The 72,089-nt window shown below is 36.5% G+C and overlaps 1 protein-coding gene across 3 annotated transcripts; it reads right to left on the reverse strand.

Annotated features, from left to right (window-relative positions):
* Positions 1–8,137: 8,137 nt before the first annotated feature.
* Positions 8,138–43,601, reverse strand: LOC131160096 (uncharacterized). 3 transcript variants are annotated; one of them, XR_009137927.1, is made up of 5 exons: positions 43,296–43,584; positions 35,564–36,300; positions 34,287–35,235; positions 33,905–34,048; positions 8,138–8,405 (listed from the first exon to the last, which is right to left on the reverse strand). XR_009137927.1 is itself a non-coding variant. In XM_058115432.1 (3 exons), exons 2-3 carry the CDS (start codon positions 36,168–36,170, stop codon positions 34,364–34,366), a joined length of 1,479 nt encoding a protein of 492 aa, XP_057971415.1. In that variant the 5' UTR covers positions 36,171–36,300; positions 43,296–43,601; the 3' UTR covers positions 33,796–34,363. The 3 variants fall into 3 exon arrangements, 1 of the variants encoding a protein (XP_057971415.1); XR_009137928.1 differs by lacking the exon at positions 8,138–8,405 and adding an exon at positions 25,581–25,954; XM_058115432.1 differs by lacking the exon at positions 8,138–8,405 and having other exon boundaries at positions 33,796–35,235; positions 43,296–43,601.
* Positions 43,602–72,089: the final 28,488 nt, after the last annotated feature.

Here is a 72,089-nt window from a genome sequence, read left to right on the forward strand (position 1 = left end):
AAGATTAATTTCAGGTATATTTCTCACAAGCACAATGGATAAATCTGGTAAAGATTGACAAAAGCTTAACTTAAATTCACATATCATGAAGAATACAAGCTCATTGAAATATGGATCAAGCTTGGACGACGTTAAAGCAATACTATATGAAGACTTAGGATTTACTTGTATTTGAATATTCTTAGAGTCTCATGTAAGTACTCTTAAACTTCAAATTTGTTTATGAAACTCTTAGGAATAAAAATTAGACTTAGAGACTTGTTTAAAATTTTGAAAAATATTTTTACAAGTCCAAAATTCTTTTCAAAGTAAAACAAACAAGTTTTGGAAACAAAAATATATGAAAATATACTGAGTTATAGAGTGCTCAGGCGACTAAGACAAATTGCTCAGATGACTGAACTACTATTGCCAGTGTAAAAAGAAATTAGAATAGGGACAGGTGACTGAACTCATGAGTTTAGGCGACTAAACTACTACTGCCAATTTTGGAGCGCTTATTTTAAATGGTTCAGGCGACTGATGCCTGTGTTTTAAACTTATGAATTGCGTTATTTCTTTCCAAAATTACAAGATATGGTTTTCAAACTTGCGTAAAATGGTAAGGTTCATTCCTAAACTATATAAGGGTTATTATATAGGGTACCAATACACACAATATACTCACGATTACTTTGAGTTCTTCTTGAAAAGCTGTTGTGCGAAATCCTTAAGCCCTAATTTGTTTTTCTGATTCTTTCTATCTTCTAAAATTCTCATTCATACAAATAAGAAAACCTTTGATTTCTTATTGAGCTTCGTTGCAAATTACTGTTTAGAGTATATAGTGATTTTATCTTTGTACAAAATCTGCTCTATTGTGAGAGTAATCTACTTGTACGAACAATTGATTTGTTGTTTTCGCAATTTGACAACTGAGAGATAGAGTTGATGCCTAGCGAGAGGGTGTTCTTGCTAGAGAGGGGTCTCCACCTTCCAACAAAGAGAAGTTGCTCCACTTGTTGAACGGAGTGGGTAAGGAAAATCCTCACAGCAAGTTGATTGGGGCAAGGACGGAGGCAGGAAGTCGAACCTTGTAAAAAATCCGTGTGTTCAATCTTCTTTCCCTATCTCTATTTAATTTCTGCACTTATTAGTTGCTGTGCATGTTTAAAATTTATTGGGAAAACCTATTGAATACTGAGTTTTGATTTGGATCACTTTGATTAATTAAATTAGATGGTGAATGCTTTGTATGGTTTAAGTTTTCGATTGGAAATCTGTTAATTGTTGAAACTCTTAATTTAATTTGGTTGGTTGAGGTAAAATCATTTTAGTTGTTTGATTGTTCAAGTATAAGAAGGATACTCACTTAATTAAAATTATTGAATCTTGTTTTAAGAATATACTTATTCATTGTTGGAATTCAGAGTTGATTGTTAAACTTGCTGAAGGTAAAATTTTGATTGTGTTTTTAAATTCCATATATATCTAGGATTGCTAATTGGTATAGTTAATGTATGGTGATTGAGATTGTGATCGATACTTGTTAAAAAGGTTTAAAATAAGTCAAACTTCCACGTAATAAATTTTAAATATCTAATTCACCCCCATCTTGGGTTTGCACTTTACTTTCATAAGCTATGCTCATATATAATTGATAGATGAGTGCTACTCATAAATGAGAAATGGACCATGTTCATAATTGACAAATAAGCTCTAGTCATAAATAACAAATGAACCCTACTCATATTCAATAGATGAGTTTTGTTCCTAATTAACATGTGGATTTTGCAAAGAAATGTGATGTTTGAAATATTTTTCAAATCTAAAACCATCTTCTAAAGCTTGGGACGAGGGTGCACCTAATATGAGGTAAAAATAGATCATGGTGCACATGATTTGAAAGTCATTAATGGAAAGAGATCATTTATGGTTTTCCTTGTATTAAAGAGGCATATTAAAGTGGTATAATTTATACGTCTCCTATGGTATGTTATTCCCCCTAATTGATGGGGCATATAAATCTTATGGGAATTTAACCATTTGGACCTTAGGGAAACTTAAAAAAGCATACATCAAAAGAAGATAAGAGGCACATTCTAGATTTTATAAATAAAAAATATATAATTATAGTATTTATACATTATCCCAATACAAGTGTTTCCCAACTTTCTTTCTTCTCTTGATTATAGTTTATTGTAATGAATTATGTGGAGATACAAAGATTAGATTGGATTTCTGGCATCACTAGTCACTAAACTCATTCAAGATTTGACCAAAAAAAAAAAATACAAAATACAAAATTACAAAAACAAAACACGTTTCAAAAATCTCACTTTATCACTAGACATGTGATTTTCAAGTCACTTATACTCTTGTTTGGACATAATGGTATATAAGTAAGTGAATTGGGTATAAGTGTCATAAAAATGAAATATCCAAGGAGGTAAAGAAGATTAGAAAGAAAATTGTAGGGTGGAAATCTAAGTTGCTCTCGTAAGGTAGAAGATTGATTTTATTAAGACATGTATTGTTTAGCATGCCTATTCATTTGATGTCTGTTATTAAGGTTTCGCAAGTCACATATTCTCGTATTAACTCTCTTCTTTATAATTTTTTATGGGGAGAGGTGAAAGATAAAAGGAAGATTCATTGGCGTTCTTGGGGGAAAATTTGTAAACCTACCTCGGAAGGGGGTCTGGGCCTGAGAGATCTTAAGAAAGTTCAGAAATCTCTTCTCATGAAATTTGTCTTCAGATTGCTCACCTCTAACAATCTGTGGGTAGGTTTTTTCAGGACTAAATATTGCAGAAATGATCATTTATTAATAAGGAAGGAGAGACCAAATGACTCTCGGTTTTAGAAATCAATTATGGCCACCATTCCAGAAGTTATGGATAATGTTAAAATTTTGGTGAGAGGTGGGAACTCTTCTTTTTGGTTTGATAAGTGGCTGTCATGAGACCCATTATCTGTGAGCATTGAGGATATTTTGAACAAGAAACTGTGTATTAAGGATTGCTAACTGAATAATAATTGGAACTCTGATTTAGTACTAAAATTGGTTGGTGCCGATAAAACAATGAAAATTTTGCACCAGGTGCCAACGGGTAAAAGTGGCCAAGATATTTTTGTTTGAAAGCCTGCCCCTGACGGTAATTTTTTTACAAAAACGGCTTGGGAGGCAGTGAGAAGCAGAAGTGAAAATTTTGTGTGGAATGACTGGTTTTGGCATTTTTTATTGCCCAGAAGAATCTCAATGTGTTTATGGAGATCCTGGTTTAGATGTTGGGTTGTAGATGATAGAATTTAGGCCAAAGGAATATCGATGGTTTCGGCTTGTGATTGCTGCGTTCAGAGAAGTCAGGAAAATATTGATCATATTCTTTCTTTAGGTGTGGTGGCTTCAGAGGTTTGGCATTGGGCTAGTGTGGCATTGGGGATTTCTTTCCAATGATCTCTTCCCTGAAAAAATAAAATGGCAAATTGGTTCCACTATACTAAAAAATCGTCTATTAAAGGTATTTTAATCGGGCTGATTCCGTGTTTGATTACGTGGTGCCTCTGGAATCGAAGATGTAAAGCGAGAATGGAAGGAGTTTATCAAAGTGCATATCAGATGCAGAAAAGTGTTCAATTCTGGGTTAGTTTTATTGTTGACAGTGCCAATTCTTTTCAAAAATTGAAAAAGTCGGACATTAAGATTTTGAATGAGTTTCAAATTAAGCATCAGGGAGTTTGTGACAGGCCTGGAAAAGTTATTTTTTGGGTTAAGCCTCTGGTAGGGTGGATAAACTTAATTGTGATGGGAATTATAGGGGCAATCCAGGTACTTCAGGAGGTGTAAGAATTATTCGGGATTGCCATGACATGGTAAAAACTGCTTTTTCAAGTTATTAATTTTGACAATGGTACGAATAATAGTGCGAAATTAAAAGCAATCAGGAAAGGAATTCATTTGTGCAAACGTTTGCATTATTTTAATGTGATTATTGAAAGTGACTCGTGAATTGTAGTTGATTGGTTTCGGAAAGGTAGATGTACTTTGTGGTATCTTTGGAAATTTTGGGAGGAGCTCGTGGTGGAGTTAGAAGGAGTGAAAGTCATGGTGATGCATCAATATAGGAAAGACAATAGTGTAACTAATTTTCTTGCTAAAGAAGGAGAAATGTGGAACAATGTAATTTACGAAAAACAACAGCTTCTACCACGTTATCTGAAAGGTATTCTTCGGATGAATAGGCGGGGTCTCGTTTTCGTTCGTCGTTAGTTCAACTCTAGAGTTTTGTTTGGTGTATTTTGATTTGATTTTGGTTGTGTTTATGTTTTTATCTTATTTTTTAGTTATGTTTAGTTTTGTTGTCCTAATTTTTTTTGGGAGGGTTTTTCTATACTCTCATTTTTGTTTTTTCTTGTAACCACGGTATTCCTCATTCAAAAGTGAGGGTATATTAATAAATAAATGGAGGTGCCGCCCCTTTAAAAAAAAAAAAATGAGATCTTTATAGTATAAAGAAAGTTCGTACCTTTTACTAAATTTTAGGAGAGGTTTGTGAAATATATTTTTGAAAAATTTAAAGAAGTTTACACCCCTCTCCCCCCTCCCCCCCCCCCCCCCTGCGGGGTCCTTTTTTTTTTTTTTCAATAAATATCAATGGAAAAGTCAATATCTTTTGCCCTAATGTTACACTTGAAAAGTAGGAACTACTATTATAGTTGCATATATTGTTGTAGCTAATTTTGAGAAAATGCTACAGTTGCAACTATCAAATATATTAAAACATCGCTACCCTCCAAAAAAAAAATTCAAATTACTAAATCAAATACACTAAAAATTAAAAAATGCTTATATAACATGTTTTTATAATATTTTCTTCATACTTTAGGAGGTATACCAGTGGTGCATTTGCATGTTGGGATGACATGTTTAAATTTTTACAAGGATGGGAATGGATATGGAAAGAGTAATAAGTTACATGTAATCCTAATACGTACATAGTGTATTTGAGTAAATTATAGCACAAATTCCCAAATTTTACTAAATTTTACTTTCATTTCTTGAAATTTAAATTGTACTAGTTTGATATTTAAATTTTAAACTTGAACTTTAGTGAGATTCCTTAATATATATATATATATATATATATATATATATATATATATGAACCAATCAAAATACAATTCAAGAATTAAACCATCACAAAATAATTTTTTAATGAATTGCAATATGTGAAACTTCATAAATCTATCCTTCTTTAATATTCATTTCAAACTATATGATTAGTTGTTGTGAAACGTGCGACAATTATGATGAATAGTATGGGAAAACAAAGAGATGGAGCAATAAAAAACATAGAAGAAACCTCACATCTATGTGTTAGGTACTCGCATTATACACCTAATTCTTCACCAAATAAATGGCACTCTAACTATCATAGTGCAACTGAACTCCACCTTACAAAATACCTAGCTCCTTGATCAAATCTGGAAGTTACAAAGCTTCCTTGACAGTCTCAGCTACTGTCGTATACTCTAACTCAGTAGTAGATAGTGCAACTAGAGACTGGACCATGAACCTCTAACAAATACACCCCCCCCCCCCCACAAGAGTAAATACATAACCTATGATAGATGTCCTATCATCCAAGTCCCCTGCATAGTCTACATCCATATATCCCACAACTAAAAGATCACCTTGTTGTCTGCCAAACATAATGTCATAGTCTGTAGTGCCCCTCAAGTATCTAAAAATCCACTTGACTGCATCCCAATGTTGTCGTCCCATATTTGATAGAAACTTGCTCACCACACTGACAGCCTGTGCCAAAACAGTTCTTGTACAAACAATAGCATACATCAAGCACCCCATTGTACTGGCATATGAAACCTTTAACATGTCTTGAACTTCATCATTTGTCTTCGGGCACTGGGCGGTAGACAATCTAAAATAATTCGCCAAAGGTGTACTCACTAGTTTTGCATTATCCATGTTGAACCTCCCTAACACCCTCTCAACATAGCTACGCTTAGATAACTATAATCTCCTAGAAGCTCTGTCCCTACGAATCTCCATCCCAAGAATCTTCTTGGATGCACCCAATTCCTATCAAATTATTTGCTTATCAAAGTCTTCAACTTGTTAACCTCACTCATACTTTTTGTAGCAATCAACTTATATCCACATAAAGTAATAGAAAAATACATGAATTATCATCAAACTTTTCACATAAACACAACAATCATACTCACATCTCCTGTAGCCAATCCGAATCATATAGGAGTCAAATCACTTGTACCATTGCCTCAGAGACCACTTCAACCTATAAAGTGATTTCCTCAATTTATAGATCAAGTGTTCCTGTCCAGGCAAACTGAACCCTTTTGGTCATACCATGTAAATTAGCTCCTCCAAATCACCATGAAGAAAAGTTGTCTTTATATCCATCTGCTCCAACTACATATCAAAATATGCTACCAAACCCAACACTGCCCTGATGGAAGTGTGTCTGACCATTGGGGAGAAGATCTCATCATGGTCAACCCCTTTCATCTGTGAGTAACCCTTTGCTACTAAACGAACCTTGAACTTTTCTCCCTTTTTTTCTGATACTACTTCTTTCTTCTTATACACCAATTTGCATCCTATCACTATCTTCCCCTCTAAAAGCTCCACCAATTCCCATGTCTGGTTCTTATGCAAAGACTCCATCTCTTCCACTATAGCACTCATCCATCTACTCTTCTCTTGTATGTGTACTGCCTCTTGAAAAGTAGTAGGATCCCTGCGACTAATAGCCAGTGCATAAGAAACCAAATCTTCAAAACCATACCTAGTGGGTGGTGTGATAGTGCATTTGGGCCTGTCTATAGCTATACTATGATACTGCCGATCTTTTGAGCTACAACCCCGTGCATCTAAAAATTGTCTTTTCTACCATGGGTCTGTTGCTCCACATGTACCATATGCTCATTGTTGTTGCAATTTTTTGGCACCTATTTCTCTTCTTCTTGAGTACGCTACAACATGACTTCTCATAAAAAACTACATCTCTACTAATCACCACCTTGTTTGCCTTCGGATCCTAGAGCTTGAAACCTTTCACCTCTTTCTAATACCCAAGAAAGATACACTGTCTAGACTTCACATCAACCTTCAATCTCTCCTCACTAGAAACATGCACGTTGGCTAGACATCCAAACACTCTCAAATCAAAGTAGTCTATCGCGCTGCCTGTCCACACTTCCTCTACTACTTTCTTATCTAATGCTACACTAAGTGACATGTTAATCAAGAAACATGTCATATTCACTACTTCTGCAAAGAAATTCTTTACAAGTCATACATTCAACCTGAGACACCGAGCTCTTTTAGCTATTTTTTTGTTCATCCTTTCTGCTACACCGTTATGTTGTGGTGTCTTGCGTACTGTAAAGTTGTAATGACCCCAAAAATTCTGCTATATTTTTTTTTTCCACATAACATAAACTAAATTGACCTGGACCCCAAAGGAAACCGAGGATATACTTGTCCATACATACATGACAACTATGCAGCGAAAACTATGATTTATTCAACCTTATATATAATACCAGAGTTCTATTATGTCCATAAATACACATATATATCCCAAAAAGGACCATAAATATCCTAGGTTCATACCCCAAAAAACCAACCTGATCTCAACCCAACAACTCACCCTTTAGCCAGGGTAGCACTAATAGCCTCCTCTATCTTGAAGCTCACTCCACTCGTCTGTCTAGGTTTCCTGAAATGTTTATATTGCTGGGGTGAGACATCTCTCAATAAGGGAGATAGACTAATATCAGTGTGTGGTAACACGAGTATTATTGTGTTATAAACATATACTGTACATGATAAACTGTATCTGATAAGTAAGGAAAATATGTACACAATTTATCTGCATTTGAAAAATCAAGTAAAACCGTTCTATATAAGTCTGAATAAATCATATTTCAACATAACATATCGTGTCATACTAAATTTCTGCATACATGCAAATCATCTATCATATCTATATATTACTTGAAATCATACCCTGGATGGATAGCTAGCTAATGTCATGTATTACCCCCACATAACTGGGTTGTGCGACCCGCAGGCGGGAGACCTAACAATGGTTGGCCTACCACTGTAACGACCTCAAAATTCATACCATTTATATATATATATATCTGTGTATCAACATTCATACCTAAGCAACGGAAACACAAATCATACAATCATTTACATATATTCAAAACAACACCATAATCCAGTATTTACAAACCATAGCCATACAAAAATGCCCTACTATCATCATCTACTTATAATATACCCAACTCTGTCAAAAACTCACCCTAAACCAGGGTGATCAAACACTCTTTCTATCCATGAGCCTGATCTGCTCGCCTAACTGGCTCACCTGAAAAATGTTAGAGTAATGGGGTGAGTCGACGCTCAGTAAGTGGAAATATGTTATTACTAGTGTGTGGCAGTTAAGTTAAGAATACTTAAAAATAGCAACTAAACTATAATGCAATAAATAATCTGTAAAGCATATCTTTCTTTCTCAATTTAAAAAATACTTTATCGTCTGTTTTTTCTACTTTTCATACTAATAATATCATACTAGACTCATCAGATACTGTAAAATTGTATATATATATATATATATATATATATATATATATATATATATATAACTGTACTTATTCCCTGAGACTCTGTACGTCATGATTTGACCCCTCATAACAGGGTTGTGTGGCCCGTAGGTGGGACTCTATCTGGTCGGCCCTCTAGATAAGTCAATAAACTCTACACTAACTCAATCCGGCCAAACTGCATCCTCTCCTAGGCGCGGGACTGGCTGCTACCTCATCTAATTGGCCCCCTCTACCCAGCGTACTGGGGAGCTGCATCCTCTCCGAGCACGGTTAGACGGTACCCACACACTATCTGAGATATGTGATTGCACTTTATCTGTATATAGAAATGGTACCATGCTCTGTAAACTGTATCTGTACTATATCTGTCTGTAATCTTTCCACAGGGATCTGATATTATATACATATATACATATATACTCCTTTACTATTTTCGCCATGTTTCCAAAGTTACCATAATGCTATCTTTCTGTACTATAAGAACTGTAATCTCTGTATACTATATCGGTAGCATCTTGATGCTATCCCTGTATGTCTATCTATACACTCTGTCTATATACTCTGTATGTTATGGTAATAGGAAACATGACATACTATAACTCTGTATATACTGTTCTGTATAAAGCTATGATATAAATACTGATCTGAACAAAACTGTACACATTTACACGTATATATATATATATATATATATATATATATCTGTCTCATGAAACTATTCATATAAAAGTTGTATATGCAGGTACACTTCTCTGTGAATATATATATCTATATCTGTATATCTAGTATAGTATGATTCATCATGAAAGCTGTATACATTTCTTCATTACATAAAAATCTACTCAGGCCACACTTGTATTTAAACTCTCATATTCTATAAATACTGTACAATAAACTGGTATAAATATGTATCTATAAAGTCTCTGATAACATTATGAAAATTTCTAGTATAGCATATTTCCCTTACCTTAGCTTTAAAAAGCCCCTATAAAATTCTGGCTCTATACCCACAGGGCTCCTAACTCAACATCCTGAAAACACAATCCCCCAAAACAAAACATCAGTATTTCTTAGCTTACATCATTTCCTATAACTGTCAGGAAGTCAAAAATTGAATAAAAGACCTTACCCTGAATTTGGGATGAAATCCAACTCCGTTTTTCCAACGATCCGCTCCGGCAAACTTATAGAAAATTCCACCAGGAGCGTTGTGGTAGCTTTGGATCGTCGATCCGGCGACTGGTGGGGTCAGAATCGAAGAGAGAAGGGAGAGGGAGAAGTAGAGAGAGAGAGAGGGGCGCTAAAAATGACGAAATTTCCCAGTTTCCCTCCATTTATACTGCCAAATTCGTCGATGAGACACATCGCCTTGTCGACGAGTCTTTCATTAAATTCGTCTACGAGTCCCTGTATTCGTCGACAAAATTCAGGCTGCTCCATACCCCCTCTCGGTATTTTCTCGTCGATGATGCCATGAATTCGTCGACGAATTTCCTTATATACTCATCGACAAAGCCTTGTATTCGTCGACGAAGCCCTGTATTCGTCGACGAGTTCTAGTAATCTCTTGAAATTATTATTATCTTCAAAATGCGATGTCATCGACGAAGCCTACTGTCTTCTTCTATTTTTGTTTCCATTTTCCTCTCTCTTTAACATTGAATATCAATATTTTCTGGGTCGTTACAACCACGCTAAGCCAAAACTAATTAGTCTATAAGTACGATTGGCCTGCCTAGCCTGATCTAGATTGTTAAGGGGGCACACTACTACACTAGGCTCAATCGACTATCAATCTCCTACACTCTATCTGAGACGTTTGGTAGCACTACCTAATCTGATAGCTACGGTACCGTGCTCTAAAACTAAACTAAGTCATCAGGGTTCTGCTATCATATAGTATATTACATAAATAGCTGTAATAATACTGTTGTATGATTCTATGTAAAATTTGTAACGATAATATTTTATGAATAACTACTATAATATATCTAGTCACGACATCTGCGCCGGCTGAATATCACGACATCTGCGCTGCCTGAATGCCATAATATATTGAAAATATAACTTCTATAATGTTTATAGTTTTTCTAAAAACTGTCATCAAATCATGTTTGTTCTGTGAAAATATAAAATATTTTGACATACCATTATTTACAGTAAAATTTATACTCATGCCACACACAAGTGAGTACTACTCTGTAATATATTATCTACCCTAGGAAAACATATTTTGCAGACAAAATAATATTAAATTTGTTTTCAAGGTTTCTTCAATTCAACATCAATATTCCCAAAAACTATACTAAACCATATATAAATTTCTGAATCAAATATTGTATATTCAATAATTAACTTTCTGAAAATACCTAACTTAATCTATCCCCTTACCTATTTCCCGAGAAGCCTATTAAAACCCTAGACCACGCCCACGGTGCTCAGAACTCTGAACCCTGAAATTGCATTATCCCCAGTTCAATTAACTCAACCCCAGTATATTTATCATCTAACACATTTCTTGAGTCCACATATTCCAAATAATCATTTAAATCCTAAAATAACTTACTTACCCTAATTTTGGAGTGGTGCCTAAGGACCCCGAATCAAAAATCCGCTTTGATTAACATGTAAAGAATCATCCCTAAATTATCGTGGTGGTTCCTGATTGTTGAAACGAGCTAAAACTGAGCCGAAATTGAAGAGAGAACGAGCAGAAGCCAAAATTTAGAGAGAGAGAGAGAGAGAGAGAGAGAGAGAGGAGAATATGAAATTCTCGCTGAAAATCTGATTTAAGCATATATATATATAGACTGCTGGCCACGTGTATTCATCGACGAGACACGTGTACTCGTCGATGAATCAAAGAAGGGTGTTCGTCAACAAAAACAATGGGTTCGTCGATGAACCCTTAATGGTTTGAAATTCCCCTACTGATCCCCTTTTCAAATTTCTTTTTTTTTTCTTCTTTTTTTTCCTTGTTTTCTCATAAAATAAAATATTCGTCTCTACAGAAGTGTCTCTTAATCACATGCTGTTCACACAACTTTGTGAACTTTGAATCTGTGTACTCAGTACCATTATCGAACCTGAGGCATTTGATCTTTCTCTCTGTCTGGTTTTCTATTTCATCTTTCCACAACTTGAACTTTGCAAATGTTTCTGACTTGTACCTCATGAAGTACACCCAAACCTTTCGTGAGTAGTCATCAATAAAACTCACAAAATACATATGTCCTCCTCGTGATGCTACCCTTACTAACCCCCAAAACATCTGTATGAACATAGTTAAGAATTCCCTCTGTCTTGTGTGTGGCTGTCTTGAACTGCACCCTAATATGTTTCCCAAGAACACAATGCCTACAGAAATTAAGCTTGCATGTTTTGACACCCTTCAAAAGATTTCTCTTATGAAGCTTCATCGTCTCATGCTCAACCATATGACCTAACTACATATACCACAAGCCTTTACTATCTTGCTCAGACTCTACAGCTGCAAGTCCACCTACAACAGTGGCACCTAATAGTGTATAAATATTTCCGGGTAGTTTCTGCCCCTTAATCACTGTTAAGGCACATTTACTCACCTTTATTACTCCACTTGCAGACTTGTAATTAAACTCATTACAATCTAAAATGGCCAATCAAATCAGATTTTTCCTTAAATTCGGTATATGTCTAACACCACACAACATTCTAACAACACTATCAAACATTTTAATTTTGATATTCCCTATTCCAACAACTTTGTATGATGCATTGGTACTCATTATAAAAAAACCATAATTTACTAACATGTAGATATCAAACCAATCTTTATTTGGTGTCATGTGATAGGAGCATGTTGAATCTAGAATCCAAGAATCTGTGAGATAATCTAAACTGGATAAAACATAAAGCATATCCCCTTCACCGCTCTCTTAGTCTTCTTCTTCCACTACATTCGCAGACTTTGATGGACCTTTATTCTCTGTATTCCCCTTCTTTTTACCTAGACAATCTCATTTTAGGTACCCTTTTTTCTCGCACTTATAACACTATATGTCCTTCCTCTTCTTGGATTTAAACTGAGATTTATTGTTACTTGATCCGCTCCGGGACTTATTTCTCCCACGTTCATGGTTACCCCTCACCACAAGCCCCTCAACTTGTAAATTCTCATCATTGGTTTTCTTCTTCTGATGAAACCTAATAGAGCACTTGTGATCTCCTCCAATTTGAGAGTTTCTTTTCCTCACATAAGAGTTGTAACCAAATCTTTCGTACATAGGAGAAGTAGGTAGGGAATTTAGTAACAACAACGCCTTGTCTTCGTCTTCGAACTTCATATCAACTCACTTCAAATCATTGATGATCTGATTGAACACATTGATATGTTGGTTCAGATCTGAGCCCTCTAACATCTTAAGAATATATAGTTTCTGCTTAAGATAAAGCTTGTTCATCAACGACTTGGACATATACCAACTTTCCAATTTCAACCAAACTGACGCCAGTGATTTCTCATCCATGACGTGATACATCACGTCATCGGCCAGACAAAGTCTGATAGTTGCCACAACCTTCGCTTTCAGTTCCTTCCAATTTATGTCATCCATGCCCTCCGACTACTTTCCGTATAACGCCTTCACCATGCCCTACTACACTAGCAAATCCTTGACCCTCCTTTGCCATAATCCGAAATTTCCAAATCCGTTGAACTTGACCATGTCGAGCTTCACAGAAGAAATCCCAAACATCGTAACCTGGCTCTGATGCCAATTGTTGTGAAACGCGCAGCAATTATGATGAATAGTATGGAAAAATAAAGAAATAGAGCAACAAAAAACAAACAGATTTAACGTGATTCGACAGTATGCCTACATCCACGGGAGCGAGCAGCAAATGGATTTCACTATGTAAAAGTAGGGTTACATCATATATATTTATACTAACCCTAATCATATAGAGGTATTAGAAAAAGTCCTCAAATACCCCTGCATCGTACCGCAGGAGCGTTTCCCCCGCACCCCCAACCTATTAATCGTGCCAGCCAATAAAACAATAAATTTTAAACCCAAAAGGCCAATTTCGTCACTCTATTTGTGAAACATGCAGCAATTATGATAAATAGTATAGGAAAAACAAAGAGATAAAGTAACAAAAAAACACACAGATTTAACGTGGTTTGACAGTATGCCTACATCCACAAGAGCGAGCAACGGCTAGATTTTACTATGTAAAAGTAGAGTTACATGATATGCATTTATACTAACCCTAGTCGTATATAAATATTAAAAAAATTCCTCAAATACTCTTGTACCACACCGCGGGGGTGTTGCCCCCCCGCATCCCCAACCTATTAATCATCCCAACCAATAAAACAATAAATTTTAAACCCAGAAGGATATAAGCCACATACTACAACATGAGGTTTTTTTCTTCGCAAACACATTCCCCACGCACACAAAAAAAATAAAAATAAAAATAGAAAATAATAGAAAGAGTGGGGCATGAGTTGGAAAAATCCCACAAGCTGTTTTTTTTTTTTTTTTTAATGATTAAAAATCCCACAAATGCAGTTGACATTATCTATTTGAATAGAATCATGCCGGTTCTTGATGACCCAAGAAAAGGGGAAGAGAAGAAAAGAAAAAACAAAGGGCAGTCAGGCACCAACACCAGCAGCTGTATTATATCCTATTATGGCATTTTCAACTTTTGCATGTTCCCTTGCCAAGTTGTCTCTTCCATTTCACGGCGATAAGAGTAAGCAACGCCCACAAACGTCGCCTTAATTGATGGCCTCTCTTCTCCTTTGGATTCCTTCCACTGCTGCAGCTGCGAACAGATTTTAGCTTTGTTAATATCTCCAATTCCCACCATCACCATGCACATTGGGTTTCTTCCACGAAGTTTCCTTAGTTTTTTTAAATAAATTACGCTATATAAAGTCTCTTAACCTATGTAGACAAACCCAACGTACCTATCTATAGGAGTACACAAGCCCTGAGATGCTCACATATAAGTACTTTTTTGTACATTGAAAGCCTACTAAGCTTGAAACATACATACATCAATAAATAATTCATCCGACATTCTATATCCCTTTTATTATTGTCCAAAATTTAATCAGGCATTCTAAAATCCCATATATAAAAGCTTTTACACTGTTTCAGTGTATGAAATTCGATCTTTAAATTTGAATTTATTCTTTAAATTTGAATTTGAATAAATCCGAACAAATCCAATACAATTTCAAAATCAATAACCCTCCCAATCTAAAATTTAACTATTTGGGTCAATTTAGCCTCAATATCAGTAACCGTTGAAAAAGAAAACAAAGAAAAGAAAGGTCACCAAGCAAGGGAAGAGGGAAGAGGGGCACAGACTCACATGCATTTCATTCATGGAAAATGATTGCGTCTCTCATGGCGCCACCATTCTCCCTTGCATCGTCATGATTCATGAGCCCTCGCTCCCAATCCAATCCACTCCCAGCCATCATGTCCCCCATGCGTCTCGCAATCATCTCCCTCCCCACGCAATTTCAGCGCATCGCCCCTTCTCGCTCTCCCCGCTTCCAACAATATTTTATTTAACTATTTTAGAAAGTTTATCTTAGATGGATTTAGACCTCCAAAAATTCATAAAAAATAAAGTCATAATAACATCGTAAATCCTGGATGAAAAAGGTTTGGAATCGTGTCAAAATTTATAAGAATAAAAGCTAAAGATAAAAATTAACAATAATAAAATCAAGCCTTAAATCTCTCACTTGATGGGATCAACTCTATGAATCTTTTTTCGCCAATTTATGCGATTATGGATCATTTCTTTTGACAGATTCGGGAATATTAAATTCTTACTCAATATCTCCTCCCAAGTTATTTTAAATCTATTCCTACTCCTTCTACTGCCCCCCCCCTACTGTAACTAACTCACTCTTCTTCACTTGTGCACTATTTGGCCTACAGTACAAATATTCATACCATTTGAGTCATCCCTTCCTCGTCTTCTACAGGACTTACTGCGAATATGTTCATTTATTAATTTATCTTTCAATGTTATACCGCTCATCCATCTAAGCATTCTCATCTCTTCAATTTTTAAAATTAAACTAAACATCAATATCTAATTAATATCAATAAAATTAATACAAATTAAAACTCGGTGGAGTAAATGCCCATTTTGTATTAATTTCAAGTAGCACATTAAAAAAATTATGATTCACACAATAAAAATTGAAAAGAAAATTTTAAAATTATTATAAGAAAAATAAAATATTATAATAATATTACTTAATTGTTATAATTTCATAACAGTTACTTAATTTAAATTAGGTAATTTGTCAAACATAAAGGTAAAAAAAAAAAGATAAAATAAAACTCTAAATTCATTTTTTATAAATTAAAATTATAAAAAGGGATGTTAGTTTTTCTACGTGAAAGGATATGAATGTCAACTGAATAAAGAAAATCTAAATTTATATTAATTAGTTGACTATTATTTAAAACAATTCGCCCGACTTTTTTTGTTTATTATTATTATGAAATTTGAAGAAATGGATTCAAACCAGCTCAATTCAATTGTAGTTAATGGCAGCATGCATGCTGGCTTCATATTTTGACGACCAACCTTCACGAGGTCATTTCTTTCTACAACCCCAACCCACACCCAAGCATCATAATAACAATACAAAACATCATTAATGATATGTTGCAAATAAAAAGAGCATGTGCCCTCAATGCTGCATGCCATGCTGCCTTTAACCACAGCTCACCATTGAAGTCCAATACAGAAATTTTACATGCAATCCGAAACAATTGCGGTCCAAATAAGGTGTAACTTCCCATTATAGCAAAATGCAAACAGACCTTGTGGTATAGAAGATAAAGAACCAACGCATTTGTCAACACATTCATGGTAAACTAGCCATAGCTTCTATGTCGATAGAAGAAGAGCTGGAATAAGCTAACTAAAGTTAATAGTAAAAGAGGGGAATACTCCCAAAATAACTTGAGAGATGGTAGGCACGGATTTGACAGCCCTCCATTTACTAGAGAAAACTGGCCTTGACATCCCAGAAGCGGACTCATGCAAGCAATCCACCTAGTGAGACTCAAGACTTATAGTGATGTGGCCCGTGTTGCAGCCAAAAAGCACATCCAATATTCCAAATAACACAAAATATATTGCAGCCAAAAGTACATCCAATATTCCAACAACACAAAATATATTGCAGCCAAAAGTACAGTCCAATATTCCAATAGCAATCCAATAAGAAAATTACGTTCTGGTGAACTGCAAAAACTCAAACTGCAGTCCATAGTCCAAAATTACAATACTTCTACTGGCAGAAAATACATTCTGAATAACCTGCAATCCTATGTCCATAACAAACCATCTTCACCAAAACCAGATTCATAAAATTTGCCCAAGTTATTTAAAAAGCCAGCGTATTTAAGCATCATTCCAGAAGTCACAAAATTCATATTGATTGAAAAATAGCCTCTGCTACTATAGACATTCAAGCATCATTCCAAAACCCAAATATTCAAGTGTCTTAATTAGACATCTAAACTCACCATGAGCAACCATTTCATTTTCTTCAAAAATTCTGGTTCTACATTTAACAGTATTATAATTAATATTAGTACGTTTATCGAAGAAAAAGGAAATCAACATGGAACTCTAGTACTAGTACACCAAAGATTAAACCCACCCACGCAATGCCCGTTCAATCCTTAGCTCCTTTCCTGCGCAAAATGCATCTGTTCACTAATGCAATGCCCCTTTCTATGTTCTCAGTCACCAGGCTTTTGTTCCATGTTGCTTCCCAAGCAATGAAAACCACATTTTATTGGGGCCATTGTCTTCTCTATAGCCTTCCAAGGATAGGAGCTTCCCGCTTATCAATCCTCTTTGCCAACAAGCCTATAGAAGGAAACTGCTCAACAGCTTTAAATCCTAAGATTAATACCATCCTCCACGGCTCTGGATAACATTTTGCTAAGCATATTTTTCACCATATAAAAACGAATGGAGAGAGAGAGGGAGGGAGGGTCCCCTTGCCTTAGGCCCCAGGAAGCAGGAAGAATGAAAGTAAATACAGAACACTGGAGCAGAAAAACCTTTCCAGAGCCAAACAACATTCACCGAGTAGACAATCCACCAGCTCTTTCATTGAAAAATACCTCCCATCTCTCTGGAAGAAATTCCTTCAGCTAGTTTACTGCCCAGCCCCTCAATTACCCAAAGGAGACTGCCCTTCAACTCCATAAACGCCACTAGATTCCACTTTCTAATCTCTGCTTGCAAACCCTTCAATTTAGAGCATAGTACTTAGCTAGTGCGACCCTCAAACCACATGTCGTTCCACCTCTTCTCCACTAACTCTTCAAAATTTAAACCCTTAAGCCTGAAAGACTAAAACATGTTCTCGAAACCAAAAGGTGACAAACCTCTAATCATTACTTCAACTTGTAGAAGGATGGGGAGGTGATCCAATGTTGGCCAAAGAAAATATTTGCACAATATTGAGGAAAAGGTCCACCCATCAATTGTGGCAAGAAAGATATCAATTCTAGAGAAGGTGAAATTATCCCTAAAAGTGAACAAGTGAATAAAACCCATGACAGTGGCAAAGATCAATTAAGGAATTCCCATTGAAGAACCTGAGGGCTGCCATATCCCTTCTCTTCCCACCACTTCTTCCATGGGGGTGGACTCTGTGGCGGTCACCACCTAAGACCCATGGATAATTCCTTCAAGGTTAAATCACTCAACAAGAAAATCCTCCTTTCATCTTCACATGGCTCCTGCGCTCCAGTGAACAGCCAAACCAACGTAACCTATAACTTGGAATGTTCTGGTTCATGACCAGGAATGGGATTGCAGTATGGAAGATGCTCTAAAATGTGGAATGTTAGGGGGGTATACTTCTATGAATATATTGGTGAAACATGTGTACTATAACCCATATATTTATGTTTCTAAATCAAGAAGAGATTTTCTTTTGTAAAATAGATTAATAATGACTCAATATAGAATTACAATGAAATAGTTCCCTGCTTTAACGAATAAAAAAATGTTACGGGAAAAATAATGAATTAAAACTTTGGATCACTAGATTTAGCGTTCCTGAACTCCAAAAAAAAAAAAAAATGCACCCAAATTTTGAAACATTTGTAACAATTCATGGTTCACTAGGGTGTTCTTGTTTTCTGGCAACAATGATCCAAACCATCCCATTCACATACACATAATCAATAAATCCACAATGATGTCCAAGGAATCAATAGCATCTGTCTTCTTCAAGACACAAGCACCACTAGCCAAACTGTTTGCCTCTAGATCGAAAGATCTATAGTCCCTAACCCAAGATGCTCTTTAAGTCAATCTCAAAAAAAGAATTCCATGTGATTTCTGCAAATAAATAACATAAAGTTACTAGCTTAAAAAGTTTTTCGCCACTGCCCTCTTCTTATTGTCCTCGAAGAGGACCCTCTTATATTCTGTTCCTTAACCCCTTTATTTTTCAACCAATTCTGTCATAATTGACATAACATTCTAACCTCTTAAGCTCTCAATTAATGCTCCAGCGATTCATACATTTTTTCAGGTTCTTCCTTTATCCAACTCTACTACTTTTTTCAGTCTTAAAAGGTTTTCCATCCAATTCTTCAAATCCATAAAGACATGTTCATATGGTCTTAAATTTCCACAAAATTGTCACACTTTATGCCCTTCACCACTCTTCAAATCTAAATGGTTGTTAGTTTCTGTCTTACAAAATTTTTATAGAAATCAACGAATTATCCAACTGTTGACATCTTGAAATTTCGGTGAGAAAATTAGACCATGGAACAAAATTTCCTTGAAATTAAAATTGAGATTTAAAACTAAATAGAAACTTCTGATGGGGGGTGGAGGATCAAGAAAATTACTTTGAAGGATATGAATGAAAGCCTTAAGAAACACTCTTGCCTCCTCAAACACTCATTAAATTTCAATATAGCACAGAAAACACTATTAAACTGACAATTTATTATTTGCGATGGAGTTGAGAAGAAAAAATGAGGGGAAAAAAAAAACTTATGTCATGGCCAAGAAGAGTATATAAAAATATTTTGTGGGTAGAAAAAAAGAAAATTTATTAATGGTTGGAAGATATACAAAAAGGCAAATAAGGTATCCTTCTAAGATAAAATAAAAGAAAAATGAAAATGAAAGTGGAGAAAAATTTTAAAAAAGAAAAAAATTAATAATAATTTTCCTCCTAGAGAGGAGTTCAAAATGGCTCTCTCACTCTCATGTCTCTCCACTCTCCTCTCTCCTGTTGAAGCTCTCCTTACCTTTTTGTTTTCATTTTGCCATTGCTATCACTCAACATGAAAGATGATTGTTACTGTACACCATCAAGAATAAAGGAAACTCTGATCTGGGACTAGAGAAAGTAGGAAGGGGGAATTTATGATCCTGTTAGGGAGAAACCTAGCTTATAGCCACTAGGTTAGGGTTTTGTTGGAGACAATGAGTTGGATTGCAGATAATTTATCCTCCAATGCTAGGTCATTGGAGAATTTCACTAGTAAAACTAGGTTTGGAAGGATCAATAACTGGATGGCCATCAGGTTCAACAAAATGGATACATTTTTAGTAATAGGGTTGGGAAGGAATTGTAAGAGGTTCTCTGTTTTAATTCCAGGAGGGTGTCATGGTTATGGATGGAGCAGTAAGAACTTCAATCAATGTGGACAGTTACAGAGAAGAAAGACTCATTTGGATGAAGGGAAATGGATTGATAGTGCAGTGAGGTGATTGGTTTGGAAGGAAATCATGATGCCTAAGAATGTTGTTGTGAAAACGAGCATGGAATTGCGCAGCGGAATTTATAAATGCAGCAAAACAATGAAGCCCAAAGTATAATTCACACACAGTATATCTGAAAAACAACAAGAATCAACACACAAATATACGTGGTTCGGCAAAGCCTACATCCACGGGAGCAAACAGCAAAGGTTTCACTATGAAAAATCAAAGTACACAATACAATGGTTACAATGATCTCCTCTATATCATAATATGCCTAGAAAGACATATTTAACAACCCCTTGGAGGTTTCCCTCCAAATACCCAACCGTCCCAACATTCACATTCAAAATTTGAATTCTTTCGTGCAGCCTCGAGAGCAGTCGTCGACGATTGATGTCCACTCATCGACGACTCTGAACTTTTGAACATTATCTGCTCTCCATATCTCAGATGTCTGAACTTTTCCTGCTCTCGGTATCTCCACTCATTAATGAAAGAGGCCCACTCGTCAACAAGTCCCCTGTTGCACAACACAAAGACTTCACCCATATGTTTTTTTCTTCCTTTGTTTATGAACTCCACCAAAGTATAAGGGTCACACAAACATAACAATCTTCACCTTGGCAGTTATACACTTCTTAGGAGATCCTAAAAAACATATCTGATTGCTCCACCTTGACCTTAGAACCTTCGGTTAGGTTTGTCTCCCTTCTAGCACTTGGAAACATGGAGTACGTTCAAGCAATGCTTGAGCTTTTCAATAGTGACCGGCTTTGTCAAAATATCCGCTACATTTTCAGATGTGTGAACATTCTCCAATACAAGTTTATCTGAAGTAATCAACTCTCAAACCCTGTGAAACCTCACATCAATATGCTTGGTTCTAGCATGGTACACTTGAATCTTTGCTAAGTAAATAGCACTCTAATTGTCACAACGCAGCACAACCCCATCTTGCTATATACCCAGCTCTTTGACCAAACCGATAAGCCATAAGGCTTCCTTTGCAGCTTCAACAACTACCATATATTCAGCTTCAGTTATAGACAATGCCACTAGGCATTGTACCATGGACTTCCAACATATAGGTCCTCATACAAGGGTAAAGACATAACCCGTTGTAGACCTTCTGTCATCCATATCTCATGCATAATCAGCATCAACAAATCCTGATGGACTAACCTGTTGCTTGCCGAACATGATGCCATAATCCGATGTACCCCGTAAGTTTCCGAAAATCCATTTGATGGCTTCTTAATGCTGTCTTCCCAGATTAGAAAGAAACTTATTTACCACACTCACAGCATGTGCTAAGTCTGGCCTTATACACATCATGGCATAAATTAAACTCCCCGCGGCGCTAGCATAGGGGACCTTTGACATGTCCCGGATATTATCATCCGCACTTGGGCAATCTGCAATAGACAACTTAAAATGACTCGCTAGAGGTGTACATACCGATTTTACATTAGTCATGCTAAACCTCTCCAACACCTCCACATAACCGCCCTGAGATAACCATAACCTCCTTGTAGTTCTATCCTATTGAATCTCCATCCCAAGTATCTTCTTGGCTAAATCAAGATCTTTCATGTCGAACTCTTTATGCAACAGTTTCTTTAACTAATTAACCTCAGTTAAATCCTTAGCAGCTATTAACATATCATCGACATACAACAAGAAGAAAATAAAAGAACCATCATCAAGTTTATTCACATACACACAACAGTCATACACACATTTTTGTAGCCAATCTTGATCATATAGGAATCAAATCTTTTGTACCATTGTCTTAGAGACTGTTTCAACCCGTAAAAAGATTTCTTTAACATGCAAACTAAGTTTTCTTTCTGTGGTTCACTGAATCCCTCCGAATGTACCATATAAATCTGTTCCTCCAAATCACCATGAAGAAACATCGTCTTCACATCCATTTGTTCCAAATGCAGATCATAATGAGCTACCAACCCCAACACTATCCATACAAAAGTGTGTCAGACCATAGGTGAAAAGATTTCATCATAATCTATTCCCTTTTTCTATGAGTATCCTTTTGCCACTAGTCGTATCTTGAATTTTTTTACTTCCTTTTCTGAAATTGCTTCCTTCTTCCTATATACCCATTTGCAGCCTATAGCCCTCTTCCCATTTGGAAGCTCCACCAAATCTCAAGTTTGATTCTTATGTGGTGATTCCATTTCCTCAATCATTGCACCCATCCACCTACATTTCTCCTGATCGTGCACTGCCTCTTGAAATGTAGTTGGATCATTGCAACTGGTAAAGAAAGCATAAGATATTAACTCTTCAAATTCATACCTTAGTGGTGATCTAATATTGCGTTTGGATCTCTGTATAAGAAAATTATTGACTTGTTGGGTTTCCCGAACCAGAACTCCCTGCAACCAAAGGACCATGATCATTGTTGTTGCCCTGAACTTCTAACTCCACCTGCATAACATGTTCATCTCTGCCCTAATTAGTTTTCGGACTCCTGTTTCTATTCATTACAATCTTGAGTACACTTCACCATAGCCTACTGATCACCACCTTGTTTGCCACTGGATCCCACAACTTGAACCCCTTCACACCCTTTTGATATCCCAAAAAAATGCAACGTCGAGACTTTGCGTTAAACTTCAATCTCACCTCACTAGACACGTGAACATAGGTTGGACAACCAAATACCTTCAATCAGGAATAGTCTACTGCATTTTCCGTCCATACTTCTTCTGCAACCTTGACCTCTAATGATGCCCTCGGTGATCAATTTATCAAGAAACAAGTCATATTAACTGCCTCGGTCCAGAAGTTCTTCGGTAGCCCTGCATTAAGCCTGAGACACCGAGCTCTTTCAGTTAGAGTTCGGTTCATCCTTTCAACCACACCATTTTACTGAGGTGTCCAGCGAACTGTAAAGTATCTCTAAATGCCCTGCTGCTCACAAAACTCAATGAACCTAGAATCAGCATACTTGGTCTCATTGTCTGACCTTTAGACATTTGATTATCCTCCCCCTCTGGTTTTCCACTTCAGCTTTCCACAACTCGAACCTCACAAACATATCAAATTTGTGCCGCATGATACCCAGACTTTCCGTGAGTAATCGTCAACAAAACTCACATAATACACATGTCCACCTCTTGATGCTACTCTAACCAGGCCCCAAACAATGGAATGCACATAATCAAGAATACCTTCCGTCTTGAGAACAGCTGATTTGAATTTTTCCCTGTTTTATTTTCCAAGAACACTAATCTCGCAAAAATCCAGCTTTCATGTTTTCATACCTTTCAAGAGTTTCCTCTTGTGAAGTTCTTTCATACCATGTTCCCCTATATGCCCAAGACGCATATGCCACAAAACAGTTTCATCAAATTTAGTATCTACGGTTGTAGCTCCACCTACAACAGTAGTTCCTTGCAGTGTGTAAATATTCCCGTCTAACTTTTGCCCTTTCATCACCGTTAGATTACCTTTCCATATTTTCATAACCCCACCTTCGAACTTATAATTGAAACTATTACAATCCAAGGTGCTAAGCGAAATCAGACTCTTACATAACTCCAGTATGTGTCTTACATTACTCAAGGTTCTCACAGTACCATCAAACATTTTAATTTTAACTATAACATTTCCAATGCCAATGATCTTACAAGAAACATCATTACCCATAAGAACTAAACCTGAATTTACCAACCTATAGATGCTGAACCACTCCTTGTTTGGAGTCCTATGGTAAAAACATGTCGAGTCAAGTATCCATAAGTCCGTAAGGTGATCCGACCCCGACAAAACTGAAAGTACATCACCATCACTGCAAACTAAATTTCCTTCTTGAACCACATTCGCTGATTTTGAAGTTCTCTCATGCTTTTCCGCATTTCCTTTCTTCCAATCCGGACATTCTGGTTTCACATGCCCCTTTTTACCGCACTTATAACACCGGATATGCTTTTTCTTAGATTAATTACGAGATTTTTGACTCAATCCACTTTTGATTTTTCCTTTCCCACGCTCATAGTTACCTTTCACCACAAGTCCTTCTCTGTATGAATTTTCATCACATATTTTCATCCTTTGATGAAAATTCAACAGGGCACTTGTCATCTCTTCTAAATTGAGAGTCTCTTTCCCCCATGTAAAAGTGGTAACTAAATTTTCATAAGTATGAGTTGCTGGCAAGAAATTTAGTAACATCAAAATCTTATCATCTTCTTCAAACTTAACATCAACACGCATTAAATCACTTCTGATTTGATTAAATGCATTGATGTGTTGATTTAAGTTCGAATTTTCAGCCATCTTAAGCCAATAAAGACGCTGCTTAAGGAATAATTTATTAGAAAGTGATTTGGACATGTACCGGCTTTCAAGCTTTCGCCACATAGCCATTGGAGAATCCTCCTCCATCACACGATAGAGCACTTCGTCGGCTAAACAAAAACGTATTGTGGAAACAACCTTTGCCTCCAACTCTCTCCAAGTTGCCTCATCCATACCTTCCGATTGAACACCATACATGGTCTTCACCATTCCTTGCTGCACAAGCAAAATCTTTCACTCCATGACTTTAAATAACGGTTGCGACCGTTACGTAACACCATTACGTAATGATTTTTTGGACCATTACACACCGCGAAATTGGTGGGAAGAAAAATCACAATTGTAGCGGTCGTTACGGACCGCAACCATTATGTAAGGCCACGATGGCCATTACGTAGCCACTACAAGGCTGTTACACCAAAAAAATTATTTTATTTTTTACTTTTTCTTCTCACCTTTTCCCTCTTTCATAAATCATTCTCAATATGCCATGTGGCAAGAGAGGGAAAAGATTATAATGAGGATGACAATGATACAAAATTTACTATTTCTTTAAATACTCACAAGAGATGCATTAATTAACAATTTGAAAATACTAACTTGTTAGGAAAATATTTTATTTTGATAATATTAGTAATGTGATATTTATGTTCTATATTTTTCAACTTCAACCTTTTTTCTTTTCTAGCTATTTTATATTTATATTATTCATGTCTTACGTGTCTAATAGATTAATGGAGTGTATAATGTGTTTTGTTTTATTAATTAATTTAACAAACATAAGAATTTATCATAAATAAGAACAATAAGAAATATAAATATGCGCACACACGTAATTTTTCTATCAATGGTGGTTTAAAAAAAATGTAAACTTGTTGCCGTTACCAAATAACTTAGTCAAACTAAAGGATCCAAAATACACTAAAACTCTTTCTAAGAAGGACTAAAAGTTTAAAATATGCAAGTACGCTAATATGCAAAGGTTGTGTGTGCTTAAAAAAAATTCAAAGTCGTTACACCCACTTCTCGTTATGTAACATCCGCTACTCCCGCTTCCCATTACACCCGTTACCGTTACATTACGCCACCCGCTACCGCAATTTAAAACCATGCTTCACTCTCCTCTGCCACAAACTGAAATTTCCAGTTCCATCAAATTTGACAACATCAAACCTTGCAAACGAAGTACCTGATGCCAGGACAACAACATTCTCATACCAATTGTTGTGAAAACGGGTTTGGAATTGAGCAACGGAATTTATAAATGCAGCAAAACAATGAAGCCCAACGTATAATTCACACACAATATATCTGAAAAACAACAAGAATCAACACACAAATGTACATGGTTCAGCAAATCCTACATCCGCGGGAGCAACCGGCAAAGGTTTCACTATGAAAAATCAAAGTACACAATAAAATGGTTACAATGATCCCCTCTATCATAATATGCCTAGAAAGACATATTTAACAACCCCTTGGAGGTTTCCCTCCAAACACCCAACCGTCCCAACATTCACATTCAAAATTTGAATTCTTTCTCGCAGCCCCGAGAGCAGTCGTCGACGAGAAGGGTCTACTCGTCGACGATTGATGTCCACTCGTCGATGACTTTGAACTTCTAAATATTATCTGCTCTCGATAGCTCAGATGTCTGAACTTTTCCTCCTCTCGGTATCTTCACTCGTCAACGAAAGAGGCCCACTCATTGACGAGTCCCCTACTGCACAGCACAAAGACTTCACCCATATGTTTTTTTTTTCTTCCTTTGTTTATGAACTCCACCAAGTATAAGAGTCACACAAACATAACAAATGTCCATGTTTGTTTGAAGTGTGGTGAAGTCATAAAGAGTGTACCAGCAGGGAACAATGAGAAATTAGGATGGTTAGCATTAGTGAGAGATAGAGGCGGATAGGGTTTCGCGTGAGGTAAGTTAGGGTTGAAGATGGGTTGGTCTGGGCCTAGTTAGGGGTTGATCTGGTCCTTCACAATTGTATTAGATCTGAGTAAGATAGTTCTAGTTTTAATTGTGACTTGAAGTGAGCCAAAGAGGCAGCCCAAATGGGAAGTGTCAAGGCCAGTGTCCAGCAGGGATTTGTGATTCACTTTGGAAGTGTATATTCTAGCAACTCCACTCAATTCAATTCCCAGCTGGAGAAGAAGAAGGTGAGTACATCTTCTCTGCAAATTAGGGGTACGGATAAGGTGAATACAGGGCAGAAGCGAGCTGAAGAGTGTGGGAGGCTGGAAAACATCTCAGGAATTTGATGGGAGAGAGCAGTGATTATGAAGAGACCAGTAAGTTTCCATTGGCAAATGGTGCTTTTGAGGGGGAGGGTGTGGGGCTGGTGTAGTGTGGAGGTTTTCAGGGTAAAGGTGATGATGTTGGGATAAGACAACCGGTAAGAGAAAGACTAGTGAAAATGATAGCAATGATAAGGTTTGTGTCTACCACTGGGCTGTGTAAGCAAGTGCAGATATAGAAAAAAGCATTTGAAGACAAGCGAGGTGATTCTAATGGGAGAAAGAGGAACAAAATTATGAGGAAATGCTAAAAGTAGCTTGTGCATTGTGGAACATTTTGAGTGGTAGGGGGATACAGATGAGACGGTTAGCATAGGGAAGAAAATAGAAAAAATGGGGCCTATAGTGATGACACTAGTCAGTTTAATCATGATAGTGGTCGGCTTCTAGATGTGTTTTGGGAACAATTTGGCAATTATGGTTTTCATTGTTCTTATGCTCTGCTTTGCATTGGGATTTATCATATGTTCCACCCCTCCATTGGAAGGTTTGGAGGGCATTCCAATTTTGATGATGATAGAACGGGTATAGACCATAGAGCAGCAGTACAATGATAGTATTTTGCCTACAGCTGCAGAAGAAATAAATAAGGACTTAGAAGCTCAACAATTTCTGGATAAGATGGGTCTGGGGCTGTCTGATCATGGAAATAACAAAAAACTGTTTGCATGGGGGGTAGAAGAAAGGTGAAGGGTCAGCAGGAATTAGCTAATCTACAGTGTTTGGTGAATTATGACAAGAAGGGTTTAAAGACAGATTTCTAATCTAGTTTCTTTTACTTATTAATTTCTTATGATTTTTTTTCTGTTGTTTTCTTTTCTTATCGAGGATTTCTTGTCCACTTTCTAGATTGTAGTCTCTTCTCTTTTCTTAATATAATTTCTTTTATTATCAAAAAAATTTTAAAAAAATAAAAATAAAATAAAAAAGATCAAGCTAACAAGGCCCTCCAATCTCACTAAAGATTGGCAATGCAAATTCCACAAAAGCATCCAAATGAATACACCCATGAAGAAGCAAAGAAACAACTCTACTCCAAAGCATTTGCAAAAGCAAATAACAACCATAAAAAACAAGTGCATTCTTCTCTTACTAAACCACAGAAAACATCATATAAATATCACACAACCACAAGCTGCTTGCATCCTTACCCCTCCCAAAGCCTTTGAAAAAGACCAGCAAAAACACCTCCACAAAGGTGGGCCACACCCAAAATTTTCACCATAGTAATAAAATAATTTATCCCATAGTCACCGAGCCACATAAAAATGCAAGAATAAACAAGAATGTGTTTGTTGATAGTCATTTTTCATCCAAACAGTTTCATAACCTAGCTGAAAATTCGAAAGCTAAAAGAAAATAAAGGAAATATGCTACAGGAAGGTCGACTAGTCATTTAATGATGGTCGCTAGTCCCCCTTTCTTCCCCATTTCCTTGCGCATGCTAGAAGAGCTTTTGGCGCCAATCAATAATAGTTAACCAGCCTACATGGGGTAGTTGACTCAATTGAATTTTGAATATTGAGTTGTTTTGATTTGATTGATTGGTGGATCCAGGTGTGCCAAGTATCTTGGTCAGTGGCTCATTGCCACATGTTAGGCAACGACCAAGGCCGTTGGAAGTTTTTCGTAGGTGGTTAATTGTGTTTGAATTTTGAATTTTGAGTTTTTGACTTCAAATTTCAAAGTCAATTCCCTCCACTTTAGCATGATCTATAAATAAACCATGCAGGTAGCCTTTCCCTGCATGCCTACAAAGGGGAAAGAGAGAGCTTTTATTAGGATTTGAAGGATTTTCATGCATATTTGTGGGGGATTTCCAATTGCGATTTCATACCATTCTCAATTCTTTCAATCTTTCCATTTTTCCATTCTTCAATAAATTTCTTTGGGTGGGAGAGTTTCCCCTCTATCCTACATAGGGAAGCAATATTCAGTTTAGTCCCATACTTTGGTTTAAATCTATTTAGCATGTCATATTTTCATTCTTGCATACTTGTTATAATGTTGGTTGGCATGAGATGCTTTGCATGATTCCTATGTATGCATGTTAATTAGGGAGTTATCATGTCATCTAGGTTCCATCTATAGTAGAATTATGTTCTGATTTCATAAAACTAGCACAAAATTTGCATCCTTTTTTTTTAAAAAAAAACAAAAAAGCATGCAAATGGTTGACCGGCCTCTGAAGGTGGTCGACTGCTCAATCCAAAGGCCAAATTTTGGCCATTTTTCTTTGGACCTTTTTGAAACTTCAATGGTCTTGATGAGTCGGAACACTCACCAAAGTGTATGGTCAAGTCATTGTTGATATTCTGATGTAATTTCATGGGTTCTTCATAAAATAAAAAAATTAAAAATAAAATAAAAAATAAAAAAAACTAAAAATTCACTTTCTCAAGTGTTTTTCAAGTGTTAAAACAAATTCTGGAATGAATGCCCATAATGTGGCTTTTGGACATTTTCTAAAAAATTTCTAGTTTGTTTTTCAACAAGTTTTCAAGGTGGGTTTGCGGTTCTCCTTTTAAAAAAATCAACTTTTCAGAGTTAAAACTAGAAAAATGACATTTTCAAAACAACCACTTATGAAGTGGTTTGAGGGTGAAAAAATACTTTGTTTTCTAACTTTGAATTGGTTTCAAAGCTCTGTTTTTGCAGAGAGTTTATTGAAAAATCAAAGTTTTCAAATAAAATGGAGATTTTTCAATCAAAGATTTCAAGTATTTTCAAGAATTTCAAAAGAACATCAAAATTTTTTCTAACTAAAATTTGAAATGTTTTGATGAACTACAGATGACTTGATTCCTCTTTGAACGACATATACACAATCTACATTGATAGATTCAGCCATATTAATAAAAAAACAAAAAACAAAAATTCTTCTTTCTCCTTTCTTTTTCTTTTTAAATTTTGTGTGAATGCTTGTTTGTTTTCGAAAGGCACAAAGTAGCAGGGACTTAATGAGGTTTAATCCTTTGCATGGACCTCATGAAAGTCTTCTTGAAAAAAGGTTGGGTGATGAAAAGTTCTCTAGAAAAATGCAAAAAAAGAGGAGAAGTTTGTTGTAGACAGTCGACCGGTCTCTGCAAGTGGTCGATTAGCCCTTGATGCTCCTTCATTTTTCATAAATTTAAAACACATTTTTATCACAAAAAATTGATTTTTTTTTCTTGAGGGAGACACACATATAAGGCAAGCACGATAACCATCCATAGAACGGATGTTTTAAGGAGCTAGTCTTTTAATTCCATAAAAAGGAATTAAAAGATTACTTTCTCTATTCATAATTGTACTCCCGAACCTAAAACCCTTTCAAAAGGTTTTCCTTTATTTTTCCTTTTCAAAACTAAAATAAAGTGGCGACTCCGTTTTCTAAAACAAAAAGTGAGTTAGATAATCATTGACATTATCATCTATATTTACTTATTTTTCAAATGGTCACCAAACTAGTTGACAACCAAAAGGGCAACCCGAGCCCGGTGTTGACAATGCTATTAGTATAATAATGCATCATTCAACATATCAACAAATAATACCTTGCAAGGGCTCCTAATTAGCAACAAGTTCGTTCTAATTCTGTTAAGGACAACCAACAAGACAAAATCCTTGAACTTGGATGGAAACTTAGGGTCCATTTAGTAGTGGAAAATATTTTATATTTCCCATTTTTTAGTTTTTCAAAGAATTATAAAAATTTTAACTTATTTTTTAATTTTCTAAGATTCTTTTTTTTTTTTTAAAGTAGAAAATAAGGAGTTTGTTTTAACATGCAAAACAATTTTTCATTTTTTATTTTTAGATTTCAAAATAATTACAAAAAAGACAACTTGTTTTCCAATTTTCCAAAATTTATGTAAGGTAATATTTGTGCAAAAAAGTTATTCATTTTTTTTATTTCAAAATAATCACAAAAAAAAGAGAAAAAAAAAAGACTTGTTTTTCATTTTTTTTCAAATTTTATACAAGTTAATATTTGGAATCATGGATTTTGAGGCTTAAATTTAGATTTATTTGGACTTAGAAGAAGTGCTATACATGATCTACACAAATTAAAGTCCATGGTCCAAATTTCATGTTCCCATATGCAAAGTAAGAGTTGGAAATCTAGAAAAATAATGAAAAGATATTTTCCAACTTCTCTATATAAATTTGGAAAATTGAAAAATAAGGAGGCATTTTCGTAATTCTTTGAAAATTAGAAATAAAAAATAAAACTATTTTCACAAGCAAATGGAAAATGAAAACTGTTTTCCAAAACTAAACAGACCTTTAACTTTCCAAACATGTTTAGCAAGAGCAAAAGGGAACTAAACAGACCCTTAACTTTCCAAACATGTTTAGCAAGAGCAAAAGGGATACAGGAAAGAACAAGATGAGTAAAATAACTAACAAGTAGACACTGCTGACCTTTGCAAAGTCCAGATCCCAAAATCGCTTGTAATGAAAATACAGAAAGAGTCCGAACAACTGAGAAACAAATAAAATCAGTAGCCCATCATTTATGTTCCTGTGAAAGTGAAGATCTTAAAAAATAAAATCCCCATTAAGAATCAAATAAAGAGAAAATGGGTACGATCATTTAGTGAATGAACCCAAGAACCATCTTCCCTTTGTGTACTTAATAAAAAGCTTTGCCACTGTTTCTTCAACAAGAACATGTTTTTAACTAACCCTCTCTTGCAAGACTTTGAACAAATTTTTAACTCTTAGTTGTTCAATGCAATCAACTTCATCTTCATTGTATGAAGTATCAATATAGCTTCTTCTTAGCAATCAGAATTAGTTAATGGCTCCCTTCTAATAACTTTGTTCTACATCTCACTATGACATAACTTGCGTAAACTCTTAATGTTCAATACAATTAACTTCATCTTTATTGCACGAAGTATTGACATAGCTTCTCCCTAGCAAATCAGAATTTGGTAATGTCTCCCTTCTAATAACTTGGTTGTGCATCTCATTATGCCATAATTTAACCACAGCACAAACCGTCTAAATAACCAATATAACTACATCCATCTCCTTGTTATCTTCATCTTCTTTTTGATTCATAACAGGAATCCTTTGATGGTCAGCCATAAGCTTCTCAATTCACAAGAAAATATTAAAAAAATAAAATTATTTGTATAATAATATTAAAAAGAAAACTTAGCAGTGACAATGTAGGTTTGAGTAAATATTAGGGGCTAATATTTTCTATCCAAAAAATAGAAAAGGATATAACTTAGTTCCGGGTTCAAGAGCACCAACCCACATGTGCCACCAAAAAGCTCATTCTGATTGAATGTGGGAGGATGATCTGTTTCAGTAATATACTGCCAAACCAACAAAGCTGACCATCCAACAGTAAAACATAACTATCTAAACCATTCAGAAGTTGCAAAGGAAAACAAGGCACTTCTTCACCTGCATTTATTACTAGTAATACCATATCTCGACAAAAACTATTGTGGAAAAAAAAAAAAAAGGAAAGCTTAGCAACAAAAGTATTCCAAAAATATGGAAAGTTAAATGTATAAGAATGGAACGTGAAAAACAAAGAACAAAAAATCGTAACCATAGAGATACTGATAAGAGTCCGTAATCTGTATCTTCGGTAAGATCAAACTCTTCGACAGTTTCCAAAATCGAAGCCAAGCAAGAACAAGAACAAGTAGAGAAACATAAAGATTACTCATTAATGAATTGTGCATCATCATCCATTGTAGCAGAAAAAAGACACAAATCAATCAAAGGCAGTGACGCTAACAACAATATCAAGTATGTAACCCTGCCTGTGAAAGATGGGGGAAAACCACACAGGGTATGATGTAGGAGAAGTGGTTATTTGGATGGAACATTCTGACCCAATTTGGAGGCCTATTTCAAAGAATAGGATCAATGGATTATTGGGTCCTAAACCCATATGTGCATAGTTAATTAATCGTTTTTGAATGTGTTTAGTTAGCTTGTAGTAGGATTATGTGTTTTGGGGGATTGTTTGTAATATTTGTGTATTTTAGTATTGTGTTTGTAAATCTCATGAATCTTTAGCGGTATATGTGTAATTTATTGTATTATAGGCTTTCTTATAAATAGTGTGTGGAAACCATGTAGGAGGTAGTTATTGTTGAACTTGAATTGATAGTTAACATGTGTTCTTTCCCCTAAGTGTATCTGCTTCTTCCTTCTTCCCCTTCCCTTCTCACTTCAATTTCTTCTAATTCCTCCTAGGCAGCAAACCTGCGATGCTGTCCTGCATCAGGGCATCTTGAAACAGGGATAGCTTCTGCAATACTCCTTAAATAAACAAGGCTTTTGGGCATATAATTTCTAACACAGATAGATCAGTAACTTCGAATCATGGAGGAAGGGAGGAAGGGGGAGAGAGACAGAGAGAGCTCCAAGTCAAAGGCGATGATGAGTTCCAACTTCCAAAGGCGCTTTGATGGGAAGCGATAAATCAAGAGAGAGGCTGGGAGGGTCTAGGGATTTTGAAGACCTTACTTAAAATGGTTTAGTTAAATGAGATCAATTTTTTTATTATTTGTTAAAGGAATTTAGATGGACGTATAGAACCTCTTAAAAACCTCTGAAATATCTGTAATTTTTTCTTGGAAGAACCAAACAAGGAATTTAAATTCCTACTAAAAATACTCTACCTAAACACAGCCTACAAGAACTTATTCCCACTCAGAACAAGAAACAAAAGAAAAATAGAACAAAACTGAGGCAATTAGGCAATAAATCATAAAAAGATTGGGTTTGGCTGAAATATACTTAATATGCACATGAAATTCTAGAAATCAGTTCAAGTTATATTACATACAATTAAACAAGGAAAATAATATACCATGTCCCAAAATTAACTCCGCTGTGTATCAACATTCCCTATGGCCCCTGGCCCTCCGATATGAAGAGAACAAAAGTATTTATCTACCCAATTCTTCAAATATTGACTCCGGTCAGACTTCAAGATCCATGATATACAGTCAGCCTACAAGATATCACAAAAGATTTCCCAGAAGTCAAAAGAGCAAAAAAACTTAGGAATTCAAGGTAGATTTGGAGCATTCTAACAGGCTTCAATCTTTCTTTTGCCAATCATTTAGGGAAATAAAACAAAGAAATAGCACCATTATTAGGGACAGGATTGAAGTAATTCTGGGCTGTGCAAAATTTGCCAGGTCAAGGACTAGAAAATGTAATTGAAAAAAGGCAGGAAGTTCAAGCACCTGGTCCTGCTGACAACATCAACATTAATCATATATTCAGTTTCACCCAGAAATTCTTCTTTACGCTTGGGACACCTTCATAAGGCATTTACAAGCTTCGCACGTCGAGTTCTCTGATCCACCTCTACTCGGAGACCAAGTCCAGCAATTTCAGGCACATCAACAGACGCTTGAAGCTCCAATTCAGCTACTATTCGTTGGTTTTCTGCATTCCCTTCCAACAAATTTCTAACTGACCAAATGCCCCATTCCCTCAAGAATGTGTTATGTTCATCGTTAACACACTGTTGCAATAGCAAAAGAATCCCATTCTTCTGTCTGATTTCATCTTGTACATGCTTCCTATGGTAAGCACAGTTACCAATGACTGCTACAATGTCTCTACGAAATCCTTTGTAAGGACATATCTTGGATGAATAGGAGGAAGTTCCATCATGATTCTCAACTTGTTTGATGGCTTTCCTAATTAAGGCTGGAGGCTCAAGATCACGAAGCAAACCTAGAAGCATTTCTAAAAGTCCTCCACATATCAATGAGTGAACAACGTCCACCATTTCCTCCTTACCACCCTCTGCACCATCTTGAGCACAAATATCCCTCAAAATGATGAGTGAGTATCCAAGAACATCAACTGCAGTAGAACCAGTGGGGAGACCAAACTCGCTTCTTGGGACAGAATTAACAACCTCAACAGCTTTCTTGAATATTCCAAGAACACACAGTGCAAAATCACTAGAAATAGTGATCTCACAAATCCACCCATTCAAGATCTCTGATAGGAAGCTCAATAAAAATGATTGTTCAGACACAAAATGATCATCTCCACATTTGATATCAGCCGATTTCTCAAACCTATATAGGCTTAACTTAGAAAATAATGGCTGAAAGTGAAATTCTTCAAGGCAGATTCTTGTAAGAAGCAACTTCAACCAGTCTTCTCCAATGCCAACTGGTAAAATAAAAAATAAAAAATAAAAAAGATTCATAGAATAGATAATTTAAACTATGTCTAGGTACAGATAAATAATATAAAATGGAGAAAGAAACCAAAAATGACACGAGAATGCCAAGGGCAGCCCCAGGCCATAAGTCTTCCTGCTTTGCAAAGTTAGGGGGAGGGTAATCACAGTGTACGCAGCCTTACCCCTGATTTTATGCAAAGAAACAGTTTCCTTAGACTTGAAAACATGACCAACCGGTCACAAAGGGGCAACCTTACCATTGATCCAAGGCCTATACTCAAACACCAGAATATAAAATAAAATCCAAAATTTTACCTGCTGAAGCAATCTGCACAATTTCTGCCACAATATGCAGCCCTCTATCTCCACAAAGCTCTCTAATCAGTCCACCGTTTCCATCGCAACAAGTATAAAGAATCATGCATAAAGTATCACAAGCCTCCCTTCCTCGCACTCTTGCAATTCTGGCAAATTCTTCTGGAAAAAATTGATGCCAAACAGCACGCTGGTGTTCTTTTCCAGCCAATACAACATTTCCCAGAACCTGCAAACCCATGCATATAATCCTATAACCTAAATCAGAACTAAATTCAATTGAACCCAATATAGATGAAACTGTTTCTACTCCATTTTGTTCAATAAATGAGTTCTGATTCGCTATTTCTCCCGCACATAGGTTCCTGAGGAACTTTAAAGACAATAACAGAAGATGACCACCAGGTGGATAAGAGAGAGATTGACAGAGCTGAAGGGCCGTGAAAAGGATATTATTGGCTGCAAGGTCTAAGCGGCCATCAGCAGTTCGGGAAACTTCTATCAGAATCTTTAGTGCTTCATCTAGTTTAGATGATTTTGAAGTGGCAAATAATGGCTGGAGAATATATTCTTGTACACAGAGCTCCATTGAAGACACATCATCCATTGCATCACCAGAAAATCAATGATCAAAAGACTATCCAGCGGGAAGAAAAATCAAGGAGTGATTTAAGAATTTCTGATATTTTGAATGATGAGAATAACTGGCATCTTCAGTCAATTAAGTCGTAATTATCCTGCACAGATATATGTGTAATAATAAAAAATCAACCTTAAATTCCACCCCATGAGATGGGAAAAAAAAAAAAAAAAACACAGAGAATGGTAGATGCAACCTTACAGTTAGTGGAACAAAGTTGGACAATGTCAAGGGCAATTTAATTTAAACAATAAATAATCAGCAGTACAACAGACCGAGAATAGGACTTGTTTCTAGATTGAAAATGTAGGTTCAGAATTTGTGGGTCTTTAGTTTCAGTTCACCTCATAATTTTAGGCAGAAACACAAACTGGAGGATGAAGGTTGGAGTAGCTAAATATGAGAGTTATTCATTGTTTGTTTTCCTCTCCACATGCAACTGGGCTGCACGTGTGAAGGGAGTGTTAAGGTTTGATATACATTGTTAGCCCACAAACTAATAGCTTAAGTTTTTAGGTAGAGTGGAAATTTAATATGATATCACAGCTATTATTGTCAAGAGGTCCTGGGTTCTAGTCGTGTTGCCCGCATTTATGTGGTGGTTAAAAATTATCTTAATCCCAATGGTGGGAGTTATTTATCATTTGTTTATCTATCCACGTGCAATCGAACTGCATGTGCAGGGCAGCAGGGGAGTGTTATAATGCTATATACATAGTTGCCCCAACACCTAATAGCTTAAGCTTCTAGTTTTAGGTACAGTGGAAATTTAACAACTTACCTGGAAGTTAGTTTGCAGCTTTTAAGTAAAAAGAATCTAAAGCAATGTTTTTCCATGAATGCTGATTGAGGGGAAAGGAAAAATGGGTGCCCATAAACAACATTCTGCAACCAGTGTCATAGGCCGAACACTTCACATCTTGCGAAGTGCTGTGTGGTACTAGCTAAAGAACTTTTGCTTAACTGGTCAGCCAAAGTACACCACAGTTTACCACAAGAACACATTCACAATATTCAAATGCAAAATAAGCGAAGCAGTAAGAAATTTATGTAAGCAAATGACATCATGTGGGAAACATTGAAGCAACATAATTCATTAACAACACCCCCGTAGGCAGCGTGTGTTTAGAGAGGGAGGCAAGTAGGCTAACCACGTTTACAAATGCTAGCTTGCTTTGCAATGATTGACGAACACTCACCCTTCCTTTAAAGAGCTTTATATGCTATTCTAGCTGTAGCAGTAGCACTAGGAAACATCAAAGTGTCAAACTAAATGAGGAGTCATACTCCCATTTTAATACTAAAGCATAAACACACTCAAACAAATAAACCCTATACTATTATTTACATGATGGTTACCCATCTTCTATACACAAGGCAAGTGGTCACAAGCAAACATAATGCCTTGAACAAACTTGGCTAGTGACATTCTCCCCAACTTATGCGGTTGACGTCCTCCGAGACTCAAAAGCTAAGTACTCTCAACTTTTTCCATGAATGATTCCATGTCTTTTCCGCTGACATCAATTGATTTCCTCACCCCCAAGGTGTTTCCACTTCACTAAGAACTTGTGCTGCTTCTTCCTTGATGATGTGAACTCTTTGTTAGCAAGGAAGACTTTAACTTCTCTTCTGTCAAGTTATGTTGTCTTCAATGGTGCTTTGGTTGACTATCTTCTACTTGGATCTTTAGTGCCATAATTTAATGGCTAGAGGCAGCTGATGTGAAACATAAAGTACAGTCGTGCACCTTCATCCAAACCGGAGGATCAATCTAGTAAGAGGCCTTCCTGACTTTACCCAAGATGGGGACTGTTCCTTCATATTTGCGAAGTAGTTCCCTATCTCGACCTCATAGTGACTTAACCTATTATAGATGGAACTTAACAAGCACTAAGTCACCCACATTGAAGTGGAATGGTCTTCTCCCCTGATCTAGCCGCTTCTTCATCTGCTTTGAAGCTTCCTCCACATAAAATTGGGTGATCCCTGTGTTCTGTCTTCATTATTTGGTGAAGATATATGCTATTGAACTCTTTCCTCCATACAACTTGTCCAACATGTGAGGTAATAGTGGCTGCTGACTTGTTACAAGCTTAAAAGGACTATCGTTGGTTGTTGAGCCTTTGTGGGCATTGAAACAGAGCTGAACCACGTTGAGTAGTTGCACCAAATTCTTCTAGTTAGTGGTGACCAAATGGCACAAATACTCCTCTAATAGCCTGTTAAATCTCTTTATTTGTCTATCTATCTATGGGTAGTACCTCGAAGACATATTAAGTTATGAACTAAAGATTCTAAAAAGTTCTATCCAGAAGTTGTTTGTGAATCTGAAGTCTCGGTCCAAGACATCGACAATGTCTTGGTCAATAATCCAATATTTCACAATGCGTTTGAAAAATAATTGTGACTCCTCTATCAAATAATACTTTGGTGCGAGTATGAAAGTACCATGCTTCAAAAACCTGTCTATAACCACAAGTACAAACCTTGTGTCTCCAACTCTGTGTAGGCTAGTGAAGAAGTCAAGTGAGACTCTCTCCCACCTTTCCATTGGTCCTTGTAAAGGATTCAACAGCCCTACAATCTTCTTCAGCTCCACCCTGTCTTGCTAGCAGGTGAGACAAGTTTGGGTATACTTGACCACCTCATCACATATGTGTGGCCAGTAGTACCTCTACTTCAACAATGCCAAAGTGTGATGCCATCCTAGATGGCCTGCCCACATGGTGTCATGACATCTCTTAGTAGTATCTTCCTTTGATCACTAGCTCAAGGCACAAAGAGTTGGCTCCTACATGTTATTAACAATCATCTTCTAACCAAAAATGACGCACCTTGCCTTCTTCCACTAGCTTCATGAGGTTTTGGGCAACTGGATCTTTGTCAAGGTTCTCATTAATAAGGTCCCATAGTGTAGTAGTAACCATACTTACTAAGCACGTAACCATTTGTAAATTCGCAAGCTTGGTCTTCTTTTTCAGTGCATCTATGACTTGGTTTGTCCGCCCTGTCATGGAGGCAAGTTATGAGGTAATTTGTCTAGCATCACAACTTTGTATTCACCCAACACATGTTGGGTGGCAATAAGCATCTACTCTTGGCCTACCTCTTCTTTCACCCCAATGTGGCGAGATATGTTTGTTTGCCCCCTCCTCAAACACTTCCTGAGTTGCATTACTGAGAATAACTTCTTGTCATCCCTTTTTTTTTTTTTTGCAACGGCTTGCATCATTATACAAAGCGATCCAGCAAATGGCATAGGGACTGCCTTAGTCTCCCTCAAGAATTCATTCCAAGTATCACTTGGAAATCAAACATTAACATGGCTGAGAAACTTGCATGCCCCGCCATTGTCCAAGCTTCACAGTTAGTTACTTGGCTACTCCCAACATAGGTTGAGTTTCGAAGTTAACTGCTTTCATGAGTCTTGAATCCTCCATATCACAGGTGCTATTCCATTGATTCACAGATCTACAAAAATTAATCTTTTTGCTTCAGTAACTTTTGAATCTTTTTTTTGCCTTTCCAACGCGTTGAGTAACTACATCGCACCCATTCTTGGAATTTCCTCATCCTCATTATCTCCTTGTGCCGCTTCTGCATGGAAGCTTACAAGGCATCGAGTGACGACTTGTAAGGGCAATCAACAACTCTATTAGGGGTTTGACATAAGAAGCATGTCAACTTACCCTTAACACTAGACATGTTCAAAGATTGAGATAACAAAGCTTCCTTTGAAGTTGGCACCATGGTTTCGACTACCCCATTTTTGGGTTTGCCCTTCTTAAAAGACTTTCCGTTGTTTCCACCCATGCCATTCTCTTTGGACATTAAGGTACTCTCTCCATCGTAGTTAGTCAAGTGTCTCGTGACAACCTATGCAATAGGCAAGTCTTAAATTGTTAGACAATGGTTTCAACCCTTCTAAGAAATAAAACAGCTTGTTATTCTCTAACATGTCCCAAATATCCACACCAAAGCAAAAAATTGTTTCACATACTCCTTGACTGTACCAATGTGTTTAAGGCCTCGTAGTTAGCTCTAAGCATCGTACTCAACATTCTTAGGAAAGAATTGGGCTTGAGTTTTCCCTTCAAGTCTACCCAACAATCAACTACACACCGTACATTCTATATCTCATTGTACTTGGTACTCCACAACAGCTTAGCCCAACTAGTCAAGTAGATAGTAGCCACAGATACTTTCGCCTCCTGTAAGTCAGTTGTCACCACATAGAAATATTGCTCCATTGCAAATAAGAAACTTTTTAGCATCACAGGCACCCCATATCTCCGAATTCTAGCTCCTTTGTTCTTCCATTTTCCATACAGATCCCCATAGAGTTGGAATTTCCCATTGCACGAACCATCAAGTTTTTATCTAGGCATTCAAATCCCCCAACTAGATCAGTAAAGCTTCTATTAGGAAATCCTCTAACATTTCCACAATTAAACTATGTTGACGTTTTCGTGATCCTTCCAATAAATCAACACACTCAGCAAGTTTGCCCATCTCCATGGCCACATTGTTGGTTGTATTAGTCTACACCCTCTAGCGCATCAATTCTTTCGATATTGGTTTGGCATTGTCTCTTACCAATGCTTCGCATGATCCCACAATGCGAAGGCAATCAAATTCACAAAGTAATTAACCAAGCTCTCATACCAACTATCACGGGCGGAATACTTCATACCTTGTGAAGGGTCATGTGGCACTAGGTAAGCACTCTTACTAACTAGTTAGTTGTAAGTATAATAACACATTCACAACCGTCGAATGCAAAGTGAGCATAAGTAATAAGCAAGTCATGTATGCAAATGACAATCACATAGTAAACAATGAAGCAACATAATTCATAACACATTTATAGGCAATGTGTCTTTAGAGAGGAAGGCAAATACACTAAACAAGTTTACAAATGTTAGTGATTTTTACCATGGTTGATGAACACTCACCCTCCCTAAAATGCTTTATATGCTATTATGGCTCTAAGAATAGGAAACATAAAACTAATCAAGGAGTCATACTCCCACTTTACACTAAGGCATGAACATACTCAATGAAGAAAGCCTACACTACTATTACATTATGGTAAACCATCCAATGTACACAAGGCAAGTAGTCATAGGCAAGCATAATGCCCAGAACAAGCTTGGCTCGTGAAAATAGTGTACGACTGCAAAGTGAGATTGAGCTCTTGCTCTTAAATTCTTAACAAATTCCATGACCCTTCTAGGTGGTGTGCTTAACTGCAATGCACAAAATTTATTGTTTCACCTATATGAGTGTGGAGTGGACCTGCTTTTATATGACCTTAGGCATTATTGTTAGAACACCCATAAATTCTAGGCAAGGCACATTGCCTATTTGTGTCAATTCGCATTGAATAGTTCAGCTTAAGATTGTAATGAAGATGATAAACTTGCTTTACTTACAATAAGAATTATGGTTCATAGAAACTTAATGTCTCACCATATTTTTTGTGGTTTATCTTCCTAGGTCTGATTCATAGCCCAAAAGGCACCAGATACAATATATTACATTATGATCGGTTAACCCAAACATTATTAGTCTTTATAAATAGTAAGGTATTGTTGGCATTTTATTTTGCATAAAGGTATTTCAAAAGCCTTTGATGTTTCTCTTCTTTCTTGGTTAGTATTTTGTACCACATTCATTATTTAGAAAGTTTGAAAGCTCTTTTTATTTGGGGGTATTTTTTAGGGCCTTGTGAACAAGTGAACGGCCATAATCCCCCACACACGCACAAGGCAAGCAAGGACCATACATTTGTGGAGAACTTGATCCAAAAACGTTTAACCAAACCATTCCCTACTTGGGCTCAATTTTACTATTTTGTCCCTTAGTCATTTGACCTTTTCCACTAACAATTATTTAAAAGATTTAATTAGTTTTATTGACAGATTTAAAAATCTTCCAAATATCTAATACCTTGATATCCACATTATTGTTGTAGCCTTTTCTTCTGACTATTTTTTATGGTCTATGTATATTGTTAGGCTAGATATTTATTAATATAGGGTCCTACTCATTTCTTTTCCCCTATGAGTCTTTTCTCCTCTTTGAAAGAGAAAATCTCTTTCATGTTCCTTCTTTGTGATCATTGTTGCAATATTCATCTAATGTGATTTTTCCTGCTATTGTTACTGTACTGCGTAACATCTTCTATATCTGGGCTAACCAAGATGATATCGTTCATGGTCCCCAATTGGCAAATGCACATCTTCAAACAAGGTTTGTTGAATCCTGGGCGTGGACACCAATAAACTTTTTGAACAATGTTAAGAGGGGCAAAGTCTACCCCAAGGGCAGTGTTATGAACACCTCAACCAATAAGTCTCTTCATTGTATTGTTCGCATCCTTGTTTTAGCTTAATTTTTACAACAGTATTAATCAATTGCTCTCATATTTAATTTGTTCATTGTTCCTCTTTTTTTTTTGCTTGCATATATGATAAATATGGGAACAAAAAGTTGGTGATATTTGGTCTTTTTAATTAAACAATCACAATGAGTTTACTATTCATTGAAATGCCATTAATTATTCAAACCTGGTTACTTTAACTTATTTGCTAAAAATTTATTGTTGCATACCGCATTGTTCAGTCTTTAGTCAAGGTGACTACTACTGAGAAGCACTAATACCCGCACATAACACAAATACAACATGATTCCAACACAGTGATAAAGCAATTTTCAAAACACTAGGATACAACAAAGAAGAGATACATCAACCAATCATTTTTTAAATATATATATATATATATATATATATATATTAAGGCATGATTTTACTTTTGGAAGAAAATTGTTTATACAGAATAAATTTAAGATGAAACGCAGGCATAACTCGTGCACATTTAAAATGGGGAAAATAAACACATCAGATACAGCACTGACAGCAATCAAATATCACTCAAATCAACAAAGAACAAAAAAATAAAATAAAATCTAAAAAATAGGGGAAAAAGAGAGCAGCAATCACTCAAAGACCCATAGTTAGAACTCATCAGGCAGCCATGGTTAGCAGTAAATAAATAAAGTAAAGGGGAAGCTGCCGGGACATACAAGAGAAGACAGAGCAGTCGGTGAGTGGTGAGGCGGGAGAGGTGAGAAAGGCCGAAAGAATTCGAGAGAAAGGTCAGAGAGGGCTTCTGACATTAACTGGGACTGCGTCCGGAGGCTTCGGCGGCCTATTAAGCAACACCTCGCACGCACTGCCTCACAGAAGTCCGCTGACTGAGGAAGAAGAATCGCCAGCGAGTATTGCGGATTTCCGCTGGGGGCTTCTTGCGTTGGACGAATGGTAATTGGTAATTGAAGGGCTAAGCCGCTAATGTCTTAAAATAAGGGTGAGTTTGCTATGTTTGCTCCTTTCTATTTCCTATTTCTATTTCTTTATAGTAAAAATATATATTATCAATTTTTGATTGTTCGTCAAAAACTAAATATTAAATTATATAATTTTCAATTATTTTGACAACCTAATGTCAGAAATTTTAATATTTAGAAATAATTTTTTAATTAAATTATTCATTTTATATACTTTTAAATTAAATTAAATGATCATATAAATTTAAATATAGTTAAAATATAAATGTAAATTTTAAAAAATAATAATAGAACTAATTATAAAATGCTTTTACTATTTTTCAATTGTCATGTCTAATAATATTTTTATTGTAACATAAATTTTAAAAGTAAAACAATTACATAAAATAATTATAATAAATTTTTATTTCTATTATAGTAATTTTTTAAAATGTATTATTAGTAATTTTATTATTTTAATCATAGTTTTATAACATTTTGATTTAAAGATGAAAATGAACATCTTTTTAATTAAGTTTTTAATTTGTATTAGTTTTATAAATGTGAACCAAACAAGTTGTTCGTTTCTAGTTTTTAGTTCTCATTTCTGATTTTTATTTCTCTAATTTATAACACTGATACCAACACAGCCCCTAAAAAACTATTGTCATAAATTTAGGAAGGCTATTCATGGGTCAATATGAGTCTTATTAAAGCTCAACATTTTAATTGACTCAACTTTATTAGTTTCGTGATATTCTTGTCAAATTGTCAATTATACCATTAAGCTAGGTTTGGGTTAGTTTAATTATTGAGTAAATTAGGTTAGATGGCAATTTTCCTTAAAGAACAATAAATGACATAAGAGAAAATAATGTGTGAGACAAAAAATTTATAAAATATAATAGTGTTGCAGCCAAAAATTGAATGGGTTCACCAGATTGACCATAACCTCAACCTTTTATTAAGAATTAAGAAAAGGAGGTTTGGAGGGCTCGGGGTGTATTTCGAGGGATTATTTCAATATCTAAATTAGGAGGAATATGAAAGGATTGAATATTTACAATAGTAAAAGTATAGGTAAGAATGAGATACCTTGACATTTCTTATGGAATCCCTTAAGAATGAGATACCTTGACTTTCTTATGAAATCCTTATTATAGGCATTCAAGGGATACCCTTATTGATTCCTTCATAAATGAGAAGTTATTGAGACTATGGGAGTTATGCTTGACTTGTGGATATTTATTGGGTTGAATTGATTTAGATGTCATATTTGTTGTCATTAAACTCGTTTGGTTTCTCAATGCGGATTCTTTGTCTTTTAGTTTTTTTTGTAAGCCAACATTGGGATCATTTTGTGTTATATTGCTGCCTCCCCCTCACTTTTGAGCTTTAAAATTACTTTCTTTAGCTTGAGAGTAGTCCATATTATTCACTTAATCCAATTTCATTGGAGTCAAAAAATTCAAACAAATATTCTTCAAAAAAATGACTCAATTGAATCATGTGAAAAAGCAAGCCAGCAAATAAGTATCAAGTTGTTAAAGGAGTCCCAAGCTAACTTTTTGGTAGCGCCCAATCCAAACCTAAATTTAAAGGTCATGAGTTAACTTTGGGCACAAGCAAGTCGCATTTGGTGGAGATGTCTCAAATCGAGCCATTATATAGGCTGCTAAGTTGGTAGGAATTGATGTGACTCAATCTGAGCGACTAAGTTGATATCCTCTGGATGTGGCTCAATTAGAACCGTTATATGGGTTGTCAAGCCTATATGAGTTAAGGAGACTCAATCTGAGTCAATTTGTTGAGCTATCAAGCTAGCAAGAATGAATATGGCTCAATCCAAGCCATTTGGTTCAGTTGCTAAGCCCATGTAAGTGAATGCGGCTTAATCTAAGCCATTCTACCGAGTTGTTGCTTCGACATGAATAAATGTGGCTCAATTTGAGCCATTCTATTGTTATAATGGCTCATTCAAGCCACCAATTTAGGTTTTGAGTCAATCCTTGTAATATACATGTATATTATATATTATATATTTAAAAATAAAGTAAAGAGGTCATGTTTGCCAATTGGTTCTTGGTTTAGCAATCATACCTTTTTTTATCTGAACAACCTTTTGGATAAATCAATGATTTTTTCTACTCAGTAGTTCTTTATCTGAGTAGATTTTATCTACTGAGCAACTTTTTTATTTGCTAAATAGTTATTTGATCATGCAGATTATATCTGTTGTACAGTTATTTGATTGAGCATATTATATTTGTTAAGTAGATCTTTAATCTACTAAGTAGTTCTTTGACCGAGAAGATTCTATATGCTCAGCATTTCTTTAACTACACATATTCTATCTGTTGAGCAGCTTTTTTGTCTCCTGAGCAGTTCTTTGACTAAGTGGATTTTATCTGTTGAACAATTCTTTGGGCGAACAAATTCTACCTGCTAAGCAGCTTTTTTATTTATTGAGTAGTTATTTGACAGAGTAGACTCTATCTGCTGAGCAGTTATTTTATCTACTAAGCAATTCTTTTATTTGCTATGCATTTTATTAGCCTTATGGGTCGTGTTTATCAGATAAGCCATATTTTGGTAAGCTTGTGTTCGTCTTTTGTTGCCTCACGAGTTGTGCTCATTAGGTGGATCATATTTTGGTGAGCAGTGCTCACCCCTAGTTGCCTTATGAGTTGTGCTCATCAAATGGACATTTTGGTTCACATGAGTTGTGCTTATTAGATGGGCTTTGATGAGTAGTGCTCACCTCTTGTTACCTCACAAGCTATGCTTATTAGGTGAACCATATTTTATAAGCAATGTTTGCCTCTAGTTGCCTTATGATTTTTGCTCATTTGATGGACATTTTTGGGCCCATGAGTTATGCTCATCAAATAGGTTATATTTTGGTTAGTAGTGCTTGCTTTTGATTGCCTCATGAGTTATGCTCATCAAATGGGCATTTGTGAGTCTCATTATTTGTTCTCATCAAATAGGTCATATTTTGGTGGTTTGTGCTTGCCTTTGGTTTCCTAATGGGTTGTGCTCATCAGATGGACATTTTTGAACCTCATGAGTTGTGCTCATCAAATGGGCCATATTTTTGTGGGTTGTTCTAACCTCTAGTTGCCTCATAAGTTGTGCTCATTGGATTGGCACTTTTGGGTATTATGAGTTGTGTTCATTAGATGGACTATATTTTGGTTAGTTGTGCTCACTCTGGTTGCATCATGAGTTGTGCTCATCATATGAGCATTTTGCGTGACAACCTGATTTTTCTACCTTTTTTTTTATATAATAAACATTAATAATCAATTATTTATCAAATATCCCTGATACCATATATCAACATAACCCGACCCGAAGTGGGGTACCGGCTGGTCTATCCATCAATACATACAATCCAAGCAGCGGAATACATAAAGTGTCTAAGTCCCATATACAATACCAGAGTGCTATAACCTCGATACATATACATATACTACCCCAAAAATTCACAAAATACTCTAGGGGTTATACAAAACATAACCCCAACTCTAAACACTTACCTTATATACTAGGGTAATGAGATATCCTCTACCTCGGAGCTCTTTCTGCTTGTCTGTCCTAATTTCCTAAAATGTTTAAATTTTGGATGAGACACCTCTCAGTAAAATGGAATAAATTATTGACAGTGTGTGGCAACATGAGTTTTGTTATATCATAACACATTCATTTAAATAATTATATCAACTGGGAAGAACATACAGATTTGTACTCATAATCATATATACAAACATAGTTTCATAAGCTTTCTTTTCTCAGAATCATAGATCAACATGTTTTCATAAGCTTTCATTTTCTGATAATCACATTCTAGCCTATGAGTATCCACCAGCATATAGCACAATGCGTCTATAACTCATGACTGTTCATCATATTGTAACATACAATTATCGTGTCTGTAATAAGAAACCATCCTAAGGATATTCATACCACATTGTTATGTATTCACCCCACATGACCGGGTTGTGCGACCCGTAGGCGAGACCTAAGCGTGGTTGGCCTACCAGGTTAGATCAAAAATAAACTTGTCTGTAGTACGATTGACCCACCGCAACCTGATTTGGACCCAAGAGCGATTAACATCCCTCCAAAGGCCCGATTAACTGTCTCGCCACACTCTATCCTAGACGTGTGGTTGCACTAACACTTATGCTAACAACGGTACCGTGCTCTCAGTATAATTCTGGTCAATCAGGGTTCTCATTTCCACATTTCTGCATTCATATTTCATCATGTTTTTATATCTCATCATATCTGTATAGTTATCATCATATCTACATGTATGTAATCACATTTCATTATTTTTGTATAAAACCTCTCTATGTATATCACATTTCATCATTTCTATATAAACACATCCTGTAATGACCCGGAAAAATAATGATATTTGAATATTAAGAGAGAGAGAAATGAAAGCAAAAATATAAGGGAAGCTGCCAAGTTTCGTCGACGAACACAGGGTTTCATCGATGAAGGCTTTAAGGATTTCGTTGACGAACATAAGGCTTCGTCGACGAGAAAGTACAGAGAGGCGGTTAGGGCTGATATGAATTTCATCGATGAACACAAGGTTTCATCGACGAATTTATTGAAGGATTCGTCGATGAAGTGAAGTGTCTCGTCGACAAACCTGCCAATATAAATAGTGGAAAAACGGGATATTTCTCATTTTCACCGTGCCTCTCTCTCTCTCTCTCTCTCTCTCTCTCTCTCTCTCTCTCTCTCTCTCTCTCTCTCTCTCTCTCTCTCTCTCTCCTACGACTCTCTCTCCCTTCTCTCTTCATTTCCGGCCCCACCGGTCGCCGGATTGACGATCCGAAGCTACCACGACGCTCCTAGCAGAGTTCTCCACAAATCTGTCGGAGCGGATCGTCGGGAAAACAAAGTTGGATCTCATCCCAAATTCAGGGTAAGGTATTTTATTCAGTTTTTGGCTTCCTAACAGTTATAGGAAATGATGTAGGCTAGAAAATACTGATATTTTGTTCCAGGAGATTATGTTTTCAGGATGTTGAGATAGGAACCCTGTGGGTATAGAGCCAAAATTTTGTAGGGGCTTTTCAAAGTTGAGGTAAGGGAAATATGCTATGTTAGGAGTTTTATAGAGGTTATAGAGTTTTCATAAACATATTTTCATGCCAGTTTATTATACATCTTTTATAGAAAATGAGCATAAATGTTGGTGTGGCCTAAGTAGACTTTTATGTGAAGAAGGAATTTATACAGTTTTATGAAATATCATACTATACTGAATACAAAGATATAAATCGTATATACATTTGATATAGTTTTCCAACATATGAGATTATACAGATATAGATTTATATTCACAGAGAAATGTACATGCATATACAGTTTTTATATAAATAGTTCATGAAACAGATATATATACATATATACAGATACATGTATACAGTTACTCAAATCAGTATTTATATCACAGTTTTATACTGATACATGTATATAGTTACTCAGATAAGTATTCATATTACAGCTTTATATAGAACAGTAATGCAGAGTTACAGAATGTCATGTTTTCCTATTACCATAACGTACAAAGTATACAGACAGAGTTTATAGACAAAGATACAGACAGATATATATATATATATATATATATATAAATAGGTAGCATCGAGATGCTACGGAATACAGTATACAGAGATTTCAGTATATATAGTACCAAAAGATAGAGTTATGGTAATTTTGGAAATATGACGAAAACAGTAAAAGAGTATATATATATATGTACATAGTATCAGATCCCTGTGGAAAGATTACATACAGATATAGATTACAGAGCATGGTACCGTTGCTAAATACAGATAGAGTGCAACCACATATCTTAGATAGTATGTGGGTACCGTCAGCCGTGCTCGGAAAGTTTGCAGCTCCCCAGTTCACTGGGTTGAGGGGGCCGGTTTGACGAGGTAGTAGCCAGTCCCGCGCCTAGGAGAGTATGCCGTTTGGCCGGGCTGGGGTAGTGTAAAGTATATTGACTCATCTGGAGGGCCGACCCGATGGAGTCTTGCCTACGGGCCGCACAACCCTGTCATGAGGGGTCAAATCATGACGTACAGAGTCCCAAGGAATAAGCACAGATATGTATATGTATAAAGTATTACAGTTTATGATGAGTATAGTATGATATTATTAGTATGAAAAGTAGAAAATACGAACATTATAGTATATTTTAAATTGAGAAAGATAGATATGCATGAAAGATATGTTTTACAGATTGTTGCATTACAATTCAGTTGCTATATTTTAAAGTACTTATAACTTAGTTGCCACACACTAGTAATAGCATATTTTCACTTACTGAGCGTCGACTCACCCCATTATTTTACCATTTTCAGGTGAGCCAGCTAGGCGAGCAGATCAGGCGAGCAGATAGAAAGTAGTTAGATCACCCTAGTTATAAGGTGAGTTTTTGTCAGAGTTGTATATCTTTTTGAGTAGATGACACTGGAGGGATATTTTTGCATAGTTTGCATATTCTGGATTCTGGTATTGTACAGTTTATGTACAAATGGTTTCATGATTTGTGTTTCCGCTACGTAGGAATGTTTATTGTATTTATATAAAAAAAAATGATAAGAATTTTGAGGTCGTTACAATTTGGTATCAGAGCCTAGGTTGCTAGATTCTGTAGACTCTAGAGTGCAGCGGAAGACAATACCAGAATATAGGAAAAGAGTTGAGGTTTTGTTCTGTGGTCTGGATACAGGATTTCGTGATTGTTTTTGTGCTTTTCCTGGAGTGACGATTTCAGGAAAACTATAGTAAACTGTCGACGAGTCATGTGTTTAGGTTGCAAGAGTGGATTTTGGGATTAGGAGTAGAAAGGATAGTTAATAGAGGATTTGGAGTTTTAGTTAAGTAAGTTTGGTTTGTAGAAAGATAGAATTTTGAAACGGTGTTCTATATTTTTACAGGATGGACCCAGGGGACAATAGTACTCACGCTAGTGGGAATGATGGAGCGGGTCCTTCTGGCGCAGTTGGTGGGGATTCAGATGCTATGCTATGCAGTGTAACTCAACAAGTTATGGCTAAGATAGCGTGGAGCTCTAGAGAGCAGGGAGGTCCATCCTCAGCTCAGGGATGTACCATTAAGAAATTTATAAAGATGAATCCGCTAGCTTTCTTTGGGGCGGCTGGTCTTGCAGTTGCAGAGAACTAGGTGTAGGAGATGGAGAAGATTCTGACAGTACTTCATTGCACTGATGAGCAGAGAGTTATGTACGCTACGTATAGGCTGGCAGGGCAGGCTGAGAGATGGTGGGCAGCTACCAGATTGTTTGAGGAGCAGAGAGCTATACCAGTGCAAATGACCTAGGCCCAATTCAGGGACATGTTCTTTGATAGATATTATCCTGCTTCAATTAGAGATGCTCGAGTGCAGGAGTTCCTGAGTTTGTACCAGGGATCGTTGACTGTTTCACAGTATGCGGTGAGATTTATTGAGCTTTCTCTCTTCTGCCCTTATATTGTCCCAAATGAAGCAAAGAAGGCTAGAATGTTTGAGATAAATTTGAGGCGGGATATTTACAGGCAGGTGGCGGTACTGAGGACCAGGATTTCTCAGAGTTGGTTGACAGGGCCACTATCGCGGAGAAGAGTCTATCTAGAGAGACGGAGGCACAAAGTCAGAAGAAGAGGGCTGCACCCTCGAGTTATCAGGCGGGTCCCAGCCAAAGCCCTTGGAGAGGAGGTAGATCTGGTGGAGGCCAGAGACAGATGGTAAAGCACAGGGGATTCCAGAGCAGTCAGCCTCTCGCCACTTGTGCCAGGTGTGGCCGAAGACACCCGGGTGAATGTCGATTTGAGGAGAATGTTTGCTATCACTGTGGAAGACCCGATCATATGGCTCGATCATGTCATATGCTATCGAATTATGCACAGGCTTCCAGACCATTTCGAGGTGGATATCAGGCGCCTCGCGGTGGTCAGCAGAGGAGCACTGCGCCGGCGAGGGTCTATGCGTTGACACCAGGAGATGCTAAGACGCCTGGAGACGTTGTCACAGGTACTCTTACTGCCTTACCATATAGAATGATTGTCTTGTTTGATACAGGTGCTACCCACTCTTTCATATCGACGGGGTATGTGAAGATAGCGGGGATAGAGACACAACCATTAGATATAGAATTGTCTGTGGGGACGCCGATGGGATCTGTGATTAGATACAGAAGGGTACTTTAGAATTTTCCAGTAAGTATTCAGGAGAGAGTGCTGCTAGCTGATCTTGTGGTCCTAGATATGCAGGGGTTTGATGTGATATTGGGCATGGATTGGTTAGTCATTTATCATGCTAGCATAGACTGCCATCAAAAAGAAGTAATTTTCAGACCCCCGAATGAACCAGAATTTAAATTTACGGGTTCAAGTGTGCGAGCTTCGCCACAGCTAGTGTCGGCTATTCAGGTGAGGAGACTGTTACAGGCTGGTTGCCAAGGGTATGTTGCATACATAAAAGAATTGCCAAAAGAAGAATTGAGACAAGCTGACATACCAATAGTGCGGGAATTCCCAGATGTGTTCCTAGAAGAATTGCCTAGTTTGCCACCAGATAGTGAGATTTGAGTTCACTATAGACTTGTTGTCAGGGTCTGCACCAGTATCTAAAGCACCATACCATATGACACCAGTCGAGTTAAAAGAACTAAAAGATCAGCTATAGGAATTACTGGATAAGGGTTTTATCAAGCCCAGTGTGTCACCTTGGGGTGCGCTAGTTTTGTTCGTGAAAAAGAAAGATGGAACCATGAGATTGTGCATCGATTATAGGGAGATAAATAAACTGACAATCAAGAATAAATTTCCTCTCCCTAGGATCGATGATTTATTTTATCAGCTCCAGGGGACCTAGGTTTACTCTAAGATTGATCTGCGGTCAGGTTACCACCAGGTGAAAGTTAAAGCGGAGGACATTTCGAAGATTGCTTTTCGTACCCAATATGGACATTACGAGTTCTTGATGATGCCATTTGGGTTGACTAATGCACCAACGGTTTTTATGGATTTGATGAATTGGGTATTTCACCAATATTTGGACCAATTTGTGGTTGTGTTCATTGATGATATACTGGTCTACTCGAGGAGTTGTGAGGAGCACGAGCATCATTTGAGGCTGGTGTTGCAGGTATTAAGAGAAAGAAAATTATATGCAAAATTCAAGAAATGTGAGTTCTGGTTAAGGCAGGTTACTTTTCTCGGCCATGTGATTTCTGAAGCAGGCGTATCTGTTGATCCGAGCAAGATAGAGGCAGTGGTGAATTGGGGAAGGCTGAGAAATGTTCAGAAAGTTAGGAGTTTTTTGGGGTTGGTAGGTTATTACAGATGTTTTGTGGAGGGTTTTTCCAGGCTATCAGGTCCATTAACACGACTTACGAGGAAAAATGTAAAATTTGAATGGACCGATGACTGCAAACAGAGTTACCGAGAGTTGAAGCAGCGGTTAGTTTCAGCTCCAGTACTGGCTATTCTATCAGGGGAGGATGGTTTTGTGATATACAGTGATGCCTCTTTGAAGGGTCTTGGATGCGTGTTGATGCAGCATGGCAGGGTCATTGCTTATGCGTCCAGACAGCTTAAAGAATATGAGAAGAATTATCCTGTCTATGATTTAGAGCTTACTGCAGTGGTGTATGCTCTCAAGATCTGGAGGCATTATTTATATAGTGGTAAGTACGAAATTTTCACGGATCATAAGAGTTTGAAATATTTCTTTACCCAGAAGGAGCTAAATATGAGGCAAAGAAGTTGGCTTGAACTTATTAAAGATTATGATTGCACGATTAATTACCACCCAGGAAAGGTGAATGTAGTGGCAGATGCTCTGAGTAGGAAATCAGGGGGATCCGTACTGGCAGCTATGGAGATTCAGCACTCGATTTTGATGGATTGGGAGAGGCTTAGTATAGAATTGGTGGAGGAGAGTCCTCAGGCAGTTATTGCCAATTTAGTGGTTCAACCTATACTTTACGAGAGGATTAAGGCAGCTCAGGGTGATGACGTGGAGTTGACAGTGGTGATGGCTAAAGTACATAATGGTCAGGGTGATGAGTTTAACATATCAGATGATGGAGCTCTGTGATTCCGTACTAGACTATGTGTTCCTACAGATGCTGAGATCAGAAGGACTATATTAGAGGAGGCTCATAGATCCCTATACACGATTCATCCCAGAAGTACTAAAATGTATAGGGATCTGCGAGAGTATTTCTGGTGGAGTGGAATGAAGAGAGAGATAGCCAAATTTGTTCAGCAATGCTTGACATGTTAGCAGGTTAAAGCTGAGTACCAGAAGCCAGTAGGGCAGTTGCAGCCATTGTTTATCCCCAAATGGAAGTGGGACCACATTTCGATGGATTTTGTTACGGGGTTACCACTAGTGCGACAGGGGTTGAATGCAATTTGGGTGGTTGTGGATCGTCTGACGAAAACCACTCATTTCATTCCTATTAAAATTGGTTATTCCATGGACAGATTGGCAGAGATATATGTTCGGGAGATAGTTCGTATTCATGGAGTACCAATATCCATAGTCTCAGACCGTGATCCTTGGTTTACTTCACGATTCTGGAAAAGTTTTCAGGAGGCTATGGGTACGCAGTTAGCTTTTAGCACTGCTTTTCATCCCTAGACTGATGGTCAGACTGAGAGGACCATTCAGATACTAGAAGATATGCTTCGTGCTTGTGTCCTTGATTTCAGAGGTAGTTGGATCCAGTTTATGCCGTTAGTTGAATTTTCTTATAATAACAGTTACCAGGCTAGTATCGGCATGGCTCCATATGAAGCATTATATGGTAGCAGATGTCGTTCTCCTCTTTTTTGGGACGAGGTAGGCAAAAGGCGAGTTTTGGGTCTAGAGATAGTACAACAGGCTTGTGACAAGGTTCGACTGATTAAAGAAAGAATTAGTACAGCACAGAGTCGGTAGAAAAGCTACGCAGATGCTCGCCGCTAGGAGTTAGAATTTGATGTGGGAGATCGGGTATTTTTGAAGATAGCTCCTCTGAAAGGAGTTATGAAATTTGGAAAGAAGGGCAAGTTGAGCCCTAGGTATATTGACCCTTTTGAGATACTTGAGAGAATTGGGTCAGTTGCCTATAAGCTAGCTTTGCCACCAATTTTGGCTCATATTCATGATGTGTTTCATGTTGTCATATTACAAAAATATGTTCCAGACCCATCCCACATCATTAGTTATGCAGAGATAGAGCTTAAAGATTCATTGGCATACGAAGAAGTACCAGTACAAATTTTGGACAGGAAGGTTCAGACTTTACGTACTAAAGAAATACAGTTAGTTAAAGTTTTGTGGAGGAATCATACTATAGAGGAAGCTTCTTGGGAGCTCGAGGAGCAGATTAGACAGAGATACCCGCAGTTGTTCCAAGAGGTATAGAGGTACTCGGGTATAGTATAATAGTTAGATAGGTTTCTTTTGCAGGTACATGTATTCATTTTAGTTAATAGAAGGTTTTGGTTTTATATATGTAATCTCCCAGAACATAATATGTAACCACGGTATTCCTCCGCCACAAGTGAGGACAGGTAATAAAATAAGTAGACCATTTGCCTTATGGGAGGATAGAAGGAAATACAGATAGTAAATTTTGAGGAAGAAATTTTATAAGGAGGGGAGAATGTAACGACCTGGAAAAATAATGATATTTGAATATTAAGAGAGAGAGAAATGAAAGCAAAAATAGAAGGGAAGCTACCAAGTTTCGTCGACGAACACAGGGTTTCTTCGACGAAGGCATTAAGGATTTCGTTGACGAACACAGGGCTTCATCGACGAGAAAGTACCAAGAGGCGGTTAGGGCTGCTCTAAATTTTGTCAATGAACACAAGGTTTCATCGACAAATTTACTGAAGGGTTCGTCAACGAAGTGACGTGTCTCGTCGACGAACCTGGCAGTATAAATAATGGAAAGACGGGATATTTCTCATTTTCACCGCGCCTTTCTCTCTCCTCTCTCTCTCCTCTCTCTCTCTCTCTCTCTCTCTCTCTCTCTCTCTCTCTCTCTCTCTCTCTCTTTCTCCTACGACTCTCTCTCCCTTCTCTCTTCATTTTTGGCCCCACCGGTCGTCGGATCGACGATCCGAAGCTACCACGACACTCCTAGTGGAGTTCTCCACAAATCTGTCGGAGCGGATCGTCGGGAAAACAAAGTTGGATTTCATCCCAAATTCAGGGTAAGGTATTTTATTTAGTTTTTGGCTTCCTGACAGTTATAGGAAATGATGTAGGCTAGAAAATACTGATGCTTTGTTCCAGGAGATTGTGTTTTCAGGATGTTGAGATAGGAACCCTGTGGGTATAAAGCCAAAATTTTGTAGGGGCTTTTCAAAGTTGAGGTAAGGGAAATATGCTATGTTAGGAGTTTTATAGAGGTTATAGAGTTTTCATAAACATATTTTCATGCCAGTTTATTATACATCTTTTATAGAAAATGAGCATAAATGTTGGTGTGGCCTAAGTAGACTTTTATGTGAAGAAGGAATTTATACAGTTTTATGAAATATCATGCTATACTGAATACAAAGATATAGATCGTATATACATTTGATATAGTTTTCCAACATATGAGATTATACAGATATAGATTTATATTCACAGAGAAATGTACATGCATATACAGTTTTTATATAAATAGTTCATGAAACAGATATATATACATATATACAGATACATGTATACAGTTACTCAGATCAGTATTTATATCACAGTTTTATACTGATACATGTATATAGTTACTCAGATAAGTATTCATATTACAGCTTTATATAGAACAATAATGCAGAGTTACAGAATGTCATGTTTTCCTATTACCATAACGTACAGAGTATACAGATAGAGTTTATAGACAGAGATACAGACAGATATATATATATATATATATATATATAGGTAGCATCGAGATGCTACGGAATACAGTATACAGAGATTTCAGTATATATAGTACCAAAAGATAGAGTTATGGTAATTTTGGAAATATGACGAAAACAGTAAAAGAGTATATATATATGTACATAGTATCAGATCCCTGTGGAAAGATTACATACAGATATAGATTACAGAGCATGGTACCGTTGCTAGATACATATAGAGTGCAACCACAAATCTCAGATAGTATATGGGTACCGTCAGCCGTGCTCGGAGAGTTTGCAGCTCCCCAGTTCACTGGGTTGAGGGGGCCGGTTTGATGAGGTAGCAGCCAGTCCCGCGCCTAGGAGAGTATGTAGTTTGGCCAGGCTGGGGTAGTGTAGAGTATATTGACTCATCTAGAGGGCCGACCAAATGGAGTCCCGCCTACGGGCCACACAATCCTGTCATGAGGGGTCAAATCATGACGTATAGAGTCCTAGGGAATAAGCACAGATATGTATATGTATACAGTATTACAGTATATGATGAGTATAGTATGATATTATCAGTATGAAAAGTAGAAAATACGAACATTACAGTATATTTTAAATTGAGAAAGATAGATATGCATGAACGATATGTTTTACAGATTGTTGCATTACAATTCAGTTGCTATATTTTAAAGCACTTATAACTTAGTTGCCACACACTAGTAATAGCATATTTCCACTTACTGAACGTCGACTCACCCCATTATTTTACCATTTTTAGGTGAGCCAACTAGGCGAGTAGATCAGGCTCGCGGATAGAAAGTAGATAGATCACCCTGGTTATAGGGTGAGTTTTTGTCAGAGCTGTATATCTTTTTGAGTAGATGACACTAGAGAGATATTTTTGCATGGTCTGTATATTCTGGATTCTGGTATTGTACAATTTATGTACAAATGGTTTCATGATTTGTGATTCTGTTGCGTAGGAATGTTTATTGTATTTATATATATATAAAAAATGATAAGAATTTTGAGGTCGTTACACATCCGTGTATATCACGTATAATTAATTTAGTATTTAACATATGTATATTTTTCATATCATCATTTCTATATAAAATCATATCTTGGTTTCTCATATCTTCATATATGTATAAAACATATCAGTATATCTCATATTAACATATCCATATAAAAACAGATGTATATATCTCATAATTTCATTACTGTATAAAATCATATATGTGTTTCTCACACATCATTTCTCACTGCAAATCATATATTTCAGTATCAATCACATTGCCAGTATAAAACTGTTATTTTATATTCCTCATGCCACATAATTTTAAACTGATAATCATAATAAAATAATCACATGAAAAATATTCGTATCATAGTTTTTCCAAAACATAAACAGTATTCACAATTTCACATAATTCCAACTAGTTAATTTTTCCAAAAATATCTGTTATAATTTATTCCCTTTACCTGCTTACTGAGAGAATTCCTGCAAAGATCCTAAAATCCAAGCTCGCGGCATTTCGGAGCTCAAAACCCTAAAATCACATTTCCCCAGTTCAATCAACTCAACTCCAGAATTATAATTATTTTAATATTCCTAAGCTCACAGGCTCCCATTAACCGATTAAATTCTAAAAACGCGGGTTTGTTCCACTTCCCATATTTAAATTTAATTTCTATCATATTTAAAAATACCAATATGATCAAATCCCTGCAGTTTAATCTAATTCCAAAATATTTCCCAAAAATTCCATTTAATCAATTCCCTACAATTTAACTTAATCCCAAAACATTCCCAAAAATCTGATATAATCAAATACTCAAATTTAATAATCACATATTATAATTTAACCAGTTGGATTTTTAAAATAACTGACATAATTTGTACTCCTCACCTTAACCTTGGAGTGGTGCCTAGGATCCCCAAATCAAAAATTCACTCTGATTAAAACAATGAGGATGGAAGCTGGGACCCTGATATTGCGTCTGAAGTCAATTTAGTTGAAGATCTAAAGAGAAATTGAGGAAAGAGAGAGTTACCTTATCCCTGGAGTGGTACCTACGACGACCTTACGACAAATCCACTCCCGTTAACTTGTTAAGGATTGAAGTTGGGACCTCGTGATGGTGTTTGTTTTTTTATTCGGCTTACGGATGGAGAAAAAATGAAGAGAGAGTGGGAGAGTGTGAGGAGAGAGAAAGGAGAGAGAGAGAGAGAGAGAGAGAGAGAGAGAGAGAGAGAGAGAGAGAGAGTTGGCATGAGGGGGGAAGAAGATGAATTTTGATTTCTCAGGAAGTCACTAGCTTCCTGAGAACACACACACACATACAGATATATATATATATATATATATATATGTATATATGTATATCTATCATTTTATTTATTTAATAAATTCAATTTAATAATAATTAATTAATTAATTTAGTTTAATAATAATTAATTAATTAATAATTAATTTTTTTTTACACTTCTATATATAATTTTCTAGGGCGTTACATTTTTGGCATCATGACCTGTGCTCATCATATGGCCATATTTTGGATAGCAATGCTCACCTCTAATTGCCTCATGTATTGTGCTCACCAGATAGACATTTTTTACTTTTATGGGTGGAATTTCTAGATAAAGCATGCGTCCCAAAGAAGTATCTTGGTTCGTGCATACTTTGTACTTTATCCTAGATTCTATTCACCTCCAGCTGCCTTCTAGTTCTAAATCTACTTTTCAACTAGGTCCAGATGAAATTTGTTTTTATCTTGATTATTTTGAGGTTGGACTCAGGCTACCCTTTCATCTTTTATCTAATGTTGTGGTTTTACAACTTGTCTTGTAGTTAGCATGCTCCCAATTCTTATTTGACCTTGGTTTGTCTTGCTGCTCATTCGTAAAGGTTACCAATCCTCTATTAGGCTATTAAGGTCTTGTTGTCATATGAGAAAGAATTTTATTAAAGAAGAGGTCTTCTACTTCAATTGTCTTCCCGAGTATAAATTCTTCGCTCTTAGTGCTTCCTCCATTCATCATTGAAAGAAAAAAAAAAAAATTCTTTTTTGCTTTATAGGAGGTGAAAGTTTCACAGACCTCGAACCTAGTCAACACCCTTTGATGGTGATTTTCCTTCTTCTTTTCACTTTATTATTATTTTTTAGTTCTGCGACTTCATCTAGTATTCAATCTGCCTATCTGCACAACTTATTAACACCATTTGCTCCCCATTCTGATAGCTACTAAACAAACCATTATTGAAGAAATCTAAGGAGTTCATAAGGGGATCATTCAGATAGTAAAATTTTTGTTCTTTGCGGATTGAGCCTTCTTTCTTCCAGTCTTTTTTTCCAAACTTTTTTTCTTATTTCCACCTAAACCCCTTTTTAAAGATATGGATTGGATCGAGTTTGAGGAGATGATTGCTAAGAAAAAGAAGAGGAATGACAGTTCCTCAATGAAGAAAACGATTTAGGGGGAATCATCTTAAGCACAAGAGGCCCTCTTGGCTTAGGAGGAAGTGCCTCCCCATGTTTTTTGCTATAGCTGCCGAGGGTTCTGGTTTGCATGATCTAGTGGTATTAGGTATGTTTTATCTTCAAACCTAATATGCTTTCTTCTTGCAGTGATGGCTTCCTCCAAGTTGATGTATTTATGAGCTCACATTATTAGTTCCTCTATATTAGCTTAAGGATTCTTTTCTAAGGAATTCAGGAAGTGACAGGGTTGTAGTGTAGAGACCCGAAGAATTATAATGATTAAATAATAAAAGGAAGGAGGAAAAGAGAATTTTAAAAAGAGTATTCAACAGGGTCTCGTCGACGAGCGCAGAGCGTTCGTCTACGAATAGGCTTCTTGGACTTGTCGACGTGGATGTGTGTCTCATCGACGAGACATTACCAAGAGGGCTGATTTCAAGGCCTAAAATTTGTCTACGAGGGGTAAGTGTTTGTCGATGAACTCTCTTCATGGACTCGTCGACGAGGTGACGTGTCTCGTCGATGAATCCGCACTTTATAAATATCCTAAACTCGGGGTTTTAACGAGAATTTTTGCATGCAAGTCTCTCTCTCTCTCTCTCTCTCTCTCTCTCTCTCTCTCTCTCTCTCTCTAATTTGTCTCTCCCTCCTTCTCTTTAGATTTCCAGCTTCGTTCTTTGTCGGTTTGACGATTCAAAGCCGCCACGTTGCTCCTAGGAAGGTTCTTTTTAAGTCTGCTAGAGTAGATCATTGATTTGGCCAACTTGGGTACCATTCCAAAATTTTGGTAAGTTGGTTATTTTAAGTTTTATAAGGTATTTGGTATTTCTAGACTGAGGAAAAGTAGTAGATGAAATAATACTAAAGTTTTGTTGGGAAAAATGTAAATTTTAGGGTGTTAAGCTGGGAATACCATAGGTATAGATATGGATTAAATAGAGGGCTTCTCAGTAAGTTAGGTAAGGGGATAAATTAAGTCAACATTTTTTTATGAAATTACTTATTGTAATACAATATTTATTATCAGAAAAATATATATGTTATAAAACTATGTTTAAGAATACTGCTGTTGAACAAGGTGAAGGTTTGAACACATTTTATAAGAAAATATGATTTCAAAACAAATTATGAGTTTAGAAGGTTACTTACATTTGTGTGGCATGAGAGTAATATTTCCATGAAAATTATGTTATATTAAAATATTATAATGTTTCCAAAATAAGCATGTAATAACAGTTTTAAGGAAAAACCTTTAAAACAATACAGGAACTATGGTTTTAGAATATTATGTTACACAATGCAAGAATTTCATGTTTATTATGTTATGAATTTTGTCGGCGTAAATGCCGTGATTTTTACATTATGAATTATGTCGGCATAAATATCGTGATTTTTATGTTATGATTTATGTCGGTGCAGACACCATGATTATGTATGATATGTAAGAAATTATGAAATATAATTATGTCAAATATTACTCTGAAATACGAAACAATTATGTTTTAATAATATGAAATGTATTATATGTTAGAACCCAGATAACTTAGTTTAGTTTTATGAAGCACAGTACTATAGCTATATGTTTATGATTATGTTTATGTTAGTGCTATCATACATCTCAAATTGAGTGTGGGAGATAGCAGTCGACGTGGCTTTATGGGAGTGTCGTAGTTCCCCTAGTAGTCCGGAACAAGTGGAACAGGCCCATCATACTTACACACCTATGTTTGACTTAGCATGGTTGGCCAACCATTGCTAGGTCCCGCCTACGGGCTGCACAACCCTCTCATGTGGGGAGTAAGACATGACAACAACTAGTTATCTATCCTGGGTAATATTTCAGTATGGTATAGTCCTATAAGATGATTTTCCTGTACAAAAATTTAGTATGTTAATCTATGTTATGACAAATCATGTTTTATTCAGATATGATACAAACAATTTTAACCAGATATGAGCTATGTACTGTTTATATGTATAATGCAAAAATACTCACATTGTCATACACTGATATTAGTTTATCTCCCTTACTGAGAGGTGTCTCACCCAGCATTACAAACATTTTAGGAAATCCAGGTAGGAGGGCAGATAGAGCCCCGCAGCAGTAGAAGTTGACCGAGCTACCCTGTCAGTAGGGTAAGTGGTTGAATTAGGGTCAAATGGGTTTTTGGATTGAGACCCTAGGATACTTTTTGATCTTTTTTTGGATGACTGTATATATATGATAGATTCAGCAGAACTTTAGTATAGTGTTTGGTGTTGGATGGTATGTATGTAATTTATGTTTTCCGTTGCTTAGGTATCAGAGATGTATGACAAGTATATCCCTGGTACCCATGGGTCCAGGTTGATAATGACTTTGGCAGTTTAGTAGGTTATTATAATTATTATAAATGTTATTATGTGGAAAAAAATATATAGCAAAAATAGGCAGGTCGTTACAGTTTGGTATCAAAGCCTAGGTTGCTAGGTTCTGTAAACTCTAGAGTGTAGTGGAAAACAATACCAGAGTATAGGAATAGATTAAGAATTTAGTGAGTCACTGATGGTGAATGAAGAAGAGTATTTAGGGTTTTGTTCTGTGATTGGGAAACAAGATTTCCACGGTGGTTTCTATGTCTTTCGTGGGGTGATGATTTCAGGAAAGTTATAATAAACTATTGGTGGGTTGTGTTTCTTAATTACTGGACTGGATCTTAAATTGAGAATAAAGACAATATATTAATTTATAGCATGATATTTTGATTAGATAAATATATTAGTTATGTTATGTAGATAGGATTCTCAGACTATGCTTATTTTCCTTTTCAGAATGGATCCTGGTTGCAGCAACATGAATGCTAGATGTAGTGGCAACGTAGGGGCTTTTAGAATAAGTGGAAGTGATTCTGAACAGATGCTACATAGTGCAGGTCAATAGGTCATGGCTGGTAATGTAAGGAACCATAGGGGACAGAACTAGCCACCAATTGAATCGGGTTTGTCTATCGAGGAATTTACCAGTATGAATCCCCCTACTTTTACTAGAAGAGTTGATGCAATCATTGCGAAGGAATGGATCCAAGAGATGGAGGGTATATTGGCAAGTCTTTGCTGTGCAGATGAACAGAAGGTTCTGTATGCTATTTTTAAGATGACTGGGGAAGCCAAACATTGGTTGATGTTAGTGAAGTTACTCGAGGAACAAAAGTTGGTTTCGGCAACCCTGACGTGGAATCGTTTTAAAGAAATTTTCTATAAGCAATACATTTCCTCTTCTATTTAGGATGCTTAGGCGGAGGAGTTTATGGAATTGAATCAGAGGAAGAGGCCTACGCCATCGGGGTTTCAAGCGAGGCCCAGCCGAGGCCCATGGAGGAGAGGTGGACCTAGCGGTGGTTAAGGGCAGGAGACGGGGAGTTGTGAAGTTCAAGGCGAGTAGACCTATCCTGTTTGCTTGACATGATGGACAAGACATAGGGGAGAATATCGAACAGGGAATAAAGTTTGCTACCAATGTGGTAGACCAGGTCATGTAGCATGAATCTGTCGTGTGCAGTATAATACAACTTCCATTCCCAAATGGCTTCAGGGTAATACCTAGACACCCCGTGGAGGTCAGCAGTGAAATACTGAGCAGGCACGGGTTTACCCATCAACATTGGAAGGAGCTGAGGCTTTCAGAGACGTTGTGGCAGGTACTCTTATTATTTTACCATATAAGCTATTGTTTTTTATTTGACTCTATTACTACCCATTCGTTCGTATTATTGTGATATGTTTAATTATTCGAGATTAAGACAAGGTTGTTAGTAATTATGCCGATTGGATTTACAATAAGTTGTAGAAGGGTACTTATTATTATTATTATTATTATTATTATTATTATTATTATTATTATTATTATTATTATTATTATTATTATTATTATTCAGTGGGCATTTAGGAGGAAGTATCACTAGCCGACCTTGTGGTGTTAACATATGGGAATTCGATGTGATATTGGGCATGGATTGGTTGATAGCTAATTATGCTAGGATTGATTGCTATTAAAGAGAAGTAATCTTCAAACCCCCAAGTGAGTAGGAATTCAGATTTGTAGGATCACATGTGTGTGCCCCTCCACGGATCGTGTTGGTTATTCAAGTGGGAAGGCTGCTACAAAGTGGTGGCCAAGGGTATGTCACGCATATTCAGAAGATGTTGAAGGAAGAATTGAAATAATATGATATTCTAGTAGTTAAAGAATTTTTAGATGTTTTTTAAAGGAATTACCCGACATACCACCAGATTGAGAAATTACTCGGCACCAATATCTAAAGTGCCCTATAGAATGGCCCCAGATAAGTTAAAAGAGTTGAAGGATCAGTTGCAAGATTTGTTGAATAAAGGGTTTATCAAATCTAGTGTATTGCTTGGGGAGCTCCAATGTTATTTGTGAAAACGAAAGATGGGTCTAAGAGGATGTGCATAGATTACAGAGAAATAAACAAAGTAACAATTAAGAATAAGTATCCTCTATCCCGATTAGATGATTTATTTGATCAACTCCAGGGGACCCAATTCTATTCCAAGATCAACCTCAGGTCAGGTTATCACCAGGTAAAAGTTAAAACTGAAGATATTTCAAAGACAACTTTCAAGACCAGGTATGTGCATTATGAATTCCTAGTTATGTCATTTGGTCTGATGAATGCACCTATTGTATTCATGGATTTGATGAATAGAGTCTTTCACCAGTATTTAGACCAGTTGTAGTTTTCATTGATGATATACTTGTCTACTCGAGGAGTTTTAAAGAACATGAGATGCACTTAAGGCTAGTACTTCAGATGCTCAGGGAAAAGAAATTGTATGCCAAGTTCAGTAAATGTAAATTATGGTTAGTGAAAGTTGCATTTTTGGGGCATGTTATATTAGGGGATGGAATTTCAGTAGATCCCAGCAAAATAGAGGCAGTAGTGAATTGGGCCAGGCCAAGAAATGTTAAAGAAGTCAGGAGTTTCTTAGGACTGGTAGGTTATTACCGTTGGTTTGTAGAAGGATTTTCAGCATTATCAGGACCTCTGACATGACTAATCAGAAACAATGCCAGGTTTGAATGGGATGACATTTGTGAGCAGAGCTTCCAAGATTTGAAGCAGAGGCTTGTCACAACACCAGTATTGACTATTTTATCGAGAGGTGATGGTTACGTGATCTACTGTGATGCATCTTTGAGGGGGCTCGGATGTGTGTTGATGCAGCAGCGTAGAGTAGTAGTATATGCCCCCAGCAATTGAAATAATATGAAAAGACTTATCCCACTCATGATTTAGAATTGACTGCAGTGGTTCATGCACTGAAAATTTGAAGGCATTATCTGTGTGGAGAGAGATGTGAAATATTTTCAGACCATAAAAGTTTAAAGCACTTCTTCATGTAGAAGGAGTTAAATATGCGACAGAGAATGAGGTTAAAGCTCATCGAGGATTATGATTGTACTATCAGCTACCATTCAGGTAAAGCAAATGTGGTGGTTGATGCGATGAGCCAGAAGTCCATGATAGCAGCATTATCAGCAGTAGAAATTCAGTGCCCGATCCAGATGGACTTGAGAGACTTGATATGGAGCTAGTAGAGAGTGATCACTAGAAATTTATTGTCAACCTAGTGGTGCAGCCTACGCTATATGAAAAGATTAAAACAGCCCAGAAGAATGACACATAGTTGATGGAGTTGATAGAAAGGTACAGGAAGAACAGGGGGGAGTTTAGTATTTCTGATGACAGAACTTTGAGGTTCTGTGCCAGACTATGCGTGCCTACAGATGTGGATATCAAAAGGACGATCTTGGCGGAGGCTCACATATCCTTATACATGGTTCATCTAGGCAGTACTAAAATGTACAGAGATCTACGAGAGTCTTTCTGGTAGAGCAACATGAAAAGGGAAATTGCTGAGTTTGTGTAGCAGTATTTGACGTGCCAGCAGGTAAAGGCTGAGCACCAGAGGCCAGTGGGTTAGCTACAGCCACTTTACATTCCAGAGTGGAAATAGGATCACATTTCTATGGATTTCATGACAGGTTTACTGCCGGTGCGGTAGGGACAGAATGTTATTTGAGTGGTCGTTGATCGATTGACAAAGACTGTAGAGACCCGAAGAAATTATAATGATTAAATAATAAAGAGGGAGAAAAAGAAAATTGTAAAGGGGGTCACAGCAGATCCTCGTCGATGAAGTGACTTATTGGGATCATCGACGGGGACACGTGTCTCGTCGATGAGAAGATACTGAGAGGCTATTTTCAGCTCTGAATTTTATCGATGAGGAGTAAGTGTTTGTTGACGAACTTCCTTTGTGGCCTCGTCAACGAAGTGACGTGGCTCGTCGACGAGTGTAGGTGTATAAATAGCCTAAATTTGATTTTCTCTATAGAAATCACTCGAAAACCTTCCTCTCTCTCTCTCTCTCTCTCTCTCTCCTGTTCATCCCATCTCCCTTCTCTCTAAGATTTTGGGCTGAATTCTTGCTAGTTCGACGATCCGAGGCCACCACGACACTCCTGGGAAAGTTCTCTTCAAGTCTCCTGGAGTGGATCATTGTTGGAGTTAACTTGAACTTCTTTCCAAATTCAGGGTAAGGCTTTTTATTTAATATTTGACTTTCCTATAGTTGTAGAAAATGTAATACTCGAAGAAATACTGAAGTTTTGTTTATGGAGATGTTGTTTTTAGGGTGTTGAACGAGGAACCCTGTAGGTGTAGGGCTAGACACTGTAGGGGCTTTTTAGTAGTCAGGTAAGGGAGTAAACTAAAATAGTAATTTTCTATGAAAATTATTATTATTTAATAGCAAGTTTATGTTCAGAAAGCATGTATTATATATGGGTATTATTGAGAAAATGTATATTTGGGAAATTAATGCTATTATACAGGAATTTATATTTTAATATGAAATGTCAGGAAATATGATTTCAAAACAGAATGTATGATTTTATTTAGCATTGTGTGGCATGAATATTATTTTATGCATATCGTATAAGTCAATTTTACAGTTAAAGCATGTTTTAGATATTTTCAGGAATAACAAGATAATGCAGTACATTATGATTTCAGAATACATGATAAATAATACATTTACTCATATCAGTATGTATGCTATGTTCGGCACAAGGCCGTGATTGATATCAGGCGCAAGGCCGTGGATTATGCATGTTTATGTTATTACAGAAATCATAAAATGCTATCAATCTATTTACATTAAACAGTATATTATCATGTACTATATGTTATTTGAACCGGATGATAGTTCTAATCAGTTCCTAGAGCGTGGTACCATAGCTATACAGTTCAGTTCAGTTTAGACTTGTACTAACCGCCCCTGCTAGTAGAGGGGGTGGGAGATGGATAATCGATGTGGTTTTTAGTGTAGAGTTGTAGATGTCCACTTGGCAGTCCACATCAGGGTGTGGCGGGCCCATCGTACTTACAGACATTTTTGACTCGGCAGTGGTCGGCCAGTCATTGTCGGGTCCCGCCTTCGGGCTACACAACCCATCATGGGGGGTAATACATGACATAAGCTAGCTAATCATCTTGGGTAAAATTTCATAATTTACTAGTTATATCAGATGATTTTATGAACAGTAAAATGCAGTATGATTTAGTATATTTACGAAATGATATGTTTATTTAGTTATGATATTATCAGTTTTTCAAGCATGTGACATGTTTTGTATAATTATTATAGCACACAAATATTCATATTGTTAAACAGCTGTATTTAGTTTATTTCCCTTACTGAGAGGTGTCTCACCCTAGCTTAAATCATTTCAGGGAACCCAGAAAGACCGGTGGACCAAGGCCACCGTTGAGACAGTTTTTGCTACCCCACTAGGAGGGTAAGCTTTGAGTTAGGATCAACTGGTTTTTGTTACTAAATCCTAGTTTCATCTTTTTATGACTCTGAGGATTGTATATTTAAATAGTATATGGTGGAATGTAGGTAACTCTGGTATATTGTGTTATATGGTTGGGTGGATGAAATTTATATTTACTACTACTTAGGTTTCCGCTATGTATGATAGGTGTGTCCTCGTTATCCACAAGTTTAGGTTGACTTTATTGTGTTTTAAGTTAATGATAATTAATATGGTTGATTATGTAGTAAATTAAACAGGTCGTTACAAAGACCGCTCACTTTATCCCTATCAAAATCAACTACTCCATGGATAGACTAGTAGAAATATATATTCAATAAATAGTATGATCACATGGTGTGCCAGTGTCTATAGTATCAGATCGAAACCCACGTTTCATGTCACGATTTTGGAAGAGCTTTCAAGAGGCTCTGGGGTCTCAGTTATCAATTAGCACGATGTTTCATCCTTAGAAGGACGGACAGTCAAAGAGGACGATTTAGATATTAAAGGATATGCTACGGACATGTGTGCTGGATTTTGGGGGTAGTTGGACCCAGCCTATGCTGCTGGTAGAGTTTGTATACAATAATAGCTATCATACCAGCATCGGCATGGCACCTTTCGAGGTGTTATATGGTAGGAAGTGCCGATCTCCACTATACTGGGATGAGATGGGAGAGAGGCGAGTGTCGGGACTAGAATTAATACAGCAGGTGAACAATAGAGTCCGGCTTATTAGAGATAGAATGAGTGTAGCTCAGAGTCAGTAGAAAAGCCACGCAGATACTCATTGCCGGATATTGGAATTTGAAGTGGGAGACCATGTATTTTTGAAAATAGCACCACTGAAAGGAACTATGAGGTTTGAGAGGAAAGATAAGTTGAGCCCTAGGTTTATTGGTCTTTTCAAGATACTTGAGAGGGTGGGGTTAGTTACCTATTGGCTAGCGTTACCACTAGTTTTATCCAGGATACATGATGTATTTCATGTTTCCATGCTGAGGAAATACGTCACAGATCCCTCCCATGTGGTTAGTTATGCAAATATAGAGCTCAGAGATTCACTAGTTTATGAGGAGATACCATTGTAGATCTTAGATAAGAAGGAACATGAATTGCGCATTAAGAAAATTCCATTAGTAGGAGTCCTGTGGAGAAATCACGTAGTGGAAAAAGCTTCTTGGGAGCTTGAGGAAGAAATACGACAGAAATACCTGCACCTTTTTAGTGGGGACCAGCACTAGACATTCAAGTAAAGTAATATAGTATAATCTTAATTTTATGAAAAGTAAAATGATATATGTATAAGTAGTATTGTAGGTTATTAAATAAGTAGTGTTTTTGGTTTTGGGAGAATTTTTCTTTTATATGTAATCTCTCAGGACCTTAAATGTAACCACGGTATTCCTCCGCCTCAAGTGAGGGTAAATAATAAAATAAGTAGTCAATTTTCCTTAAAGGATAGTGTTCAATACAGATAGTAAATTTCGAGAATAAAATTTTATAAGGAGGGGAGAATGTAGAGACCCAAAGAGTTATAGTAATTAAATAATAAAAGGAAGGAGGAAAAGGGAATTTTAAAAGAACATTCAGCAGCGTCTCGTCGACGAGCGCAAAGCATTCGTCGACGAATAGGTTTCTTGGGCTCGTCGACGTGGATGCGTGTCTTGTCGACGAGACATTATCGACAGGGCTAATTTCAAGGCCTAAAATTCATCGATGAGGGGTAAGTGTTCATCGACGAACTCCCTTCATAGACTCGTCGACGAGGCAACATGTCTCGTCGACGAATCTGCACTTTATAAATATCCTAAACTTGAGGTTTTAGCGAGAATTTTTGCATGCAAGTCTCTCTCTCTCTCTAGAATTCATCTCTCCTTCATTCTCTCTAGATTTTTGGCTTCGTTCTTCTCAGGTTCGATGATCGAAAGCCGCCATGTTACTCTTGAGAAGATTCTCTTCATGTTTGTCGAAGTAGATCGTTGGTTTGGCCAACTTGGGAACCATCCCAAAATTTGGGTAAGTTGGTTATTTTAAGTTTTATAAGGTATTTGGTATTTCTAGACTGAGGAAATGTAATAGATGAAATAATATTGAAGTTTTGTTGGGGAAAATGTAAATTTCAGGGTGTTGAGCTGGGAATACCATGCGTGTAGATTTGGATTAAATAGAGGGCTTCTCAATAAGTCAGGTAAGGGAATAAATTAAATCAGTATTTTTTTTATGAAATTATTTATTGTAATACAAAATTTATTATCAGAAAAATATGTATGTTATAGAACCATGTTTGGGAATACTGCTGTTGAACAGGGTGATGGTTTGAACACATTTTATAAGAAAATAGGATTTCAGAACAAATTGTGAGTTTAGAAGGTTACTTACATTTGTGTGGCATGAGTATAATATTTTCATGAAAATTATGTTATTTTAAATAATTATGATGTTTCCAAGATAAGCATGTTATAACAGTTTTAAGGAAAAACCATTAAAATAGTATAGGATTATGGTTTTAGAACATTATGTTAGACAGTGAAAGAATTTCATGTTTATTATGTTATGAATTATGCCAGCGTAATTGCCGTGATTTTTACGTTATGAATTATGCCGATATAAATATCGTGATTTTTACGTTATGATTTATGTTGGCGTAAACGCCATGATTATGTATGATATGTAAGAAATCATGAAATATGTGAAAGTGGAATAGTGTTCCCAAAAGGAGGGGTGAATTGGGTTATTTAAAAATTATAAGTTCCTTTTAAATTCTTTGTTTAGTTCTCACAACAAAACTTAAGTTAATCAATCAATTCTCAATCAACAACTAAAAACCACAATTAGTTGAAAAATTAAACAATCCAATCAACCACACAATGTTTTAAGATAACCAACACAAACGCTTAAACAATCAAGATTTTGCAACTCTTTAAAAGCTTTCAGCTTTTGATAACAACCCTGTTATTTGTATGCAAGCCTTTTTTTGGATTGACTTTTATTGTGTTCTCTTAATTAAGATTTCCACAAATTAACCAACGTACTCCCTTGTGGGTTTTTGCAAACGGTTAATTGAAACGTACTTTCTATAGATTAAGAGTCTTCTTTGAATTAAGTGTTTTAGCCTTGCAACCTGCACTTAGCATATACAAGAATATATATAGTGCAGAAATTAAAAGAATAGGGTTGAAAAGAACATTAATTTTTTTATGAGGTTCGACTTATCCCCAGCCTATGTCTTCACTTTTGCCAATACCACCAAAGGGTTCCACTAAATCAATTCCTTCCCAGGCAGAACAACACCATTACAATCCCTCCTTTAATTTAGCTAGAGTGTGCCTCTCCAAACGATAACCCTTGCTTGGTCCAACAAAGATTCAAGGACCTGAACCGTCAATCAATCTATAAGAAAAGATTCAAGAGAATTTGTACAAGAGATGCTCTCAAAAGAGTTTATTAGTAAAATTTCAAACTATGTACTCCAAAGTAATTCAATATGAAATTTAAATTGAAGCTCAAGGGAGTGTATCACTGATTAAGTCTTTCAATGACTGAAAGATTCAGAATTGAGGCATAAGATCAGTGTTGTGAGTCAGCAAACTTTTAGTAGAATTCGAACACAATGAGTGAGCAAGAGAGCCTTTGAATACTTGAGAGCAATTGAGAGTATGAATGCTGAATTTAATGCTTGGTAGTTTAATTCAATGATCTTAAGGCTTATTTATAGATTTAGAAAAGCATTTAACTTGATCCCCAAGTTTACTTGGAGTAGTGCCCAAGTTTTAACTAAGCTTGAGCCCCAAGCAATCAAAATTTTAAAAAACTTTCCATTAAAAATTTTGAAATCTGCCGCGTAGCAGTAGCTTAGTGCTTTTGGTTAGGCACCTGTCCCGTTAAAACCCAGTTTAAAAACAAAATCAGTAGGGTGGCAGTCGTCTGGCAGAACCTAGTCAGGCTTTTCAGATTACCTCGTCAGGCGCCTGTCAGGGTCTAGGCAATAGCCTAACGACCTTTTGTCTGTGCATTTTATAACCATTTAATTTGGAAGCCTATTGACGATTCCAGTCAGGCTCTTGTCAAGACAAAATGCTGATTTAAAAATGATTTTTTAAGTTTTAGGTCTCTAGGTTTCTTATTCCTAATGAGCTTCAAAAATAATTTTATATTTGAATATACTTGAAGTACTTACAAAGCTTGTCCTATTGACTCATAAATCTCTTCAATTCTTGAACTCCTTGAAATCTTGAGTTTATTACTTTGAGTTCGTTT

This window comes from Malania oleifera, chromosome 7 (genome assembly GCF_029873635.1).
Source record: "Malania oleifera isolate guangnan ecotype guangnan chromosome 7, ASM2987363v1, whole genome shotgun sequence".
Classification (NCBI taxonomy): domain Eukaryota; kingdom Viridiplantae; phylum Streptophyta; class Magnoliopsida; order Santalales; family Ximeniaceae; genus Malania; species Malania oleifera.

What these genes read in the sequence shown, in the direction of transcription:
- LOC131160096 (XM_058115432.1), bottom strand. Translation starts at nt 36,170, where the DNA reads ATGGATGATGTGTCTTCAATGGAGCTCTGTGTACAAGAATATATTCTC. An exon ending in TGTGCAGATTGCTTCAGCAG is followed by an intron (nt 35,236 to 35,563) that starts GTAAAATTTTGG and finishes TTATTTTACCAG; the next exon opens with TTGGCATTGGAGAAGACTGG.